Source organism: Mus caroli, unplaced genomic scaffold (genome assembly GCF_978045245.1).
Source record: "Mus caroli unplaced genomic scaffold, Mus_caroli_1 scaffold_7, whole genome shotgun sequence".
NCBI lineage: Eukaryota > Metazoa > Chordata > Mammalia > Rodentia > Muridae > Mus > Mus caroli.
In genome coordinates, this window is record NW_028227262.1 from 57,637,397 (window position 1) to 57,698,406 (window position 61,010).

A 61,010-nucleotide genomic window follows, 5' to 3' on the forward strand; every position below is an offset into this window, starting at 1 on the left:
GGGGAGACTTGAGCAAGTCTCCAGCCCTGGCTGCTGCTGGCCTCTAGCCCCACAGTCAGGATGGTAGGGAGCTCCAAAATGCACCAGCTAATTTCTCTTCCAACAAATGGATGATGGGGCTTTTACTAAGCACCTACTGAGTGCCTGCCGCTTTGTTCTGGAACCGTGTTAAAGGCACAGGCCCCGGACTTGCTGCTTACATCTGGCACAAAGAAACAGTGAAGCCAGAAGTAACTGAACCGTGCTTGTTTCCAACACCCCAGAAATCCTCTCTGGACAGTAGAAGCCAAGACTCAGAGAGCATGTGCCACCACAGGAGCTCAGCAAGGTACCCAGAGTCAAACCCTGGCATTCAGCATCTCAGCAGGCTCTGGGCTCTTAGAGGCCATGCTGGTAACAAACGGTCTTGTTCAGTACCTGTAGTGCTCCAGACTGTTTCCATGCTCACGTGACCCTCCTTTGGGCCCTCAAGTAGGATTAACGCCAGAAAAATCGTATCTGAGGCTTCAGGTCGGGGACCAGCTGGCTGGGAAGGCATTGCTGGGACTCTGCTCCCAATCATGTGACCTCAGGGCCCATAGCTAAGCCCCAAATCTCCTCTGAAACCTACAACCATTTAGATCATGAGAGGTTGCTGTCTTGGCAGGGCACAGTAGGGTCAGGGCCCTGGCTGGGAGGGTGTATGGGGGGGATGGACTCTGCCTGCGAAGAGAACAGCTGGGAGCTGGACCTTGGCTGACATCATCTTCTCTTTTACAATGGTATGTTATTTATCTAGCTCAGCCACACATGTGAAGTCCCTAGATAATTCTGACCCCATCTTCTAAGCAACAGCCCTGTTATAATTTAAGAATTGCAAGAGGAAGCAAAGCCAATGCAGTGTCTCTTCTGTATTTCTAAAGAATTTAATCACAGCTGACACTTGGCCAGGCCCCTGCATGGGACAGCAGGGGCTCCATGTAGTTAAATAGCAGAGACTCACACACCTACATAGATGGCCCTGGCATTGGCCAGCTTGTGGTATTATCGAGGTGGTACATGGAGATTATCACCTGTTCCCAGCTGGGTTCTTGTCCAGGTCTCCTCCCAGAATGCAGTGGGCAGACATCATCGAGTGAGCCCACAGGAGATACTTATTCAGGATCAATAACCTTAACCGAGGTAAAGGAACTTAAGACAGATTGTCTCCCAGACAAAGTGACAGGTGGTCTAAGACATCTGAAAGCTGGAAACTGAAACAGGGGGTTTCAGAGGCCATGGAGGAATGCCCCCCTGCAGGCCCAGCTCTAGAAGATAGTTCTATGGATCTTTCTGCCCAAGGCAGAGGCCTCAGGTGTTTGTGTGCACCTTTAGGTGGAGGGCTCTATCTCTTAAGAGTCCATCTCAGGCAAATCCCCTCTTTACCCTTGGTTGGATTCTGATGCCCTGATTGGCTGACTGTAGCCATGGGAAGAGAGTGAAAATGAACCCCATTTGGAGAAGAGCTGCCAGTCCTGGTAGGGAAGAGGAAGCACACACACCCCATCCCTGGAGCATAGGGATCCTCCCTGGAGCACAAGTGGTGCTCCCACCATGAAGCACACCAAAACGTGCTAAATGCTCACAATCAGGCTCGCCAGTCTGTCTGGATACTTATTAAAATGTTTACCACAGTTCCCTGGGCCTGCCACTTCCTTGCTTTGTTCAGCCAGGGCTGGAAGCTGCACTAACAGCTATCAGCAGAATGCTTTCAAGGGCTTGGCCTGTTGGCTGTCAGAAGACTGGCTCTATTCTGGAGCCCCACATATACCTAACATTAAGGCAGAATGCCCAAAGCTAAGCAGCTTTATAAAGAAAAGAGCTCTATTAGGGTCGCAATCCTGAAGTGTTGGGATGACTGAGGACAAGAAGGAGAGGGCACACCACCCTGACAGGCAGCCAAGGGGGTGATTCAGGAGACAGGTTCTTGAAAGAACCATTTGGGGGTCCCATAAGATCTACCCCAGTTGCTTCTGAGGGCAGCATCTCCAGGAATCCCAGCTTCCCCTGCTGAGATACTACCTTACAAAGGTCCTACCATAGCCATACAGCCAGCTAAGCACCAGGCCTCCTATACAGGAGCCCTTGGTTTCTCAACCTGTGGGTCCCAACCCCTTGAGGGTCAGATTGACCCTTTCATGGTGGTCATCTAAGACCATAGGAAAACACAGATATATTTACATTAAGGTTCAAAACAGTAGCTAAATCACAGTTAGGAGTAGCGATAAAAATAATTGTATAGTTGGGGTCACCATAACATGAGGAACTGTATTAAAGGGTCACAGCATTGGGAACATTGAGGACCGCTGCCTTGGAAAATGAATGCCACATCCAAACCACAGCAGTCCTGTCTGCTGTCCGGTCACTGGAGCCCTGGGGTCTGAGAGACTGTCCATTGCTACTGTTGCACTGTTAATTCTTTGCCCTGGAAAGCAGAGCTCCAGCGGGAAGCACCTGGGGTGACTGGAGGGTCAACATCTCCACTGTGAGCAGAGTTAACAGCAGAGGGTGTTTATCACTCGAATAAACCCTGGCAAGTACTTATCAAGCTAGGGAGCTCTGGGGACCATACAATGATTGAATCTGCAGGCTGCACCGGCATGGCTGTCAGCCTGCACAGCAGTTTTGGGACAGGTAGTGAAGGCTTCCTTAAGACACTTACCTAACCTCTCCTGGAACGCTGTGCTAGTCACGAATCTATTATGCCTCCTGGGTAATAGCAGCTTCTAGAGTTGTGCAGTGTGTAACCCATGCAGCTGTTCACAGCAGCTGATCTTGACACCACCAGGGTCCCCTTTCTCCTTGCCTTTCATACCAAAGACAGACTTTCTCTCTGTGGAAGGAATTGCGGTTGTTCTAAATGTAGTAACTCTATAGACAAGGTCCCTTCTCCCATCCAGAAATGAAGATTTATAAGGACTCTGGTCCAGTCCATGTATCTCTAAACTGTAATCAAGGAGCATGTATCAGTCACACTGGGCAAGATTATGCTATGTAACAAGTTCCTTTCCTGTCCCTGGATTCAAACTGGACTCAGGAGGAAGGCTTCCTCATCCTGGGATCTCAGAGACCCACAGTGCCCAGCACTGCTGCCTGAATTGTGTTCCCAGCACTGTGCAGGGGGAACGTGCAGGACTGGCCACCAGCTCTTAAAGTGTCCACAGGGAATTACTCAAACCACTGAGCTCACAATCCATAAAACAAGTGTCCTGCCACATCAGACCAGTCTTGAACTACACCATGCTTCTGTGACACCAAGAGTGGCTGGGGCTGGGACCAAACTGGGACTCCAGAGAGAAACTTCCTCAAGGAAGGGACAAGGTGCCAGCTGGCCCCAGACAACTGCTCAGGCCAGCAGCCAAGGGTCAGTCAGCCTGGAGGAGAGACATCACGGAATAGCTCCCCAGCCTCTGGACCTTGTGACCAGCTGGACTCCCAAGGGACCCAAAGGGACGAGAATTCCTAGGCGGGAACAAACACACACCCCAGCCAAGGAGCAGTGTAGACGTAGCCCTCTGGCCCCTCTAGATACTTTAGATATGGAGCCCAGGTTTGACTCTCACCTCTGGTTCTTGGGTGGCTGTGAATGACAGCAGGGTTTAGGCATAAGGAATAATCATTAGCTTAGCATCCCTCAGGTGGCTTTTCCTGATCAGGCTTGGACCAGCCAAGCAACCTGTTCAACCTTATTATACCCACTGAGAAACTGGGCAAAGATCTGGAGCACCCCTGAGCCAAAGGGGCCACCTTTGAAGCATCTGCCCTCCCAAGGCACTCTTGGGGTTCTGGGGCCTTGTGGCGGGGGGGGGGGGAAGCAGAGTTCCTTTAAGACAATGGTGGGCGTAACCATGATCAAGCAACTGGGGAGCAGATTGGGCGGCTGCCGGCTTGTGTTTAAGTACATTCCTAAGCTACGGAGGAAGAAATAAAAGTGGTCCTTGTCTGAGAGCCGAAGAGACAGCAATACTGTGGTGTAACTAGGACCAGATGGGCTCTGAGAATTTCCAAAGGCGTTTAGCATATTAGACAAAATAGCCTTGCAGACACACGCCATAACTGTGTCTGGCTGCCTGCATATCAGTTACGGAGACAACAGACAGACCAACAGGCTGTGTCTTGGCTGGAGAATGGAGGGGATCAGCCTCTGATTGGGCCCTGCCCATTCCCCTCTGCCCAGTGTGAGCCCCCTGGCCATGGCCCCCTCACCATAGCCTGAGAACAGCAGAGTCACAATTGTGAAGGGGCTGGAAAGGCTTTGGAAACTGCTTATAGCCAGATTGGTCCAAAGGCCCACATCCTCCACTGATATACTTATTGTGGCATGGGGAGTCTATGTTCTCCAGGGGAACTCTGAGGTAGAGCAAGCATAGCAGCTCTAAGACACCTGGGCTCTTCCACTCTGGCCAGAAGCCCATCCGTGGGTCAGAGCCCACCACTGAGCGGGCATAGGAATAAAAGCCCCTGACATCAGGGGTGCCTCAAAGCCAGACCACTGCATTTGTGATGATTTCCAGGCAGTGCTAGCTATAAGGATGGCCCTCCCACTCCAAACAGGATATTCTTGGTCCATACAGTAAGAACCGAGTCCTTGCAGTGTGGTGTGCCCAGGCGGCCATGAGGGAAAGCCCAGCCTCCGCTTCCCTGAATCAGCCTCCTGTTGTGTTTCTAGTGCCTGCTTGGGGCAAGGCTCCCTGTCTCTCTGGGTCTCAGGTCCCCATCTGCAGATTGTCCTCATTTGCTTTCTGTCACTACAATAAAACAACCTGAGGAAGAGGTTTATTTCAGCTTACAGGCCACACTCATCACCAAGGGAAGTCAGGACAGACACTCGAGGCAAGAACTAAAGCAGAGACCATGGAGGAATGCTGCCGACTGGCTTTCTCAGCCTGCTTTCTCATATGGTGTACGCCCACCTGCCCAGGAGTGGTGCCACACACAATAAGCTGGGCCCGCCCACACCTATAGGCCCGGGAAATTCATCTTCAGATCAGTCTGTTGGGGAAGACTCCTCAGTTGAGTGCCATCTCCCCGCGTGACTTTAGTTTGAACCAAGTTGACAAAAACTAACTAGCATAGAGGTTTAGGGTCTTGTCCTGTGCTTGAGTTGCTTCGGAAACGCAGCAGCTAGAGCCCTGCCCTCAAGAAATACAGAGCATAGTGGGAAGATAGATGCAGTCTATGGCCCAGTACCCAGCACAGGGCCTGGCATCTCTGTACTGAGAGGAGCGAGGGCCAGTGATTTACTGTCAGTGACCTAGGCTGTCCGTGACAGTAAGAGCTGGTGTCCAATGCAGTTTTGGTGCCCAAATGGGTTTGCTCACCCATCAACCTAGCACTTACATGACCCCATTTTACAAATGGGAAAAGTGAGGCACCAAGTGTTCTCTCACTTGTCTGAAGGACTTGAGCCTGCTGCCGCCCACCTGTCATACGCATCCGTTGCTCACCTGCTTCTGAAAGGGAGCCGCTGTCTTAGGACAAGCTGCTGTCTTGGGACAAGCGGTGTGAATGGTGGACTCTGAGTGGGGTGGAAGCGGCACCTGGGGTGAAGGACCTAGGCTGAAGCTTTGCCTGCCTGGTTTCTACCATCAAGTCACACCTGGAAATGAAGGTGCTAACACACCTATATAGGTAGGGACTGGAGTGGGGGTGGAGTGGGGACTGAGGCACAGACAGTGATGGCATTTGCTCACAGTGGTTAAAACCTGAATTCAAACTGGACGGTGGTAGCACACGCCTTTAATCCTAGCACTTGGGAGGCAGAGGCAAGCAGATCTCTGAGTTCAAGGCCAGCCTGGTCTACAGAGTGAGTTCCAGGACAGTCAGGGCTACAGAGAAACCCTGTCTGGGGAGGAGGGGCTGACTTCAAATCCGGGTATGATTTCAGACTCTAATTTCCCTGGGACCACTGAGACTACGGTATCCGGAAAGCGGCTGCCCACTGGGCCAAATGCAGAGACTGTTACTGTCACAACAGGGCTCCCCACTTTCCAGAGGCCAGAGGCCAGGCCCTTGTCCCCAGAGCTGACAGCCTTGCTAACTGCCCAGGCCTCACCCAGCCCCAGGTAAGTTTGAGGCAGGATCTTGACCTGCTCTGTAGCCTGCTGGGTGCCTAGGCTACCAACTGAGAAACAACTCTGCCAATTTCTACATTAAAGAAGTAGAGAGAAAGTAACCTTTCACACACGTTATGATGAAGACACCTCTGGGCACCCTGCAGCTGCCTACTTCATTTCTGGAAAAACATCTGGCTGACAGACAGTTCACTCTTTAGGAACTGGTGTGTTTTCCACACGAACCTTTCAAAAGTGGCAGCCCCCTGCACTCAGATTTGTAACTCCCAGTTCTCCCCAATGCCATCATGACATCCCCCCATCTGGTCTAGACTACAGGGGTGCTGCCACCTGCCTCTCTTATGATGCTGGTACGCTGGGAGATGGTGGGGTCGGAAGAGAGGGTATGAGAAGACTATATTTTGCCAGAGGACCAGCTGTGAACAGGGCACTACATTAGGGTCAGATAACAGGGGTCCATTCCTCTTCCCATGACGGTAACCATGAACCAGTTAACTTTATCTCTGTGTTCTTATCAAAATGGTGCAGATAAGGCTGGGGATGTGGAAGCAGGGTGGTGCCTTCATTCCTATCTTTGAACTCTCTAATAGGTCTATATAAGAATAGACTTGGTGGCCGGGTGTGGTGGCACACGCCTTTAATCCCAGCACTCGGGAGGCAGAGGCAGGCAGATTTCTGAGTTCGAGCCCAGCCTGGTCTACAAAGTGAGTTCCAGGACAGCCAGGACTACACAGAGAAACCCTGTCTCGGAAAAAAAAAAAAAAAAAAAAAGAATAGACTTGGTGTACCATTAGGGCCTCTATAGCTGGGCTCTACAGTTCCTACCCCATAGGAAGGAAGAGTTGACTCCAAGGGGGAGATCCCTTTTCTCAGTCTCACTGCCTGGTAGTCCTGTGCGTGTCTATGGCGATGAGGCCGAGGAAGCCACACATAGGCAGCACATACTTAGTGCCAGGCCCTGCTTGCCACCTGCATCGTCCTCGCAGGCACACACAGAGCTTCTGCAGCCCTGCCAGCTTAGAATGAAGACCCACCAAGTCGGCTGAAGAAGAGAGGCTTCGAGAGCCCTGGCCCCACCACCAGGACCAAGTCAACAGGACTTTGCAGGTCATAAGCGAGGCTCTAAACCTGCCCAACCCCTGGGCACAGAGGGCTCCACCTCACAAGCTGTGGTGGGGTGGGGGTGGGTGTCCCAGGATCTTACAGTCACATGTAGGCATGGCATCCAAACTGCTGTGAGCTGAGGGAGCCAAGGACTGATGGCTTTCCAGGTTCTCTCTCCCCAGGGCCCAGGGCCTCCAGCCAGTTTCCTTCACTCTTGACCAGCCTCTGCAAATGTCCACATTCTCCTAGGATTGCTTCCTTTTAAGTCCTTCTCTCACTCTCTCTTCCTCCCTCCCTCCCTCCCTCTCTCCTCTCTCTCTCTCTCTCTCTCTCTCTCTCTCTCTCTCTCTCTCTCTCAAAACTGAGCTCTTTTGTAGCCAAGGATGGTTTAGAACTCACCGTAAAGTCCAGGTTTACTTTGCATTGTCAAATAATCCTTCAGCCCCCCGAGTGCTGGACCTGTAACCCCAATGATTTTGTATTTTGTTTACTTCCAGACAAGCTCTCCTGTAGCCCAGCCTGGCTTCACACAAGCTTGGTTTGTAGCCCAGGATGATCTTGAACTTCTGGTGCTTCTGTCTCCAGCTTGAGTTCTGAGATTACAGGCATGTGCAACCATCCTCATTCTGTGCGATGCTGGGAATGGAGCCTAGGGACTCCACCAACTGAGCTTCACCCCAGCCCTCCCCTGGGATAATGATAAGACAGGTATGTCCATGGGCCTCACAGAGAAAGGAGCTTCAGTTGGGGAAATGCCTCCACGAAATCCAGCTGTAAGGCATTTTCTCAATTAGTGATCAAGCAGGAAAGGCCCTTTGTGGGTGGGAATTACCCTTTGTGGCTGGTAGTCTTGGGTTCTATAAGAAAGCAGGCTGAGCAAGCCAGTAAGAAACATCCCTCCATGGCTCTGCATCAGCTCTTGCTTCCTGACCTGCTTGAGTTCCAGTCCTGACTTCCTTCAGTGATGAACAGTAACGTGGAAGTGGAAGCTGAATAAACCCTTTCCTCCCCAACTTGCTTCTTGGTCATGATGTTTGTGCAGGAATAGAAACCCTGACTAAGACAGTTGGTAAATGCTGCTAGGTGCGGCAGAACTCATGCTGTGTCTTATGCAGAGGTATCTGGACAAGTCTTTTCATAGCTTCCATTACACGAATGAGATAGCTTGCAAACTACTTGAGCTGAGACTTTGGTTCTGATCCTCATTCTTCCACTTCAGCGCTTTTATCAAAGAGCTCTCTCCTTCCTACTCCCTTTTCTGTATCTATAAAATGGGTACACAATGGCTCTAACTCCAGAGTGCGAGGTGGCTGTTGAGGTTTGGTCTGTTGCTATGTATTGTAATGCTAAATTTAGTATCCCAAGGTCTAGTCACCTCAATATGAGTGAACTCTCACATATGTCAGCTTTTGTTGTGAAAACCTTGCTCCTTAATTTAAAGCCACTGGTTGAATAAAGATGCCACAGCCTGTAGCTGGGCAGAAGAGAGGTAGGCGGGGCTTTGGTTCCCAGGCTTGGGGGGCGTCTGAGGCAGAGTTGAGGAGGGGAGAGTAGGAAGAAGGAAGAAGGTGCCATGGAGTAGGTGAATCATGGGCACATGGCCATAAGGGCCAGCTTTTGGAGGAGAGGGCCAGGAGGAACATAGCAAGTAATATCTCGGGATTACTGAGAGGGATAGCACAGAGGGTTCATATCTGCCCAACTCTGGTGCTTTAAAGCTTATTATAAAGGTTTTGTGACTTTTATTTGGGAACTAAATGATCCAGGGTAAGCAGAAAGTAATTTGAATATGCTTGGGCCAGGGAGTGGCACTATTAGGTGTGGCCTTGTTGGAGGAAGTGTGTCACTGTACGAGTGGGTTTGAGACCCTCTTTAGCTGCCCTTGAAGGACAGCTTACTCCTGGCTGCCTTGAGATCTAGATGCAGAGCTCTTCGCTCCTTCTCCAGTGCCATGTCTGCTGGACACTGCCAGGCTTCCTGCCATGATGATAATGGACTGAACCTCTGAACCTATAAGCCTGCCCCAACTAAATGTTGTCCTTTATAAGAATTGCCTTGGTCATGGTGTCTCTCCACAGCAATGGAAACCCTAAGACACCTCCAAATAATTCTTACCACAACAGGAGGCTCTCAGGTAAATCCAGACATGACAGACTAGTGCCTGGCACCTTGTGCAGTTCTGTCAATGGCAGCCTCTGCCATGTGCTCACACCCTCCTGTCCCCTTAGCATTTCAACACAGATCACATCCACCTGTGCCATTGGGACACACGCACCCACCCACACACCCACACACCCACACACATAGTCACTCTGATAAGCTGACAAGTTTCTGTCGTCCCTACCTGCCTGGAGACCCACCTGGGACAACACATCCCCCTGTGTTCCAACTGCTTCACAGAGCTGTATGATCCCCCCCCCTCCAACCTACTGCCCTGGCTGGACTCCTCACTTTCCCAGATCCCAACCCCAGGTGATCTTATTGCCAAGACACCTACCATACCTCCTTTGACTGGTAAGTGCCCCACCCCCAGCCCTGTACCCCACCCCAAGCCCTGCACCCCAGCAAAGGATGAGCCTCACACTTGCACAGCTGATAGAACAGGGTTGCAACCTTGCTCATTACTCAGAGACTTGTGTTGATCAGGGGCAAACTCCTCATCCTCCTTCTGGGGCCTCAGTTTCCTTATCTGCTAAAATGGGAATTGTGCTATCCTCAGACCCTTGACGATGGAAAGCAACAACAACCACCACCACTCATCTTGGGCAGCCGCCCTGGTTAAGTGTCTGGATTGGTGAATTTTGAATCTTTATTTCCAGTGGTCCTCAGGAGGCAGGTCTGTCTACCTCAGAACACACAGCAACAGCCTGGAGCCTGAATGGCACTCAGACAAACTCCACAATGACAAAACTGTGCTGTCACCACTCCCCAATGTCCTGGGAGGTACCTCCAGTTAGAAGCAGAGAGGCCATGGCAGAGAGGTGTGGCGCTGCACTATTAGTACTGTGGGGTTTGGTCCAGGTCAGTGGTTTAGACAACTGGTGACTCTGGCATCCTCCCGACTCCAGCAGAGGGAGTATGAAGGACACTATGAAGGCTGTGGGAATACCCCACATGGTAATGAATATGAGTCCTGTAGTTGGGGCAGATCCAGGGCAGGAGGAAACCCAGCTGGCCCACATCCTCTTACCCCTGTGCCTTTGGTTATGCTGCCAATCTCTGGCTAGGGGTGGCTGCTTTCCTGCCTACATCACGGAGGGCCCTAGCTGTCCCTTCAGGGTTGAATGGCCAGAGGGCAGGTAGACCTTGGGGCCACAGACAAAGATGAAAATTGGGCACTTTGGGTGAGCCCAATGGAGATTGTAGCTCACTTAAGGTCTGTGGGGCCACTGTACCTAGATGTTACCTTCGCTGCCCTCCCTCTAGCAAGCCCCACCTAGGACTAGCTTGGCCACCAGCCTCCATCTCATTCCTGTCTGCAGGGCCTTGCTGTCTCTCCATCCTGGTCAGCAGACCCTTAAAAACTCCAGTTTGGAGGGTCACTCCTGAGCTAAACACTCATCCCAAACGTGTTTCCATGCTGAACAGAGGAGATAAGTTGGGGGCCTTGGGCATCCTCAATATTCAACCCCATCATCATAGGGGGGCTTGGAAAAACAGGTCTGTCTGGACCTTGACTTATTGAGGGGAACCCAAACAGGAGAATCCCAGCTTCCTTCCTTAGGCCTTCAAATCCATACCAGGACTACTACCTGTTAGCTGAGAACCCAGTGCCCCCTGGAGGCTGGCTATGGAAACTTTCCTCAGACCCACGGGCACCAACGTCCAGAGGGACCTCCCCAGACTGAAGTGAGGAAGTAAGCCAACCAGGTCAGGGAGGGCCCTTCTTCTGGCTAATATGGACTGCAAACGACTCTACTCCAGAGGCCCCTCCCTGTGGCTGGAGCTAAACTGTCCTCCCTGACTCTTGATGGCCTGCCTGCTTCCCACATGGGCTCCTCCCTGGGACTCAGCTCTTCCACCCCAAGGCCCAGAGACCCTTGGGCACCTGGTGGGGAGTGGAGGAGCGGCCAGCAAGGCTGGCTCCTGCTCTTCCTGCCCCTCCACGCTCACTGGCAGCTGTCTTCACAGCAACAAACACAGGCGGGTGGGCGGGTGGATGGGGTGGGGGGCAGGTATGACAATGTTCTGTGAGTAGCCGTCAAGGCACAGCACAGGAAAGCAGGGGGATGCCCGAGTTCTGTGCCGAGACGCAGGGAAACTCAGGCCCAATGAGCCCCAGGTCATGCAAGTTGAGGATGGAGTCGGCGATAATACGGGCTGTGCGCTTCTGGTACCCACCCGAGGTCACCATGAGGATGGGTATATCGTGGGCTCGGACCACGCGGAAAACCACTTCATCCCTCTTCACAATGCCCTGTGGGAAGACAGGGAGGGTGAATTCAGATAGGCCCGAGTTCCCGTGGTATCAAAAAGTACTACTGCAAGTCTAGCCCTGACGTGGACTGCTGTTGCTTTTGGCATCTCCTCCAGACATAAGGCTGCCCATATTTTCTAATTTTTCTTTAATTTTTTTTCGGTTTTTCTTCCGAGACAGGGTTTCTCTGGGTAGCCCTGACTGTCCTGGAACTCACTTTGTAGACCAGGCTGGCCTCGAACTCAGAAATCCGCCTGCCTCTGCCTCCCAAGTGCTGGGATTAAAGGCATGCGCCACCACCGCCCGGCCATATTTTCTAATTTTGCCAACCATCAGAGCACGGCTTTCCTGCTCTACACGGGCCAGGACACACAGCTTGGCAGATAGACAAATTCCTAAAAATGACCCCCCTGGGGGCATGATGTGCCCCTGGGCTGATAGATACATGTCCTAGGTGGCCCTAGGGTCCCTATGGCTTGAATATGAAATGTCCCCCACAGGGTCACACGTGTTTGAACACTTGCTCCCTGGCTGGTGGTGCTGTCTGGGAAGATCCTAGATCTTTTTGGCAGAGCCTGCTAGAAAGTACATCACGTTTTATACCTAGGCCCCACTTCCTGTTCTCTTTCTGCTTCCTGTGTACAGACCAAATATGGTCTCTCTGCTTCCTGCCTACCCCACCAGGCCCATGTCCCTGCTACTATGTCTTCCCTGCCGTGAATAATTCCACTCCTTCAGGAACTGTGAGTTAAAATGAGCCCTTTGCTCCGAGCTGCCACGATTAGCAGAGGACTCTCTTCCAGCAATAGAAAGATGACTGACATGTGGTCGGACTGTGGCCAGGCTACATGCAAATCCCCAGGTGACCCCTGTGCTAGGACATACCGCTGGGCTGATGGACAGCCCCCCGAGGCGGTCTCCCTCCAGCACGTCCGTGCCCGCGTTGTACACCACCACGTCAGGCAGGTGCTCCTGGAGGGACCTCCTGACATTCCTCTCCACCTTCTCCAGATATTCCTCATCTTCTGTGCCCCACTCCAATTCCACCTTCCGCCTGATGGCCTCTGGGAGGGAGACACAAACAGTCCGGAGTACAAAGCGGGGAAACTGAGGCAGAGGATGGCATCGATGCGGGGACTTTTCGAAACCCGCAACAGGACTGACTCCATCTCAGCCTGGCCTCTCCCTGCATCAAAGCTGAGTGGCGAAGGGGCATCCATGGGAGGACAGATGATTAAAGCTGAAACTTTATCCCTGAGGGCCTAAGGACCCTATCCTTGAGACCTACCAACACTGAACACCCCACATATCCAAGCCCAGGCTCTAAATAGTTCAGTCAGCTTAGGCAGAGTCAGCAGTGGCCAACCTCACCACCTGTGCCTACACGGCCCTGCCATGTTTTCATCAGGAGGTCCATCTGTTGAAGGCTTGGTTCCCAGCCCATGGTACTACTGTATGATGCTGCTACTGATGACTGGACCTTTAAGAGGTGGAGCCACTTAAGAGGTGGAGAAAGTGATGCAACTTGACAGTGATATATCAAGACCATGCCCCGAATGTGTCTCTGCCTCCGGTCATCATGAGATGAGAAGGTTTCCTACCAACATGTAGCTGTGGTACCCTGTAACATGATAAGCCGAGTGCAACAGGACCTACTGAACAGAGACCGGAACCTTAAAGCCATGGGCCAAGGCAAACTCTCCTCCTCTCAAGTTGTCAGCCAGCTCCAATCTAAGGCTGCTGCTGACCTCAGTAGTGATTCCATGGTACTGGCTTCTTCAAAAGAATCCTACATACTCTGTCAGAGAGACAGAAAGCTGACTGAGACCCTACTGCCAGTGGGGCAGGCGAGTTGCTGATTTCAAACTTGGTCTCAGAGCCTCTGGGTTATGCTTGAGTCCATTTCTGCTGGTTTGTTTTTAAACATTTTATTATATTTTAATTTGCTTTGTATTTTAATTATACATATATGGGAGTGTGTTTATTAATACAGTGCCTGCAGAGACCAGAAGAGGGTATCAGATCCCCTGGAGCTGGAATCATAGGTGGTTTTGGGCCACCTGATATGGGAGCTGGGACTTAAACTCAGCTACTTTTAAACTGAGCATTTTTCCCCCAGCCTTCATTTTTGGCACGAGGTTATGGAGTATCGCTGTGACAGATTTTAGGACTATTATGTTAACATTTGAAGTTGGGGGTGGAAAAGCCACTGAGTGTGGAGAACCTGGAAGATAAAAACATTGAAAGCAGTGCAGACAATGTAGGCCTGGGCTGTGACGTTTCATGGGGAATCTTAGGCTCTATCAATGGCCACTCGCGTGCTGTTCTGTATTGAGAACCTGTGGTTCTGGTAAGCTGAGGGGAAGAGTCAGCTGTGACTAACAAGAGGCCAATGACACTGAAATAAAACTCTTGTTTTTCTGGGACATCTGACACTAGTCAGGTGGGACTGAGAATTAGTGATCATTAAGAAAAGACCAGCATTGTTAAGGCAAAATTCTGGCAAGTGTCTCCTCAGGGCCAACACACAGGCAAGGATGCAGAGGAGGCCAAGAACATTTGCTGTGCTGGAAGCCAAGTTCTGTAATGTGTAAGAGTCTCCCACATGGTACTGGTTTTGAAGGTATGAAGGGGATATGGAGAAAAGTTGAGGCTTGACACCCAGTGGTGGGATTAGAGACCCTAAGAGAGGACAGGGAGGCGATTAGCAAAGGTGCACCCACTATAGACTCCAGAAATGTGAAGATCCTAGTACCATGGGATGACCAGCAAGGTCAGCAACAGCTGTGAAGTGGAGTTGGCATGAGCCTAGGACACAAGATATACTGCAGAGGCTGGGAATGGGAAATGGAGCAGGCCCATCACAGCCCAGAGAATCGTGGGTGGGTCCCAGATGTTGAGCACTGGACTTTTTACACTGTTGCTTTGGTTAGATTGTGATTGTGCACTGGCTCTGGTTCTTCCTGCGAAGAGTTTTTTAAAAGTGTTTATTCTGATCTTGTAAGAACCCCGTTATCAGACTTTGGATATTTTAGAGAAACTTTGAACTTTGAAAGATATTTTAAATGTTTTAAAGAGACTGGACTTTTATAGTACTTTTATAGTGATTTTTAAAGACTAGAACTTTTAAAGGTTGGAATGTTTGATACTGTGAATCAAACATACCATCCTGGGGACAAATGGGAGAGGAAGGCTATGGTTGAATAGTAATTTTTGTCCATTACATTGACAACAAGGGGGGCAACTGTGTTGTATTTTATGGGTGGTATCACCCCTGGGTAGGTGGTCCTAGGGTTTAAGAAAAGAAACTGAGCATGTCAGGAGGAGCCAGCCAGTGAGCAGCATTCTTTTACGGCTTCTGCTTCACTTCTTACCAAGTTCCTTCCCTGACTCCCCTCATAATGAACTATATCTAGGCCATAAGCTGAAATAAACTTTTTCTTCCTCAGGTTGCTTTTAGTCATGGTGTTTCATCACAGCAATAGAAATCTAACCAAGGCACAAATCCTTTCTTCTGCCATCTTTATGTTTTCTATTGCAACCTTGCTCTGTGTCTGTCTGTCTGTCTGTCTGTCTGTCTGTCTGTCTCTCTCTCTCTCTCTCTCTCTCCCTCTCCCTCTCCCTCTCCCTCTCCCTCTCCCTCTCCCTCTCTCCCTCTCCCTCTCCCTCTCCCTCTCCCTCTCCCTCTCCCTCCCTCCCTCCCTCCCTCTGAGGTCCAGTGACTCCCTTAGGTCCCCATGTGCTCGTGGGTATAGCAGGAGCACTTGGTGGGAACACTACAGATAAAGGAGTGGCATAGCCATACCCACCAGGTACACACTGAGGACAGAGGTTGGGATAAACTTACCTTTAGCAAAGCGATCCCCAGGGTAGATGTGGCGGTTGTAAACATCCATGATGTATACTCGCTTGTCACCCATGAAGTCTCGCTCATGCCCATTGCCCTATGCACAGACACAACTGTCACTGCAGGTAGCTGCTCTCAGGATGGGGCAGGGGCTGGGGGTGGGGAACCCTAACCACCACTGGAACTGCCTCCTGCTCTGTCAGGTGGCTTGACCTTAGGGATCTAGTGTCACACAGCTGACAAGCAGCAGAGCCAGGCACGCTCCAGACATGACCCCATAGCCTCTTCCAGAACCTGCAGTGTGGCCAACCCTGTCTCTCACCCTCTCTGCGAAACAGGGCAAGATCTGGCCTTGCTTGGTACCCTCTTGGCGCTGCAGGGGCATCGGTGGGATTGGGACATGGAGAACAAACTGCAAAAGGTTGTATATGTGAGACTTGGTTTACCTGGAGCTGAGTAAGGGGACAGAGTAGTTGAGCCTTATGAAGAGCTCCTGCCTGGTATATGAGTGGTCAGCAGGAGGCAGTGAGACCAAGGGTCTCAAGGACAGAGCTGAGCTACCAGGGACATGGGAAGGCGAGTCTCTCACCAAAGGAAGGCTCTGGAGCCTGGGCTCCTGCAGAGTGCTCACCTGGTGGGCATCGAGATCAATGATGGTGGCTCTGGAGATGCCTTCCACGCGTTCAAACAGGAACTGACAGGGAGGGAAGATGTGTGAGGACCTGACAGGTCAGAGGACCCAACCCTTTGGGGACTAAGGGAAGGGGTTGAGGGGTCAGGAGGACAATGGATAAGACATCACTTTCCCAGGTGTGCTGGGGTGCTAGGAGAAATTCGGGGAGCAGTGGAGGGTGGGGAGGGGAGGGAAGGCTGGGGGCAGGGAGTGTATACTATGGCCTGAAGGTTAAGTGATCAGGTTGTGGGTCCCCTGGGGAATGTGGGGTTGATGATTAGCCCCACAGTGTTAGAATTTAACTCCCCAAGCTTTGCTTCATTCTATAATGCTAAATCCTGATGCCTCTTCCTCCACTAGGAGACCCCTTCCCTGCTCCCCTCTAAGTTCTAACAGCCAGGTCTGCTGACAGCCTGTCTACATGCCTGTAAGAACAGAGGCTCCATCAGCCTGGCACCCAGCATGAGACTCGGCAGAGAGCACATTGGGGGCTCAGGGGTCCCACAGACCCACAGAGTGGGCAAGCTCCCTTCACTCAGCTTCCTTAGAGTGAGGCTCAGGGTTCAGTGAGGGAGGAGCAAGTGAAGGAGCTGGGTCCAGATTAGGACATGAAATCGACACCAGCTATGCAGAGCTCTGCTGTCACCAGGATCCTAACTTGTCCCTGCCTCACTCCTGTCCACTTCAGCCACACCCTTCTTCATACCCAAGGTCCTGAAACCTGCCTGTCCCTCTAACCACACCTACTCCTAGCACTGGGGAGGCTGTGATGGCTCCCCCCTGCCACAGACACCTTCTAGTGGCTGGAATGTGCCAGGTCCAGTTTGGCCAGGAAGACCCTCCCCACTGTGAGCCCACCTCCCTCCCCTAGAGTGTGTGGTAAGCTATGGGGTGATGCGGTCTTTAGAGGTAAGGTACCACAGGTTCAGAGACACACCTTGATAGCCAGTGTGATGTCTGCATAGGCACAGAAGCCCCCACCACGGTCACTGGAGCAGTGGTGGAAGCCACCACCTGCAGAAAGCCAGACAGTGGTGTTGGTCAGAACCAGGTCTAGGTGCTCCTCCCTACCAAACCCCTCCTGTTGGAATTCCAGGTTGGCCAAGTGAACAGAACACCTGGGCATGTCATCAAATCCAGGCCAAGAGGTAGCTCGACGCCATAACCACCTCACCCCACAGTAAAAGACACTTTTCAGGGAAACCCAGCCATGTCCGTGGCCAGCTGAGCTGCCCTGGGGTTCCCACACCAGGAAAGGAGCAGCATTAGCAGGCTTGCTTTGGACCCAGATTTTCCCTGTAGTGGACAGAGATGACTAGGAACAGTACCCTATGCTGACCACAGCTATCCATGCCATGCCAAACTCTGAGACATAGTCTGCATGTAGTTTTTGCTTTGGACCAGAGGGCTGCTGTTGCCTGTCTTCTGCTAAAATGGCTAGTAAGCTGCTACTGCTCCCGTATCCCTGGAGACCCTGGGTTATAAGAACCTTCTGAAATGGAGGTCCAAAACTATCCCCACCCTGACAGTGTGAGGTTGGGGCTGTGCAGATAAAGAACTTGCCTCTTCCAATCACTGGGGACCCCTAACAGGGCACCCAGCTTGCCTCTCTATAGGCCAGAAGAGAATTCCATCTTCACTAGTACCTTTTACAGGTGGCTCAGAGAGGACCAACAACATGCCCAGAAAATATAACAAGAAAACAGTTAGCAGCACCATTAGTGAAATCCAGGCTTCATTAGGACCTAGAGGCTCAGTTAACCAGGCCCTAGTTTCCATGACAGGACTATCACTGAGGTCCTCCATGAACCAGGAACTATGCTACAGACACACACGGCATAAATTACCCATGTGCCTATGTAACTGGGTATCCTAATACCATGGCTATGCCAGGTCTAATTGGGTACCTGGCAATGCAAGCAGGAAGAGTCATGGCCCCTGGCCATGTGGAGTTCACAAAAAGGGATCCTCTAGGGTCCTGCACAAGCCAGCAGCTTCTTCATATGACAACTACGCAACAGCAAAGGAAAGGCTGCTAGGAAAAAGGTTCTTCAACTGTCAAGGACTGTGAAGACAGACTGCAGAGACCACACAGAACCAGAAAGCACTGGTCCCCAGAACCCCTGATGTGGCACTTAGCCTGGGCCTATCCCCTCGTCCATGACCAAGCCCTGTCCACTGGCCTAGTCCCCAGAAAGATGGACCCTTTCAGGAGAGGCACGTGGAGGCAACTAATTCCACACAGACATGCCCAGGAACCTACCTGAGGGACGGCACAGGCTCTCTGGGTGGAAGAGAACTCCCTGTCATTGGAAATATATAAATGTTGGGTGGGGACATTCTCACAACAAATATCTCACAGAGGATAGAGGTACCCGTGGGGCCTACACAGGAACAAAAAGGCTGTATACTACTCCAGGCTACTCGGCTGGCTCTGAGGGCTTTCCTGTCCCTCTGTCCCCACACCCTTTCCACCTCCACCAGGACAGCCAGACATTCTGAAGCTCCAGCACTCACCAACATTGATGGCCCAGCCTCGCTCCACAGCCAGCTTCCCTGCCTTTGGAGACAAGCAGAGGGTAGGAGTTCAAGCCTCATCCTGAGGCAGACATGTACACATTCAGTATAAGCTCTGGGGCAGGAATAGGCCACAGGTAGAATGAGGCAGCACCTCGCTCCTCAACAGACCAGTGGCAACCAGGGGGAAAACCCAACTGCCCAAGTGGGGAAGGGTCAGGAGTAGCCCTCCCAGTTTTACGGGGAAAACAACCAGATATTCAAGTGAGGTGAGCTGAGGATTCACATGGCTTTCTGAATGCAAAAGAGATAGTCTGCTTGTGGAAATACCGCAAGCTGGTGGGCGCAATCCTGCAGGCATTTGGGGGAATGGCAATACAAAACTTGGTAGTGCCAGAGTGCTGTGACCATGGCTGGGACAGACCTCATTGATTCTGACACAAAGTGTGCCCACACTACCAGACCCCCAGCAGTGAGTAGCACTACTGTAGAATATATGTTTGCTGGGTTGCAAATGCAGTAACTCAAATTGTTATTGGATGGGACAAGTCCCTACAGGGCAAAGTGGCGTAGGGGCCTAGAGCTGCACACCCCACCCTGCCTACCATGATGGTGCCTCCAGTCTGGGTCCGCAGGGGCCTCAGCACCTTCCTCTGCACAAGGAAGTTGGGAAGAAAGATGACCGGGGGGATCTCAGTGATGGTAGCCACCACAAAGGACCACTGTGGAAAGAGACATGGAAGTCAAACTTGATGCCAAGGCCTGGGCATGGTGGCTCCCCTCTCGTTCTTGGGAAGTGACAGCTGGGGGCCACCTTTGAGTCCTAGCTTTGTTCTTGGGAAGTGACAGCTGGGGGCCACCTTTGAGTCCTAGCTTTGTGCTTGGGCACAGTGAAGTTGATGGCAGCCTTCTGAGGCACTCTTCTGCCCTCTTGTGTCTAGAATAAGTACTGCAGGCTGTGCTGAGACTGCTCCCCACAGCCAGAGCCTTGTCTCTGAGGCCAAGTGTCGGTCAGCATGAGACAGTCAGGTAGGCTTGGGGTCCTGACCTGTGCTGGGACACTTGAAGACAAGGCTAACAAGCCAGAAGGTGCTATGAATGACAGAGAAGTACCAGTCTTCTCGGGAAGGGAGAGGGCCTCGTGGAGAAGGCAATGCTTACAAAAGGTAAACAGTGAACCAGAGTCCCCCAGATGCAGGCTTTAGGCCAAAGACGCAATGTAGGGCAAGGGATTGAGCTCAGGAATGTCAGAAGCTAGACAGGGCAGGGAAAGGAAGCATTCTGTGGTCTTCTGCGGTTCAGGACCTGGTCTGCTAGCAAAGGTTCACACCATACTGTCAGGGCAGTATAGAGGAAGAAGAAGGAAAGCCAGAACTAAAAACTAAAATAACAGGGACTCCCTGAGCCCCATCTCCATCTGATGTGAGTATTTTGTTATTTTCCCTGCATTTCCAATCTTGACTCTGTTCCTTTCTGCTCAGTTCTGCAGAGGCAGGTTTTGATGTATCTAGCTCCCTCTGCTGCCCCTTGCTCTTTTTGTTGGAGACATCAATATTTCTACATATCCCTGGATGATCTGGTACTATGTAGACCAGATTGACCTCCAACTCAGAGACATCGGCCTTTGCCTCCTGAATGCTGTGATTAAATTATGCACTACATTTATACCCTGCCAGTTCTACCTTTATAGAGAGCGGTTCCATGCTCTCACCAGGGGACTGCTTCTTGGACAAGATCCATGAGGACTCCAGGCCCGTGTGTAAATGGAATCATATTTCCATGGAACCTGAGCACATCCTCCTGCATATATCATGCATACATTGCTTATAGCATGGGACAGATTACCACACTGAGAGAAGTTTATGCCACAGTTTAGGGAGCAATACAAGAAATGTGTATGTTAAGATGGATGCATTATTGATTTAAGAATATTCTCCCTCTGGTTGGTTAGACCTGAGAACAAAGGGCCCAAATATATAAGCCTGTACTTATGAGCCGGTTAGACCTGAGAACAAAGGGCCCAAATATATAAGCCTGTACTTATGAGCCAGTCTTGAGCTAAAGGTAGTGTGGTAGTACATGCCTGTCATCCCACCTTGGGACGTGGAGGCCGATGACTTTGGAGTCTAAGGCCAGCCCTGGCTACACAAGACCCTGCCTCAAAGAAACAAAACAAACAAAACATGTGTGTTTAATGAGAATTCCATGCCTCAGTTACTTCAGGCATATTTCAAGTGCTGGCCAGACACTGAGGCTGGTGGTTGGATGGAGCTGAACTAGGATGTGCCACGACAGCTTTGTCAGGCAGCACTGCTCTGGGGGGGGGGGGGGAACTGTTGGTCATCAAATAAAACACTGGTGCAAGGTAGGAGTGGGTTGTGACTAGACTCTGGAGGAAGAGGAAGAAAGGGATTTGGCAGGGTGGTCCATAGGGCATGGTAATTACAGTGGTCAGAGAGAATGAATGTATGGCCTCACAGTGGCACAGGCCAGGGTAGTTACAGTTACAGTAGTCAGAGGGAGCTGATGTAGGGCCTCACAGTGACACTGATACTGGAGGGTGAAAAGCAGAAGACAGAGCAGCTGAGAAGGCCCCCCCTCTGTGTGTGGGAGGGGTGGGGGGACAACAAGGGACAGATAAAGATTATCTGGGATGTGCAGCAGGTTGCCAGGGGACAGCCCAGATGAGTAGGTAGGACCCACCCAGAATGCCCTGTGACAAACTTGGGAGGGGCAAGGGCTCTGAGCTGGGACAGGGCTCTCAAGTCCCCTCTGGGCTCTGCCTCAGTTGTGTGACTTTGCATGCAGCTGTTTCCCTCTGTGCCTGCCTCCTTGTCTGCAAATTGGGGTCTGAAATGAGGGTGTAACAGTGAAAGCCTGCTGAAGGGGCCCTGCTGAAGGGGCCCTCCTGAAGAGGCCTGTCATTACCTCCTTAAAACACAGCCCTAGCTGCCCAGAAGACTATCATAGACTTGCACACAGCTACCAGAACGCCTGTGTCACCATCCAAGGATGCACCGCATCTGTGGCCATCCCCTTCAGAGGTACACTGGTACTACCAATCCTTAATCTAAAGTAACACTGTGGGGCCTAGAGGCCAGTGCCTGTAAACCCACCGGCTTAGGAGGTTGAGGATAAAGATCATGAGCTCACACCAACTTTGTCTCAAATTTAAAGTATTTTTTAAATTTAAATTTTAAAGAGGGGGAGATGGATGATGTAGTTTAGTAATTGCGTGCCTGCCTGAGATTAGACAGACAAACCAACCTAAACTCTCAGGGATCCCTGGGCTCCGTCACTTTTCTTACACCACCAAGCAAGTGAATCCAATGCTTTGTTCTGGGGGCCGCAGGCTCCTGATCTGATGTCCTCTTGAGCTCTCTACTGCTTCTATCTGCTATATGTTCTTTATTTTTGCTTGCTATGAACTTTAATAAACTCATTCATTTGAAATCCACATGGCTATGCTAGACATTTTCTTGGTACAAAACCAGTGTATACCGCCCCCCCCCCAAATAAGCAAAATTAGGTATTGAAACAGGCGTGCATGGGCATACCCATAGCAACACAACTGCCAATCATTAAAATGGGAGAAATAGCCCATGTGTGCACAAGCTAATGGACAGACAGACAAGATGTGGTATACCACATGGTGGAATATTATGCATCCATGAAGAGGAATGTGTCGGGGGTGGTATGTGGCTTCCTGGCAAAGCACTTGCCCTGCATACTAGAGCTCTCAATCCCAGCCACTGGGGAAGAAAAATGCATGGTACCTGCTCAATATGCTGTGTGGTGAGGCAAACCAGATGCCAAAGCTCACACACTGATTTCATCTGTATTGAGTCAAGTACAAAGTACATGAGTCTGTGGAGTCACAGTAAGTGGGCGGAGACCAGGCAGAGGGCAGGCAATAGCAGGGAGCAAGCAGCTCTGTGGGATCAGGTTTCCTTTCAGGGTGGCAGGAACAGCTATAGGTCGTGACATCACATGGATGAATGATGGAGACGCTGCTGAGCCTTAAGATGGTGGATTGTGAAATATGTAATTAACCACATTCTTTAAAGGGGAGATGGGCCTCTTGGAAGATGGGAAGAACTGACTAAGTCAAAGACCCAGGTTTCCATCCTCTCCAGCCTCTCCCATCTCCTGCCCTCTGGGTGTCCTGAGGTCAGTCTCCTTCCCTCCCACAGGGCCTTTGCACTTGTAGCCCATGCTTAGACTGTCCCTCCCTCACTCCCACCCTTCAGGCCTGCTGGCCTCACTGTCCTCCACACCCTTTTTTGCTGTCCCCCTTTCTGCAGGCGTTTGGCACATGTTCAGCAAGTTACATTTCTTCTTTGCTCTCCGCTGGAGAGGGACTTGGTCTCTGGTTCCATCCCTCCTCTGTAGGACTCAAAACAATGTGCACGCTGGTTATGAACTTGCTGACCGAGCTCAGGGACAGACGTCGGGAGCCACCCAGCTCTGACCTGCTCCCAGGGACAGGGCCCTAGAGTTCACAGCAAGTAAAGACCAGTGCTGATGTTGCCAAGATTCCAGTCTTAATGGGTCCAGCCCTAAGCTGTACACACAGTAGGTGCTCCTGCATCAATGTTGTCTCTCTCTTTTGGGGGCCCTGGTCACTGGGATGGGAGTCTGCAACACTACAGGTGTGTGGGAGAGAGCAGATGAGGCAGCAGGGGGCCGGGAGGGAGGATGGTACATGTAGTGGATGGTTTTGTGTGTCAACTTGACACAGGCTGGAGTTATCACAGAGAAAGGAGCTTTAAGTTGGGGAAATGCCTCCATGAGATCCACCTGTGGGGCATTTTCTCAATTAGTGATCAAGGTTGAAGGTCCCTTGTGGGTGGTGCCATCCTTGGGCTAGTAGTGTTGGGTTCTATAAGAAAGCAAGCTGAGCAAGCCAGGGGAAGCAAGCCAGTAAAGAACATCCCTCCATGGCCTCTGCATCAGCTCCTGCTTCCTGACCTGCTTAAGTTCCAGTCCTGACTTTCTTTGGTGATGAACAACGATGTGGAAACGTAAGCTGAATAAACCCTTTCCTCCCCAACTGCTTCTTGGGCATGATGTTTGTGCAGGAATAGAAACCCTAAGACAGTACACAACACCCACAGAAAGACCCAAGAACCACCACTGTGGGAACCCTAGAGACCTGCCAGACACCATTTGGCATGTCCCCAGAGAGGAAAGGGACAGACAGAGCAGACATGGGGTGGGGGAGGTGTGCCCAAGCTGTGCATTAGATAGGTCCCACCTGAGCGGCAACAGCACCCCCCCATCACTCCCCCTCCTCCCCCCAGCAAACCTGGTCATGGTACTCAGGATAAAACTCATGTCTCCTCCTCAGCTGGCCAGACTCCCTGTGGCCTGGCCACACAAGACCTGGTATATTATAAAAGTTACGTTTCTCCCTTTGATCTGGCTCCCACGGAGTTCTGAGCCAAGCGTCCTCATGGTGAGCAGCTATGTGTTTTGCTGATATAGCTGAGCCCCCCCCCCCAACTTCTGTTCTTTTCTGTTTGGGAATCACAGACTACACTGCTTCCAGATTTGGGAAACACCTGCCCTGTAAGTTTCCCATAAGGTTTTGTAAATGGGCGGAATCCTAGTAAATATCCCCCCAGCCTCTGCCTCATCCCAGACCCACTCTGTTTTGGTCTCTCCCTGCCAAACTCAGAGCATCCTCCCCCTGCCTTCCCCTCCCCCCCTGACTCCTGGCCAGGCGGTTGCTGTGGACTAATCACGCATGTCTGGGCCCCAGGAAACCAGGGCAGCCAGGCACTGGGCTTCCAGCCAGTGCCTCACACCTCTCTCCTGGGAGCCAGGTCTCAGCGTCTTCCTGGCAATCTTTCCCAAGCTCACTGCCATGGCCCATCTAGAATTCTCAGAGCTCAGACCATGGGGAAAGAGGCAGCAGCTGTGGCCCTGGTCCTGAATAGATGCCTGCAAGGGCCCTCCCCATGCTTAACACCACCAGGCGAGCAGGTACAGACTACTTCTGAGCCAAGGTCTTTCCAGACAGAGTGAAGCAGCCTGTTGACTTCTGCCATCTGTGGAGTCCTGAAGCCTTGGGCTCTGACAGGAAACATGGGGCCCAGAAACTCCCATTCTCTGAGGCAGAGAATCAATGGCACCCTGATGCAGTTCCAGCCAGCGCAGACTGGAAACCATGCCCTCCTCCCAACATCAACCTGTCACATAAAGATTTACCAAAGACCTTGACTTCCAATAGGAGTTTACAGTCTTCTGTGCAAAGAGGCCACGGGCAGACAGTGGTAGCCCAGCGTGGCCTACAGTTGGGATTTTAAAGCTTACAGTTAGCACATTCAGAATCAGGGTAGGGGCTAGGGTTGGGGCTCAGGGGTAGGGTGCTTGCCTAACATGCTCAATCCCAATAATCATAAAAACTAAAAACAAACAAACAAACAACAACAACAAAAAATCCCGAAAAGTCCAAAGCAAAAAAAAAAAAATTAGGAAAAAAAAAGAAAGAAATCCGAGAATATCATTTAATAAGCAGCATTCTGGCTTCTCTTGATAAAGCAGGTCCTGTAGTCTGGGCCCAACAGTGCGGCAACCAACCACACGGCCCATATGGGAGGGGAAGATCTTCTGCAGCCCCCCCCAAGACGCCTCCATCTGCCCCCACCACCCCCTTTATGTTCCCTTCCGGACCCTGGGGCATTTCAAACCCATTTTGCCCAAGAGTTTTCATTTACAGGGAAACCTTGGAATAGCATCTCAGGCCACTACAAACACAGGACAGAATAAGGTGGCGGAGTGGACAGGACAAGGGCTAATGTCCCCTCCCACTGAAGGGATGCCAGCAGCAGCGGCCTTTAAGCCCTGTCCAGAGCATAGGCTGAAGGCCACCAATATGCCAAAGCCTCTAAGGGGTTCTGTCTGCACATACCCTTAAAATGGGGAGCTAACTACCCACAGAGATCTCTTCTTAGCGGCCTCTCTTCATCTTAAGAACCTCCCCTGTGCTAGGGACAGGCCTAGGTACTCCTAGGGCTGAGCTGCTCCTCCTTCTGCCCCTGCTCCCGGCCACGGCCCACAGATCCCTGTACTGTACCTTCAGCTCGTTGAGATAGCGCCTCGTGTGCACCACCAGCAGGTCCTCCTCCGAGGCCTCCCGAGCCTCCACCAGCATGCCATCGGACAGCAGCTTCTCTTCTGGAACCACAGAGCAAGACCCTGCTTCCTTTCCAGCTCTCAAAGTAGGCCCAGCCCCTAGGCCTGCCCTTGGGCTGCAGGCTAGCCTCTGGCAGCCCCTCAGCACACAGTGAACTTGTGGGTATGCTGAGAATGGCTGTCTCCCTAGGCCAGTGTGGTCAGCGGTTAGGCCCTCTGTCCAAGGGGGTTGAACTTGAAACACACAGCAGTCTCCATATTTTCTGTGCTGCTGACAGCCACCAGGTGAACTCAGGTACAACTGGATGACTTCCAGGAGCAAACAGCACAAAGAATAGCAATGTTCTCAAGGTAGAAAAAGCTCTTCAGAGCAACTCTCCCTCCACAGGTGGCTCAGGATGGTGTGGCCTTTCTCTGCCTGAACCAAAGGAGAGCAGTGGCCCACAGGCAGCAGAAGCCAGAACTGAACAACTGCTGTTTTCAGAGCCTTGTCTTCCTGCCGCGCCGCGACCTTCTATTTATGGCAAGTGAAAGTGCCTTTCCCCATGTTGATGACATGGGTTTCCTTTTAAAACAAAGTTTTAAAAATTCCCAAAGCTCATTTAAAACTATGCAGTAAGTATAGGAGTAGGTGGTATAGGGGGCATCGGGGTGTCTGAGTGGCTTGCAGAGTCTGGTTTCTGTATAGGGCTGCCAAAGATTCATTTCATTTTTATAAAAGAAACTGAGGCTGAGAGCAGACATCCCCCCACAGGACGGTGAGACTGGGCCATGATGCTCTGGTTCTAGAGAAATCACAAGCTAGGGTCTATTTTCAATGAGTCATGCTCAGAAGCCAACCGGTCCCATCCACATCTATACGCAGGTCCAGGCAGGGGCTCCCTCCCACAGCCTCCCAAGGCCTCCGACACCTCCAGACTCAGCCAGGGCGCCCAAGGAGCCTGCCCTGTGGTCCTGCCTCCCATCCTTACTCATTCTCAGAGGCACAGGAGTAAGAGGGGCTGGCTGCTCACCCCCAGCTGAGGGGGATGAAGAACCCTTCTGTTGTGCCACTGAAAGAGGCCAGATGGGGGCAGAGGGCACCAGCAGGAAACCATTTGTGCAGGCAACAGACGTGCAAGGCTAGCATCCCAGGCTTATACACCACACATCACCTGTGTGTGCTTTCTAGTCCATGACTTCCTTTGGATGTTCAGGCAGGTCCCTACAGCGAAGGGGGAAGCTGTACCACTTGCCGTAGATAGGAGGTCCCCCGAGGAATGAAAACAAACCCAACAGAAACAGCTATGTTATTAATGTCTAATTTGATCCTATTTTCTGCACGATGCAGACCTGGGAGCTTGCTCTAGATTTTTAGGAAGGGAAAAAGGGATCTAACTGGAGGGAATACAAGACAGGTCCCATCTTGCTTAGTAGCCTGCCTGGAAAGACCTTTTAACAGCAAGGCAGAAGGTAGTAGGCAGTCTGGGGGCTGAAATCAGATAAGGATGGGATGAACACAGGGATGGAAGAGGCAGATGTAGATCTGAGGGGATGATGAGGATGGGGAGAAGGAAAAAATGGAGAAGGTAGACGCAGGTCTGAGGAGATGGTATGGCTAGGGAAATGGAGGAGACACGTGCTAGTCTGGGGGGGGGCAGCTCTTACCTTTCAGGAAGTTGATCACCTTGCCCCATTTCCCAGCATCAAAGGGGTGCAGCTTCTCCAAGCCCATGAAGGTGATGTTGTAACGTGGTGAGTACACGATGGGCCAGCGTTTCTCTGGTACATGCTGGTACAGCTGTGTTGCGTGAGGCCTTCAACGTGCAGAAGAGACACACATATGGACGACAGCCTCCTTGTGGAAAGCAGTGTTCCCCTCCCCACTCACACCAGGTCACTTAACAACCAAAAGGAATGAAAACAGCTCCTTCCTGAACCCTGGCTGGCTCTGATTAAATCAGCTTCCAACACAGTCCTCACAGCGGCTCTGGGGACCAGGTGTGCCCAAGGTCACATGCCAGTGCCAGGTGTATTCAGGAGTACTGGTGCCAAGGCCCAAGGCCTGCACGGGGGAAGGCGGGGTGTATGGTGTAGGGGCTGGAATGTGGCTGTCTCACGAGTTAGCTCACACATCTGTGAAGCTGGGAACAAAATGCGCTGGGGGGGGGGGGGCTGCGTAGACCGCGATTGCAGGAGGCTGTGCCCTCGTCGCAGCCCTGCAGCCCACCGCGGTGCCCTGCAAAGGGGAAACCCACCGTTCGTCCGCACGGTCACCCAGCCCGCCCCCAGCTGTCCCGCCGTGCCCACGGGGATCCCCAGGACCCATGCTTGGCCCCACGCGCGACCCCGCACACTCACATCCCGCAGCCTGCCCTGCCTGCTCTGGACGCCACTCCGCACCGGGAGGGGTGGGAGGGGTGCAAGAGGCAGGGCCTACGCAGAACACACGCCTCCATGGCGCTGGGAGCTGGAGGTGGAGCTCTGGCCTACAGCTGCGTCACAGACAACCGGACCGGCGCCGGCCAAGGAGAAGCACCCAATGGAGTGCTGCCTGGAGGGCGTGGTCATGCGCAGCTCCGCCCGCATTCCCAGGGTAGAAATAACCAGACACTTGCTTAGGTGATGTGACCACGGGCTTCTCTGCACTATGTGGTGGTGGTGGTGGGTCTGTTCTGGGCATACCAGCCCAGCTATATGTTCTTTCCTGCGGTGCATCCCTCCATTCCTGTACCATCTGTGGCTATTTCACCATGGTATAAACAGTCCCCCACTTATCATAAAATGCCTTGAACCTGTTTCCCTACTGTAGAACAGGTCTGGTGATCCTATTTTTAGGATCCAGTTGTGAATATCTGAACATATCTCCTGTCTCCATTCCCCCTACACCCTGACCCTGGAAGCTGACCGACAGCTGGGGCCCCAACAATGGAGGCCAGAAGAAGAGACAATAGGCCCCTGTTAACCCAGCTGTCTTCCTCAACCAAACAGAAGCAGCTGACCAGAGAAGCAGCCAGGAACTAATATGGCAGCTGGGAGCCCAGGGGCCACAGGGTGATGTGAAGGGAAAGGGCAACGTTTTTTGTTGTTGTTTTGTTTTGTTAGGGCATGAGGCAGCATGCCACCGGGTGTATGTGAAGATCAAAAGTCAGCTCTGGTCAGACAAGTTTTTCCCTCCACCTTTGTGTAGGTTCTAAGGATTGAACTCGGGCTCTCTGGCATGAACACCAACAGTATGTATTTGCCAGCCAAGTCTGATCGTGGGCTGACAGTTTGGAAGAATGCCTCTGATGTGCCTACTGCTAGGTAATTTTCAGAAAACAGGACATAAATTCTGAAAGATGCTGAGAAAAACTGTCCGTAGGAGTGTGAGCTCAGTCAGGAGTTACGGCCCCAGCCATGGGTAGTGGGGCTGACCCAGAGGAGACACTGCCTTCAGTTCAGGGGACAAAAGGCAATTTCTTGTTCTTAGAGGTTTGGGAGCGTTCCCATATCATGTGGCCTGGCCTATGTGTTAGGAGTTACAGACTTTGAACCATAGTAGATAAGACAGTGGCGTTATGATTTAAAGTTGCTATAGACTTAGGCAGTTAGAAGAAATAGCATTCGCTTGTTACAAACCGGGAGGGGGGTCTTCCTGATTCCTTTGGTATAATGAGGCTTAAGCCTATATTCAGCCCAGCCTGGGCTATCTGCCAGCACCCTAGTCTTGGAAGGTTGAATCTGTTTGCTGGGCTTTCAGTGCTAGGAGATGATGTTGACTGTGCACCTTCTGGGGAAGCTGAGAGACTTCAAAGATAACATCAGCTCTTACTGAGTGCCGTCATTAAGACAGAGCTAAGTCAGTCCCCAGAGCCTCATTCACAGTGAACTCTAAACACCCTGGAAGGCAAGTTTTATACAAGAGAAACTGAGGCAAAAAGAAAGAAAGAAAGATGAAATCACTTGCCCAAGTATTAGGGGTGCGAATAAATGTGCAAAACTTAGGACAAAAACACACAGAAAGACACAAACATATTAGACTGCCAGAGAGGCTGGTCTCATCTCGGGGGACTTGTTCTGAGGCTTAGGAACCTGCACACGTGAACGTCAGGCTGGGAGAATGAGTCTGAGCACGCAGCTAGGAGCTGAGGCCCAAGAGAGCAGATTTAGTCTGAGAGTATGAACTAAGTTTGGTTTCTGTGGCTGAGGAGAAGGGTAATCTGAGGAACACTGGAGATTGTCAATCGATTCAAGACACTCACAGCAGGCTGACCCACCTGTCTGCATGGCCACAGGTGTGAGAATGAGCTGTGTGATTTGAGAGGTTCAATTTGGGGGGCTCTCGGTTACAGCGTTCTAGCACATCTGTTAAGACTCTGCAACAGGGCCACAGCTGTGCACACAGTCGACAAAGCAGGAAGCCCCAGCCAAGCCCAAGGGCTAGTGGGAGAAAACAAGCATTTACTTTTCAAAACACATATTGGTTTTTGCCTTTGTGTTTGTCTAGGTACCACGTGCATGCAATGTCCACGGAAGCCAGACAAGAACATCAGATCCCCTGGAATTGGAGTGACAGATAGTTGTGAGCCATCGTGTGGATGCTAGGAATTGAACTCCAGGTCTTCTGCAAGAGCAACAAGTGCTCTTACCCACCAAGTCCTCTCTCCAGCTCTCAGAAGGGGCACATCTGTAAAAAGGATACAAAAATCAGAATTTCTACACGTCGTATTATTGCAAAGTGTACAAGCTGAGGCTCTGAGACCCGGGTTCACAGGAGTCACAGAAGGCTGCTTCAAAGAGGTGGCTTTTCACTTTAAGCAATGTATTTTTACAATGTCATCATGATAAGACCCTGACTTACTGAACATTTTATGTTTATTATCCTTTCCCTTTCACATCATTCATATTATCTCTTAATTAAAAATGAGCAAGAGATGCAGATGTAGTTCTGTGGCATGGTAGAGCACTGGACTTAGCTCTGGGCTTGATACCAGCAGCACCACCACCACCACCACCACCACCACCACCACCACCACCACCACCACCACCATCACCACTACAACCGCCCCTTCAATCTGAGTACGGAATTTTCTGTGCAATATATAAGAGGTAGGGGTTGCAGGGGCTCCCATACGGAGTTTTCTGACAGCCGCCAAACTCAAGCAAGGCTTAAGGCACTGCTGATTGACAGCCCGCCCTCCCCAGACTGAACTGACAAGAGTGCCAGATACACCTGAGGCAGGGAAGCAGGCTGCAGATCCTCAAGGATCACACTGTTGCCCTAGCAACATCACCATAGCAACGGCAGCAACGATTGGCTCTTGGACATTGCCGCAGTTTTCTGGTGCAAAGGTGATCAGAGCATTTCTATAGCAACCAGAAACTGAGGGAGCTAGGTTTGACAGCTCAGTGCCCACTTCCTTAACATCATGGTGAGGGACGTGGGGCCTGTCGACCTAATTAAGAACATCTTCAAGTATGGGAAGGCTTTCTCTTTCTCCTCGCCTGGTTGACAGCTGTACCCTGATTGGCCCCCATTTTGTATCTTGTTTGCGAGTACATGCATTCAGCCAATCGGAGCTCAGTTGGCCCTGTTGCTGTGTGGAGGAACTCTGGAGGGGCTAGTTTCTCCTTGAAGCACTTCTCAGAGTAAAAAGGCTGGTTTCTAGAGGACTCCCACTCACTCCTGCAGGGGCCTGGCGTCGGATGCTCTTTGAAGAAGGAAGGCCATTTTGAGGAATTGCCAAACGTTGGGGGCCCACAGAGCCTGAGACTCAGCCTCCAAGACACCACACCTGGGTTAGCATAGGAGCATTGGGTTCCCGCAGCTGCTTCCTGCCTCCAAGAAACCTGCAGCTGTCAGCGGTGGCCGGTGGCCTCCTTTAGGCAGGCTGACTTCGTGATAGAATGGCACTCTGAAGACTCTAAAAGCTGCCTGTTTGTACCACTTGCCGACCACCTCAACTGTCCCTCAGTGGGTACCTCGGAGCCTGCTGAGAACACAGAATTGCAGCATAGCTCTCCTTGGATGGCATCTTGCTGCTACTGAGGATCCCAAGATCTTCATTTTCTTGTTTAAATTGTTACTTTTCTGTGGAAGAGCCTTCAGAAAGGCTTCCTTAACTTGTGTTGAGCTTAGTGGCTGTCCCCACTTGGTTATGCATCCTCCCACTCATCCATTCTCATAGCACTTTGCTATTCAGAGAAACCAACCTAGCATGGCCTCCAAAAGAGGCAGGAGAAGGATAGGGTAGGAAGAGCCTAGACCCTCAGAGGCAGCCTCTGCTCCTTAGAGCCCACCATCACCCTTGCCTGTGCACCTCATCCTGTCCTACCCGATCTTCCTGCCTATTCTTGAGGAGGGGGAAGGAAGGCTGGGAGAGTGGGGGTATAAGCTTGAATTCCAGTCCCCTGGAGAATACACCAGCCACTTCTTACTGACTCCCTTCTGTTATGGTTTATCTTAGCTGTCAATCTCACTGAATATTGAAAAGACTCACCTCTGAGAGGGTTAATAAGAAAGGCTAACAGAGGCAGAGAAGGTTCTACCAGAGTAGATGGAACTTTCTAAAGCAGCCTAAATATAAGGAGGTCCAAAGGAAAAAAGCTGACTTTTTTTTTTACATTTCTTGCCCCCCCCCATGTGTGTGATGGGGGAAGAGAGGGAGAGAGAGAGAGAGAGTCACATGGGCATCCATGTTAGAGAATATGTATGCAGGTCAGAGAACAACTTGCAGGAATCAGTTCTTTCCATGTGGGTGTCAAAGATCAAACTTAGGGCATGAGACTTAATGGTAAATGCCTTTACCCACTGAGCCATCTCACTAGCCAAAGCTCTGGGGGGGTTGTCTGCTGGTCTTCCCCTCTTGTTTGTTAGTGTGTCTAACCTGCAGCTGCTGCCCCTGCTGCCCCTGCTGCCACTGTCCTTCACTGACATCAGAACCAGCTTCTTTAGCCTCCCAGTGTGGGCTGAGAAGCAGAAGCTCTCTGTGATCCTCGAGGCCTTTGGCATCAGATTGAGACTGCTGAGGCTCCTGGCTTCAGGGACTGAGCAGTTCCTGTTCTGGCTTTGCCACAGCCAGAACTACCCATCCCGTATTGTGTAAACAAGTTTAGCAAATCTTCTTTGTGACGTGTGTTCGTGTTAACTGTGCCCCCCTTCCCACTGTAACAGGAGCTCACCTCACATGCTATCGTCACCTAAGACACATCTCTGCAAACCTTTGCTCAGCAGTGGCTCCTCTACTTTGTAACAGCTGAAATTCTCCCAGGTGCATGCCGTGTCCCACGTTGACCTGAGTTTATCTCCAGCTCCGGGGCTCCTCCACACCCTGGTAGGTCCTGCAGACTCAGAGATCCACAAGAAGGACAGCTAGAAATTTTCTTTCTGGCTAAATGATCCTATGAAGATGGCATCATTTTATACCTTTGTCAGCAGCACAGAAGCCTGTTGACAGTTTGAGAACTGAAGTTATATCTCAGTGTGTGTTTAGCATAGCAAATTGTATAGTGTGTACATTGCCTTCAGTATTATCAAGGACTTGGTGCTGCCCAAATCCATGGAGGCCTGAGCCTGTTCTATGCAGGGATGTGGGGTTTACATACCCAAAGCCTTCTGTGTAGCCTACTTAACCCAATGTAATCTTAATTTTAACTTAAATTTGGGATAGTGTCTCATGTAACTCAGGCTGATCTCACTGATTACACAGTGGAAAATGACCTTAAACACCAATTCCTCCTGCCTCTACCCTCCCAGTGCCAGATGGCAGGCATGTGCCACCACACCCAGCTTCCTCACATACACCTTGAATCTTCTGCGACTGAGTTACAATCCCTAACGTGACACTGCTGGGTAGAGAGTGGCTATGCTGCATTTCAGCACAGGGTGATGGTTTGTATACGCTTGGCCCAGGAAGTGGCACTATTGGGGGTGTGGCCTTGTTGGAATAGGTGTGGGTTTAAGACCCTAGATGCCTGGAAGTCAGTCTTCCACTAGCAGCCTTGAGATAAAGATGTAGAACTCTCAGCTCCTCCTGTGCCACGCCTGGATGCTGTCGTGTTCCCCACCTTAATGATACTAAACCGAACCTCTGAATCTGTAAGCCAGTTCCAATTAAATGTTGTCCTTACAAGAGTTGCCTTGGTCATGGTTCACAGCAGTAAAACCCTACCTAAATCTGAGATTGCGACACAGTAGACAGTCTGCTCACTATCATTTCAGATGTATTTTATTTTATGGGTATACGTTTTTTGCCTACATGTATAATGTGCACTGCTTGGGTACAATGCTATTGGAGGCCAGAAGAGGGCACTTAGGCTGGAGTTATAGACAATTGTGAGCTGTCCATGTGGGAGCTGGGAATAGAACCCAGGTCCTCTGGAAGAACAACAAGCACTCTTTACTACTGAACCATCTCTCCTGCTCTTATTTTTATTATATTTTAGTTGTTATATCATGTTATTTATTGTTTTATTTTATATTATAGATTTTCACGTGTAAGATCTTTGTTTTTGTTTTTTTCAGTTGATTACATTCATATGAGGGACCTACAGACAAGTCACACACAGAAAGTGTACAGGACACTGACTTTTTTATATCCACAGTTAAGGAACCATCATCGCCTTACTTACTTACTTACATTTGCTTCTTTGTTTGGTTCTACTGTGCTATAGACTCACTTCGGGCTTTGTAAGTGGTAGACAAGACTCTACCCATTCCCAACTCTCTTCTTAATCTAGTTTAATTTTGTTGTTCTCAAACACAGTCTTGCTGATTTCCCTAGACTGGTTGTGAACTCAACACAGCCCAGGCACACTTTTCACCTGAGCATCTGGGATTACAGGCCTGTATCAGCCCTACTTTTTTGAGTGGTTTCATCAATTAAAAATAAGCCTTGATTCTGTTAACAGACCTTTGGTTCTCCCCTCTTCTGTGCTCCTGTGGAGGATGCCACCTTAAACATTGACCTTGGACGTTTTGTATGTGTGCAGTTGTATAACGTGGAGCTTTAGGGTCTGACTTCTCTCACACAGCACCACATTTTCAAGGTTGTCCATAACACACATCAGCATCTCACTCCTTGTTATAGTGAGGAACACAGCATCCTGGGCATGAGTTGTTCTGAGGGATGGTGAGTAACACTACTGTGAGCGTTTCTGTTCAGTCTCTGTGTGGATGCAGGTTTTCACAGGGTAAAGGCATAGGACTTGGTGTATGGAAGGGTGCTTGTGTGTGTGTGTGTGTGGTGTGGTGTGTGTGTACATTTATGGGGGTGGCTGTACCCAAGTGCATGTAGAGGCCAGAGGTCAACCTTGAGTGTTACTTGTCAGGAGTCATCCCCCATGACTTTTGAGACATGATCTCTCACTGGGACCTGGGGCTTATCAGTTCAGTTAGGCTGGCTGGTCAGTCAGCTGTAGGGTCCCTCAGGCCACTACCTCCCCAGTGCTGAGATTACAAACAACATGTGCACAGATGCCTTTCACAATGTTTCTGGGAATCAAGCATGAGTGCTCATGCTTGCTAGCAAGCACTTTCCTTACTGCATTATCTCCCCAGCCCTTGGTGTTGTTTTAACACCTATTTCCTATAGTTCTGAGTAAGGCTGAGTGTCTCTACGAACCACATAATTTACCATACATTGCTGGCTTTACTGTTGTTTGCTTGTGTCCAAATTGCTAATCAGGATGATTTGATCTGTGGCTTGGCATAGATGTTATTGCTGTATTTTAATAATTTGCATCTGTCTTCTGACTTCAAGTAGGGCTTTTGTGACTTTCAGGTCATAAAAATGACCTGATTGGTAAATCAAAGTGTGAAAGATCTAGAAACATAAATATAAATGAAATGTGGATCAGCCACAGTCCTTGCACCGGATTCCAAGACTGTTAATGAAAGAAAGATGAAATTTCAAGACCTGTAAGTCATATAAAGTACTCAGAAATTGCTGGTTGTTTGTGAGCCTAGAGGCTGCCTGGGGCTGAGAAAAAAGAAAAACAAATCCGGGTATGCCCTGTAGTTAAAACATTCCTGGGGACAGCTTGACCATAAGTTAAAGAGGAACGTGAGGACATAACAGGGCTATCTGAACTGAGTCAACAACTCACAGAACTCTGACACCCTGCACGTACATGTAATTTTTCTGCTGATGTTTGAATAAGCCAATAGTGTGTCGCTATGCTGAATTCCATACCCCTAAGCCCCTTACCCTATAAAAAAACCCTAGCTTTCGAGCCTCATGGCCGACATCCGTTATCTCCTGTGTGGGATGCATGTCGGTCCGGAGCTCCGTCATTAAACTACCTCATGTAATTACATCAGGGCGGTCTATTCATGATTCTTTGGGTGCACGCCGAATCTGGAATTGAGTGGGGGTTTCCCCACTAGGTTCTATCATTAACAGCCCTCGCTTCTTAAAAAATATCTATCTATCTATCTGTCTGTCTGTCTATCTATCATCTACTGTGTGTTAGAATGGACATGCATGTCATAGCACATATGTGTGGGTCAGAGGACAACTTTTGGGAGTCCGTTTTCCCCAATGTGGGTTTCAGGAATTGAACGCAGGTCACCAGCTTGGCAGTAGATGGCAGATTTACCTGCTGGGCCATGTCACCAGCACCAACACTCTGCTGCTTTTGAATATGTAAGTGTGTGCCCGTGTGGTTTTACATGCATCCAATAGCTTACTGTACTCCAAAACATTGTTGTATGTTGTTTACAAATTCTTTGTGATTGTTATCATGGAAATACATGATTTCCATGCTATGTTGTTGGACATGTAGATGATATATATGGTTTGGTTGTTTTGTTTTTTTTTGCTACGGTAAGTAACACTATCATCAAAATAATCTTGTACAGAGATTTGATTTTTTTAAAAAATCGGTACCAGGTGAAGTGGCATGGACCTGTAACCCCAGCTACTCAGGGTTCGGAAGCAGAGGAATCTGTTGAGTTCTTAAACTTAGGACCAGACCGAAGCCTAGGTAGCATAGCAAGATCCCATGTCTTATTTTTTCCCCTCAAATTTCAGATTATATATATTTTTTAAGTTAAATGAAACAAAGAGTGACTATGAAGCCAGTTGGGTGGCCACACCTGTGATGCCACACTTGTGAGGTAGAGGTTAGAAACTAGCCTGGTCTACAGAATGAGGATCAGGTTAGCCTGGTCATAGGAAACATTGTCTCAAAAAAGGAGCAAAGCAAAACGATGATGATGATTTAACAGCCTTTGCTATACCTTACCAAATGACATTTTACAAATGCTAACTACAAGAGAGCACTTCCTTGCTCACTGCTATAAGATAAGACAACTTATGCCTTGCATTACAGAGCCTTATACATGGTAGGAAAGCTCTTTCTATACAGGGATCAATTCTATACCTAGGCAGGAGGTGCAAACATGGAAGTGTAGGGGAAAGCTGTGTTATCAGTTGGCTTTTACTGCATAACTTAATAACTAATGACCTACACACTTAAAATGAAAACTTTCACTGTTTCTCAAGAGTCCATCGGAGTCCTGGGTAGTTTTCTTAACTTGATTCACACCTGGATCAGTCCTGACTGTGGCCAGTTGGTGAGTCAGCCTTGCCTGGGATGACTAAAAGCTCTGGGTTTCTCTATTAACCTGTATTTCTTACCTTGCTCCAGGCAGCTTACCTAGGCATGTCTAATGGCAGCGCCAGGACTCCATGCAGCAAAGCTGCAGTAATCACAGCTTTGTTTTTGTTATTTTTCCATTTTTTTTTGCCTGGTTTACATCTCCCTCTGACAAATTAGCCACAGAGAGTCACATGGCCCAGTCTGCAGCCAGTGTTGGAAAGAGGGAACTACCAAGGGATGTGAACATGGGAATCAAGGATAATTGTGGTCATTATTACTACCATCCACCACAAGCTGCATCCTCAGCAGATGGAAATGCAATCTCCATGGCAACCAGCCATGGACCACTCCTGAGGCCCAGATGGTAGGGAAGAAGTCTCAGCAGAGGCTTCTGACCTCTGCCTACACATGATTTGGCATGGTATTCAGTCTCTAGGGTGTGGTACATCCCAGGGGAACCTCGGATTGCCAGCCTAGAGGCATGGATCTGTAAGCAGAAGTTGGGATACAGAAACACAAGAAAGGAACAATTCACTACAGCTGGCTTTACAGAGCAGAATCCTCTAGAAATGATAATTAGCCTCGGGTAGAATGCACAGAGGATGAGAAGAGCCCTGCAATGCAGATGGAGTTATCCAGAGGGGAAGCAACCCAGAAGCACATTACACCTGCTCTCTGTAATTGCCCATTGTGAGGGCTAGCATCTTCATTTAATAGCCTACAAAACAGCAGCAGGGAGAGTCTGTGTGAGTTGCCCGAGGTCCCCTGTGAGCTAGTACTGCACAAGGAGGAGCCTGAACTGAGAGAGCAGGCGCTCTCTGCTCTGCTGGGCAGCAGCTGGGGTTTGTAGCAAAAGCTCCTCTTCTTAATTAGAGTCTCCTGCTTAATTAGCTGCTTCCTGAGCAGCAGCTACTCCCTGTCTGGAAATCTCAATCACCAGCATAGGCTCTAAGTCACTGTGACCACACTCTTCTGGTCTCCAGTTTCCACTGGGGGAGCCACTTCACGGTTCTGCCCAGCAGAACAGCTGGGGAGGGGACAGGAACATTCGGAAAGTCTGTGGAGGAAGCTGCTTTTCCCATCATCACACATCAGAAACTTCAGAGGTTTTCCCAGGCACCCAGGGGCTTTGTACCCTGACAGGACTCAAGGCTGGATTCGCCTGTAACTCCCCAAGTCATGGTGGCTCCATCTCTGACCTGTACCACAGTGACCACAAAATGCCTTCCCCAACTTGTAGTCATCAGGTTTAGCAAATAAAATTGCAAGATGTCCAGTTGCATTTGGAGTTTAAAAGTAACAAGAGATTTTATGGTATTGGTAGATCCACGTGGGCTGTGTCTACCTTCACTAGACCATGCTGCCACAGCCTCTGTTGTGTAAAACACACACTCAACAGGCTTCCCAGGCTTTATCCAGCAGCTCTACTGCACTAGAAAGCCTGTCCCACTCTGCCAGCAGAGACAGCCTGGGATGGGCTGTCTTCTCTATTAAAGGGTTTTAAATAAGACAGAATGTCGTATAAGAACAAATAGGCTACCAAAGCAAATCAGTGACTAAGATCACCGGATGTTTTTGCAGTAAACCCCAGTGCAATTCTCAGCACCGCACAGCAGCTCACAACTGTAACTCCAATCTCAGGGAATCCAGCACTCTCCTCTGGCCTCCAAGGGCACAGGACATGCTCATGGGAGGTAGACATTTACACATGGGGGCAAAACACCCATACATATGAAATGAAAATAAATATATCTTTAAAAACAAACAGTAAAGAGGCTGCTTGGCAGAAAGTCAGATTCCTTCAGGGTCAGCACAGCATGTGCTCAGGGTTACTAATCATCTGTGCTGTTCCCAGTTAGCCTACAATGAGTAAGTCTGAGGCCGGAGGACTCAAGGCTCAATGGTTAAGAGAATGCACAGGGCTGGAGGGTGATTCCCAGTAGCCAAGTCAAGGCGCTCACAGCATCCCGGAACTCTAGTGGACCCAGTGCCTATTTGCACTCATACACTCAAGCCCACACACAGACTCATAGTTAAACAGAAAATATGACTATTCTGTGTGAAACACAGGACCCAGGGGACTCCCATTGGGTGTACTGCCCGCTTGAGTCAACATGGCCATGCTTCCCCCTGCAGAAATAAAATGTTTGTCTTGCTTTGGATTGTGTGGTTCTTTTCCCAGGATCCCAGACCCATTTCCAACAACTCTAAGCAGAGGCTGGAGGCTCCCAGATGGTCACCCACTCCTGTGTGCTCTTGGGCAGACTGGCTTACCTCTCTGAGCTCTGGTTTCCTGAGCTAGAAATCAGGCGGGTTAATAGTTGACTGGTTCCTTCTTGCGACAGGTGAGAGGGCACATTTCAAAGCATGTTTAGTTCCCAGCATCACAAAGCAGCTCACAACAGTCTGCAAATGTACTATGAACCTGAACACTGATCAAAGCCAATATATGCAATACACTCAGCTGACCTATGGGAGGCAGCCAGTGCAATTTCAAAGCCATCAGCAAGAAAAGCCCAAGGCTATTGTTTCATAGTGACTTTATACAATGAAATCTCACTATACAATGAAATCTCTCTGAATTTGGATGACTATGAATTGATAAGAAATTATAATGCTTTAGAGGGAAAAAATGTGCAGTCCTGGGAAAGTCCCAGTGAGCTCAGTGCCAAGAAAGATGAAACAATTCCCTCTATACATCAAACTTACAAATCCCTCTCCATAGTACCTGTCCTCCAGGAAAGGACTGGACCCACAGGCTGACCTAACCCATCGGCTGAGGCATAGTTGTACTCAGCTTGCGTTTGGGCCACAGAGATTCATGAGTTGCCAGGAAAGAGTTGATGTCTAGAAGCCTAGATGATGGAGCTGGATACTGGTGGGGCTCCTGGCCCAGCATCCTCTGTGGGAGCCCAGCTCTCCCTCACCCAACCCAAAGGGTCTGATATGGTTTGAATGCGATTCATCCCCTTAAACCCTAGATTTGGCCTCCAAAGTTTTCTGTTAATAAAATTAACAGAGTGAAAATTTAATTCAACCCTGTGTTTAAAGGAGGGATATTAGGGAAGTGATTAGATTACAGTGTGAGGCTGGAGCTCTAAGGATTGAATTCTGGTGACTTTTCCAGAAGAGGGACATGGGCTTGGAGAGATGACCCAGCTTCCCAACTGCTCATCTCGTTCATCTCTGGTGAATGAAGTGTGACAGAACTTGGACTCACCAAGCACCTGCACTTCCAAGTGTCACACCATCCTCATGACAGCTGTCATCCCTATACTGCAGACCTAAGAGAGAGCTGGTCCACCACCATGCTCTACATGCTGCGACAGCCACCTAAAGACAATCGATTGTGACCTGCATTAGAACCTGAGCGCTGCATGCTCTGAGTGGCTTGAGCAAACTTTCAAAGGGTTAGTGTCTTAGGGTTTTACTGCTGTGAACAGATGCCATGATCAAGGCAACTCTTATAAGGACAACATTCAATTGGGGCCGAATTACAGGTTCACAAGTTCAGTAAATTATCATCAAGGTGGGAGCATGGCAGCGTCCAGGCAGGCATGGTGCAGGCAGAGCTGAGAGTTCTGCATCTTTATCTGAAGGCTGCTAGGAGAAGACCAGCTTCCACATGGTTATGAGGAGGGTCTTCAAGCCCACTCCCAGAGTGGCATGCTTCTGCCAACAAGGCCACACCTACTCCAACAAAGCCATAACTCCTAATAGAGTCCCTCCCTGGGCCAAGCATATTCAAACCATCGCAGTTGGGATGTCCCCATTTCCATTCTGTTACCACCAAGCTCACCCCTCAGGCTTGCCCACAAGGCTCACCTGCATTTGACCCTGGAATTTGTTACTTTTTCTATTGCTATGACAAAACATCCAACAGAAGCAAGTTAAAGGAGGAAAGGTCTATTTTGGCTAAGGGTTTGAGGGTATGATCTGTCATGGAGGTAAAGGCTTGGTGGCAGGAGTGTGAAGCAGTGGCTACACAGATGAGCAGAGAGAAATGCATGCTGGGACTCAGATTGTTTTCTCCTTCTCATTTGGTCCAGCCCCTCATGGAATCAGGTCTTCTGTCCTTAGTCAAACCTCTCTGGATACACCGTACAGACGTGCTCAGAAAAGCCTGTCTCCTAAGGCATCTCAAGACTAATTATTATGGAGGTGGAGAGTTGGCTCAGCAGTTAAAAGCACTAGAGGAGCAGGGTTTGATCTCCTGCACTTATATGGTGGCTCACAACTATCTGGGACTCCAGTTCCAGAGGGATCTGATACCCTCTTCTAGCCTCTGCAGGCACCACACACACATGGTGTGTGTGTGTGTGTGTGTGTGTGTGTGTGTGTGTGTGTGTGTGTGTGTATACATGTATGCACGGCACCCATATACATAAAAAATAATTATTGGAAGATTAGCCATATCATCCAGCCACAGCAGCTCCACCCACTTTATACTTTGCTACCCTGGCTCATCCCTGAGCTCCCCAGGGGCCCTTCCTAGTTCTGTCTACTGTGCTGTTGGTACTGGGATCTCAAGGGTCCACTAAGGCCCATGTGGTGCATGCAGCCTTGGCCCTAGCCTGCTGACTACTGGGAGGAAGTGTAACACTCAAGACTCGGGAGCAAGTGAGAGGAAGTGAGGTTCTTGGGGGTGTGTACCCATGGAAAAAGACACAATAGACACTCACCTCTCTCTACTGCCTTGTAGTTCAGAGCTGTGAGGTAAGCAGCCATCTCCTCCATGTATTCCCCACCAGCACAGGCTGCCTCACCACAGCACTGAAAGCAACTCAGCCATGTGCAGTGCCCATGGAACAAAACCTCTACAAGTTTGGGCCAAATGAACCCATCCTCCTTCTAAGCAGACTGGGCTAGTCTTTTGTAATGGGAAGCTGATTGGCACACAACTTTCTGCTCTCAGTGAAGATTCACAAGAACTAAGTCCCACCTTGGCTCCCTGGGCATGTTCCTGACTCCTTTCTCCTAACAAGCCCTCAGCCTCTCTGGCAGCCTCCCGGATGCTTGCTCCAAACTCAAAGAGTATGTTGTGATGTCCCCAGGGATCAGAGTCAAGGGGCTGGGCAGATGTCACTACCTGTCATTCTCAAGAGATATAGGCTTTCACCGAGATTCACTTTTCACATCTAGAAAGGGCAGGGAGGAGATGACACGTGCGCTGGTTAGTTTCTAATCTACTTGACACAAACATAGATCTGGGGAAGAAGAAATCTCAATTAAGAAACTGCCTCCATCAGACTGTCCAATAGGCAAGTCTCTGGGGCATGTTATTGGATAATGATTGACATGGGAAGGTTCAGCTCATCTTGGGTTGGGTGGTACCACCCCTGGGCAGGTGGGCCTGGGTAACATAAGAAAGCAGACTGAGCAAGTCAAGGGGAGCAAGCCATACAGCAGCGTTCTTCTATGGTCTCTACTTCAGTTCCTGCCTTGAGTTTTTGCTCTGGTTTCCCTAAATTATAGATTATTGAAGGTCATGTAGAACATATAAATCCCTCCCCAAGTTACTTTTTCATCACACCAATCAAAGGCACATTTCAGCTAGTGTGCCTCACCTGGCTGGCCATCTGTGAGGCTAAGTTACCTCTCCACCCACTATAGAGCCTCACTTCTGAGTTATTGCCACTGACAATTTACAGTTGTGTCATATGCATTCAACTGGCAAGAAATCAAAGGAGAAGAAGAGGGAGAAGGGGAGTTTCAATATATAACTTTCCCCCAGGTCCCTCCAAGCTACACCTGATTTTTACTGAGGAAAGGGGAAGGCATACCTAAACTTACAAGAGGACAAAGCTTTTGTGTGTGTGTGTGTGTGTGTGTGTGTGTGTGTGTGTTTCAAGACAGGGTTTCTCTGTATAGCTCTGGCTGTCCTGGAACTCACTCTGTAGACCAGGCTGGCCTCGAACTCAGAAATCCGTCTGCCTCTGCCTCCCAAATGCTGGGATTAAAGATGTGTGCCACACCACCCAGCAGGAAAAAGCTTAACTTTTTTTTTTTAAGGACAATGCATTTGTTAGTTTTCTATTATTATACCAAAATACCTGAGAAAAATAACTAATTTTATTTAGTTAATTATTTCGTGCTTAGCACTGGAAAGATGGCTCAGCACATGCTATTCTTGTGGCGTTTGGTTTCCAGCACCTGTGCTCAGTAGCTCACACAGCCTATTACTCCATCTCCAAGGGACCTGACACCCCTTAGGGCTCCATGGCTATCTGCACTGACTTGCACATAACTGCACACAAACGCATATTCACATAGTTTTGAAATATAATAACACATCTTTAAAAGAAAAAAAAAAGCTGGTTATATGTCTTGGTGATTAAGAGGCTGCTCTTCCAGAAGGCCCGGATTCAATTCCTACCACCCACAGGATGGCTCTCAATCAGGTGTAACTCCAGTCCCAGGGGATCCAACACCCTCTTCTGACCTCTGTGGGTACTGCATTCACATGGTGCATAGACATGCATGCATGCATGCAAACCACTTGTGTATAAATAAATAAATAAATAAGAGAGATTTATCTTGTCCCTGGAGGCTGCAGTCCAGGGATGAGTGGTCGAGAGAACAGTAAATCATGGAGGAAGGATGTGCATCAAACAACTTATCTGTGATCTGAAGAGGGAAAGAGAGAGGAGAGAGACAGAGACAAGGCAGAGTCAGACACAGAGAGAGAGAGAGAGAGAGACAGACAGAGACAGAGAGAGAGAGAGAGAGAGAGAGAGAGAGAGAGAGAGAGAGAGAGAGAGAGAGAGAGAGAGAGACCCGTGGGGGCATCTCCTAATCTCTTTCAAGGGCACACCCCAAATGATGTAAGGAATTTCTATTTAAGGCCTTAATTCCTAAAGGTACATAGAATCTCCACTCTGGAAAACACATTTTTATCACATCTATCTCTCAGATCATACAGCATCCACATTTTTATCAGGTCCTACTTTCTGTTGAGGATAATTTATGGATAGATTTCAAAGAAGTTAACTATGATGGAATTTGAGTTTTATGCACAAGTTTCAAACCCCAAGCCTCACATATGCAGAATTCTTTCAATATGTCCTAGAACCTCCTTTTCTAAACCACTAGATACTGGACCCTCTGGTGCTTCCTCTGAAACAAGAGAGTCAGTCCTAGGGACTCAGTGCCAACAGAGGAAGGAGCCGAGTCCACTCTGGAACGCTAATGCTTTTCTTTCTGCCACAAGGTGGCGCTGTGAAACAGCAGTCCAGAGGAGTGTGGTGCAGGATCTTGGGCCTGGTGGCTTCCTGCTGGCCTAGAGGTCCACACAATTCTATTCAGTAAGTCACCTCCAGTGGCCTCAGTAAGCTCTTGGTGGCCTAAGCCAGGAGAGAACAAACAGGCATCAGTTGCTAGTGGCAATGGGTGCCGAGACAGGTGTGGGACAGTGGACCATGCCAGAAAACCTGGTAAGGTTGAGTTCATAAACCCTGACCTTAATTCCTAAATTAAGGACAATAGGTGTTTCATCTGCTCCCGACCAGATTCCTGGCGGGTAACACATGATCGCAACTCCCCACTGAAAGAATGTGACCACTAGTCACAGAGCACAGAACTAGTCACATAGCACAGAGCACAGAGTTCTCCATGCTAATGAGATATCTAGCTGGGACGTGAGGGTTTAGCCAATAAGCTTCCCTTCCTAGACATTTCTTCCTGCAAAAGGTGTTTTATCTCTGGCCCACCTTGAGGACGTTTTATGCACCTATTCTCCATGATGAACGATCAATAAACAGTTTGGAACCAAGGACTGTCTCTCTCATCAAGTGTTGCCCGCCACTTTTGTTCCCCCTGGTAAGAACACACTCAGGGCAACCGGAATCTTCTGCGGCACAAGCTTTATTGCTTACCCCATCAGGAGCCAGTGGAGAAGAGAGCCAGAGAGAGAGAGAGAGATGGCGGAGCCCCCTCCCTTTTATGGAGGACTGTCCTCCGCCTCGGACGTGTCACTCCCTGATTGGCTGCAGCCCATCAGCCAGAGTTGTCATCACGGGAAAGGCAGAGCACATGGGGTGGGAAACTACCCCAGCGCATGTGCAGATGGTTTGTTTACTACTTAGAACACAGGTGTCAGTGCCATCTTATAATGGCGAATGTGAGGACGGCTCCTTACATCTCCCCCTTTTCTTTTATTTAAGAGCAATAGGCCACCCATAATAATGAGAGTGGAGATAGAGGTCAAATCCCCAGTGTGTAAAATAGGGGCTTTACACAAAACCTCCTCCCAGGCTCATCACCCGAAGGGGTCTTGGTCTGCTCCCGTGTCGTTTTTCCTGGGGGAAGGACACTTGGACACTCAACCTTCTTGAAAGATGACATGTCTCCCTAGAATAGGCTCATAAATGCCACAGAGCCCTTCTACTGCAGTGCTTAGCCGTGCAACTCTCTCGGGCTGCTGAAGCACACTCACTCTATCCCGTGCAATGAGACTAGCCTCGTGGGGTGCAAGAGCTGAGTGGCCAGCGACCTATTGCTTAAGCATAGATAACCATATATCAGAGGAAGCACCATGTTCTAGTGCTGCAAGCGCCTGGGAAATAACCACCATGTCTCTCCTAATTTGGGCCTTAAGCTTACAGACCAATCAGAGAAGCAACACTAATCCACAGCAAAGAACAGCTCCAAATAATTCCACCCCCACCCATTCTTTAAAGAAGGAAAATGTTGAAAAGATAGTCCTTAGGTCAGGGACAGGTCCAAGTGCGTGGGGCAAGTCTCAATTTTCAAAGGGTCTGTTCAAATTTAGCCGTCCAATTCTGTATCTCCCAACGCTGCTTTCCCTTTGCTGTTGTCGCCCTGGGCATCACCATGATGAGGGACATCAGTATTCCCTTGGTCAGTCTGGATTTTTCGGGTGAGTCTTTCTGGTATCCAAAATGGGTTGTCTTCATTCTGTGGAAAAACACAAACAGCTCCCCTGGATCTTATCAAAATAGGATCCGGGCCTTTCCATTTGTTATTTAAAACATCTTTCCATTTAACCATCTCTTTGGGCCTATCTGGCTCTGAACAATGACGTTCAGCCGCTGTATCTTTGTTAATTGTCCAGTGGCTTCACCTGTTCGGGAGAGCGCCTTCCAGGCCTTAATAGCCGTGGAGGAAATTTGGGCATAAGCTCCCCAGTGATAATTTGTTTGATCAGCGGTATAAGCTCCCTGACCCGTTAACAGGTCAAAGGTCCAATCTCTCTGCTCTGGAGTCAAAGCGGCAGCATTTGCTCGGGCCTGCGTTTGTGCAGCCTCTTGCCATAGAGCTCTCCATTCCATATATTTGCCTGCACTGGGGAGAGCGGCTTTTGCAATCATTTGCCAAACGGCAGGAGTTAATACCTCGCCAGCAAGCCTGCCTAACTGCACCAAGGTGAAATTAGCATTGGCTCCATATTTACGAACCAACTTAGCAAGCTCTTTAACCTGTAAATACTCTACTGGAGCTTGGACATGCCCACCCTCGGCTCCTTCAAAGACTGAAAATGCCTGTTGTATCTTCCTTTGTGCCTCTCTTGAAATGAACGAGTCCACGCACTGCCTCTCTGCACAGGGCTGACGCACTACGCAGGGAGGGGGCTCGCATAGGGCGGAGGTGCACTATGACCTTGAGGCCAAGCAGCAAGCTGGCCTTTGCCAGCTGCTTTTGGCTTTTTTCTTGACCTATAAGCTCGCATTTCTCTCTCATAACGAGCTGCTCCCTCCTCCAAGTCTGTTTTCTCAGAAGAGCTAATTTCTTTATCTGATTCACAGCTACTAAGAACTGGCTCTTTAAACTCATCTCTTTTCTCCTCTTTTCTTCTAATCTCTCCCCAGGTATTTTCCCCTGACATTAACTTTTCTTTTTTCCTTTGTTTTTTCTCCTCTTTCCTTCTAATCTCTCCCCAGGTATTCTTCCCTGACATTAACTTTTCCTTGGGTTCAAGACCCGTGGAAAGGCCTGTATACTTATTTGGCGCGCCATGCTTTCTCTTTTTTCCTGCTCTCTCTCCCCGCTTTACTTCTGATAGACTGTCTTGAATTTTGTCCAGAATTCTCCACCCTGCCTTAACCACTTGTTGACATGTGAAAAGAAATAAAAGGGCTTTTAACACTAGAGAAAGTTCAAGACCAGACATACCTTGTAAAGCTGTAACGAACGCGCATCCGTTCCCCAGCTGAAGAGTTCTGAACCCACGCAGGATCCTTCTCAACAGTCTGTTTTGTGGGAACACTTCATTACCACAGTTCCCCAGCTGAAGAGTTCTGAATCCACACCGGATCCTTCTCAACAGTCTGTTTTCCGGGAACACTTCATTAACCGCTCCTTCCCAGTGATGTAGTAGCTCCCGGGTTTCAGCACCATTTATTGCCCGCCACTTTTGTTCCCCCTGGTAAGAACACACTCAGGGCAACCGGAATCTTCTGCGGCACAAGCTTTATTGCTTACCCCATCAGGAGCCAGTGGAGAAGAGAGCCAGAGAGAGAGAGAGAGATGGCGGAGCCCCCTCCCTTTTATGGAGGACTGTCCTCCGCCTCGGACGTGTCACTCCCTGATTGGCTGCAGCCCATCAGCCAGAGTTGTCATCACGGGAAAGGCAGAGCACATGGGGTGGGAAACTACCCCAGCGCATGTGCAGATGGTTTGTTTACTACTTAGAACACAGGTGTCAGTGCCATCTTATAATGGCGAATGTGAGGACGGCTCCTTACAATCAAGAATAGCCACGAGGCAAAGTCTTCATCATACAGACCCATGCTGCCTAAGTCTCCTGTAGAAGCCCCCCTCCATGTTCCTGGACAGCAAAGTTAGAGTTCCCCCTCCCCCCAGCTCCCCATTCTGACTCCTCCCACTTCCCAGCAGGAGTCTGGGTATACAGGAATTAAGGAACACCAGCTTTGGCCTCACCCGGGCTGGGGTCCTCATCTTAGACTGTGTTCTCCTACCTGTAAGTGGTACGACACTTCCCACAAGCCCAACATCTGATGGTAGCCTACGATGAAATGTAGCCTAGTGTCTTTTTGTCTGTGGGAGCACAGTTCACACCCCCCAGTCGTGAGAGGGAACTTGAAATGCAGACAGGAGATACTAATGTCACAGCCATCAAAGCCATCCTATTTGGTAGGTATGGTCTGAATGTGAAATGTTCCGCGCCACAGGCTCCCACGTTTAAAAACTTGTTCTCAGCTGGCGGCACAGTTTTGGCAGGCTATAGAATTTTTTAAAGTGTGATCTGACTGGTAGAAATGGGCTCTAGGACCTTTGAAAATAATTTTAACCTGTTCCTGCTGCCATGATGGACTGAAATCTCCAAGCTATGAGCCAGAATAAATCCTTTCTCCCTTAAGTCACTCCTGTCCAGTGTTTTGTCACATAGTTGACAAGAGACTCGAGGGTTTTTGCTGTTGCTGTTGCTGTTGTTGTTTAGATTTATTTTATAGGTATAAGTGTTTTGTTTCCATTCATATATGTGCGGCACACATGTGCCTGGTGGCCATGGAGTTCAGAACAAGACATCAGATTCCCTGGGATTAGAGTTTCAGACGGTTGTAAGCCACCATGTGGTGCTGGGAAGAGAAGTTGGGTCCTGTGCAAGAATGGCGTGCCAAGGCTCTTATCAGCTGAACTATCTTTTTAGCCCCATTGTATTTGCTTTTAATTAATAGAAGTTGCTTCTTAGAAGTGATATTTTACTTTCTCATCTAGGTAGTCTGAAGAGCCCCTGAAGAACACTTATCATGAGAAACAGTGAGTGGTTTCTGTTAGAGAAATGCAAATAGAACAAGCTCAGAAGGGTATTGCTGGGGATGGGGTGATAACAAGACTCCAACCCAGCAATGCAGCACTCGGGGCGGGAGTTGGAGGATTTGGTGCTAGAGCAGAAATTCTAAGTAAAATCAGTAACGGAGATTGGGAATGCAGTGGAGCAATCTCTTCCGGACTGAAACATATAATCCCGGAGGTAAATAAACTAAGTCCCAGGAAAGCTCTGGAACCTACCAGATTCACAAGTACCCTCCTACCCCAAAGTCATTATTCTAGCTTGTTTTCTGTTGCTGTGAACTAAACACCATGACCAAAAAGCAAATGGGGAGGAAAAGGTTTATTTGGCTTACAGGTCACAGCCCATCACCAGGAGAAGCCAGGGCAGGAATTCAAAGGAGAAACTAAAGCAAATCCCATGGAGGAACACTGCATGTTGGGCTTGTTCCTCCTGGCTCTCCTGGCCAACTTTCTTATACAGCATAAGTCCACCGCCTAACATGGTACTGTCTACAATGGGTTGAACCCTTCTCTATTAATTATTGATAAAGAAAATACCCCCACAAACATGCCGATCAGATGGAGGCGATTCCTCAACTGAAGTTCCTCCTACCCAGGTGTGTCAACCACAGTCAGCCATCATAGTTACATAAGCAGTGTATACTGAGGGGAGGGACTATTTCTGTCCTAGTCCACTGCCTGCCAGTCCTGAGGACAGCCCCAGGGTTCCAGCTTGTGTGAGCTATGCCACCCACTGTCATTCAAGCACTTGTAAGTCACCCCTCATCCACACGCCTATAACTAGCCGAATACACTCATTGATCCACCAGGTTGGATTTAGGTAGTATTAACGGAGAATGGAAAAGGCCCTCTCCCATAACACAGAGCTGACAGCCCAGAGTACACGGAGCTAGTGGTGGAGGTCATCTGATAGCCCACGACCATGAGTGACTGGATGGGTCCCAGCTGTCATCCTCTGACAATCAAGTGTCTACTTCTCCTCAGCTGCTGTGGCAGCAAAGGAATGAAGCACATGCAAGCACCCCTGGACATAACAGTCTGCGTTTGACAGCCCAGACAAGAGAAGCTGCAGCCCTCCCTTCCCTGGCAACGTGAAGGGAGAGAGATAGAGCTGTGGACCTTAGTGGCACCACCCTCAAGTTTTGGCAGGCTTTCACTTTCCACTCCCAGGATTGACACTTCTTTCTCAATTGGTCCAGTTTTGCACAGTATTTGCATGCACACACATTCAGTAGCCAGGCTCTCTGTGTTAGACAAGTGAGGCAGAGACGCAGACAGACTTGGTCTCAAGAAGCAGAAACTGCTTTATTCGAACAGCAGAGGGCCCCAACCTTTGATGGGATGAAGACTGAGCTCATCTAGAGGAGCCGGGGACACCTATATACATATAGGTAGCTACCAAGAGGCTACAGCTCTTTCTGTGGTTTGGTATGGTGAGTTGCTTTTGCTACCTAGGCATGTTGTTTCTGCAGGTGGGGCTGAGATGTCAGGTTGTGGCTAAGTAGTTCTTTAGGGTGGGCTATCACCCAGTATAGCCTGATACAGTTCCTCATGACCCGAGGCAGGTATCCAAGATCCTCAGAGGAGGAAAGAAAAGGAAGATGTCAGAGCCAGTATCCCACTGGACTCCAGGTGGCTCTAGGGAAGAAGATATTACCTTGAACACCAGAGACAGAACTGTGGGCGGAGCATGGACCTCTCTAAGGCTCCCACTGCCTCATCCTCTGAGGTGCCATGCCGTGCTTCACGTCTGCTGTAGATCTGAATCATTCCTGCGGCTGTCTGTAGCCTGTGAGACCTGCTGCTCCAGAGACCAGCAACTCCAGCCTCCAGGACCTGCTCATGGGGTGGGGGTGGGGTGGAGACTTGCTCGGTTTGCTACCAGTGTCTCAGCAGCGGCTTTTCTAGTCTCAAAATACACTCATGTTCCTGCTAAACCACCCCTGCCTCCAAATTCAGCTCCTCTTACTGCCCCTTTGCACTCCACTCTTGCAGGGGAGGTGGGCCAGAACCTGAGAATGACCATTTCAGTATTGTGGCTTTGGCTTCTCATCAGTTCCCTGTCTATGATGAATAGATATTTGTTCAAATCTCCCCAGGACATTGACATATGACTCTCGAACTGGGAGTGTAGTTCAGTGGTTCAGCATGACTTAACATAGTCAAGGAACGAGGCCCAATGGGTCAGAAGGACTGTGGTACAAATCTGGAATGGAATGCAAAGCTGACTAGCTGAGGACTTGTCTAGCACATGAAAGATCCTACCTTCTATCCCAGCACCAAAACCCAAAGGCCTCCAAAAGCTAAGAGCTGCTAAGGAATAGATTTTTACTTCTGGTTTTGCTTCTGTCGACAAGCTTGTTTTGCCAGGGAACTAATTGTAACTTTGTATCTTTTATAACCCCCTGATTGAGGTGGTTGGCATTGTACTCAGGAATCCAGAGTTCTGGGTGTAGACTGCAAGGAAATCTAAATAAAAGCTTCTTCTCTATAAAAATTATTAATGGGCAGAGTAGGGACTCCCAGACCTATAACAATTTGGGGGCTCTTCTGGGATTCTTCATTCAACCTTCTTTTTCTGGCCTGGATGCTAGGAACTGAAAATTTGGATATGCCCAGTGTCTGGAGGGAGTCATGGGCAGGTTCTCAATGCTTAGATTATGAAAATGAGGCATCAGAAAACCTCCAGAGGTGTATGTATGTAAGGATTCTGTCTGAGACTTGTAGAAGAGCCGGAAGCAGCAACCGTCATGCTATATATGAGTTTAAAGTTAACTTTTTGTTACAGATTTTACAGATCTTTAAGCATACCCAATACATTTACAAATCTTGAGGTACAGGTACATAATAGTCTTATTTAATAAAGTTTATATAATAGTCTTACAGATCTTGAGATAAGATTCATACTTCAGCAAAGGTTTTAGAGCATTAAACCAAAACCAAAGAGTTTGAGAGGAGTATTGAAAATCTCCACTGGGAATACTCTGTCCTTTTGTCTCCTTTTGCTCTCCTTTCTCTGTCACATAGTCAGGTGGTCCTCCTGACCTGGGACAGAGATTTTGGAGGAACCTTTAAACAAGTATGCCTGGATCTAGAGGCGGGGGAGCCATAACCCAACTCCAGAGCCAACTTTTCACTGAAGTAGAAGAGAGTAAAGCAACATTTTAATATTACCTGTAGTGGGCTGGCCTGATGCTGCTTATATTTTAATGCTAATTTTGGGCCCCAAGACTGTCTGCATGTAGATGCTAAGTGACCCTGCCCCCAAGTTATTTCTGATTGCTAAATAAAGATGCCAACAGCCAATAGCTGGGCAGAAGAGACATAGGTGGGGTTTAGGTTTCACTGACTTGAGGTGGGAGGAGAACCACAAGGAAGGGGAAGGTGCAGGAGGAGGAAGGAGAAGCCACCATGGGTTAGGTGAGTTCAAGAGAACATGGCTCTGAAGGCTGGCCAATTGGAGTTAAGAGCAGCCCAGATGAAACATAGTAAGTGATAACTCAGAGTTATCGATAGGAAAGTAGATTCTAACAGTGTAGAGGGTATGTGTCTGCCCAGCTCCTGTACTGTTTAAGGCTTATTGTAAATATAAATGGTGTGTGTGTGTGTGTGTGTGTGTGTGTGTGTGGTTTTTCATTTTTAATCTTGGAACTAATTGGTCAAAGCAGGGTAGAAACCTTGGGATGGGATTAATAACTTACTGTTGTAGTTAGGGTTTTCATTGTTTGGAAATATCACGGAAAAGGTTATGATGGTTAAAATATAATAATTGATATTCCTTAATCAAGGCAATATAATGGGATTTTGTTTATTGTATTCAGAAACTCTTTGCTCTTTTAAAAATATGGCTAAATAACTGGTCTCTGGAATGTCAGCTTTATCTCAGAATAATGTGGGTTAAATCAAAATGTTTGTCCTTGATCTCAAAAATTCATTGCAACTGTAGGTGTCAGTGGTTTGATATATGCAAAGATTCTTCTAGTAATTTTGACAATTCTAGTTTTTACTTTAAACAAAGTGCTATGGCCAGACACATACCTGAGTTTGTAGACTACAGCAGCTCAGGATCCAGAGGACAAGGCCTGAGAATTCATTTTAAAGGGCCATGAAAGAAAATGCTACCAGAAGCAAAACCATGAAGGAAAGCAGCAGAAAGGAAGCTGTCAAAAAAAAAAAAAGTCACCCACATCACCTCCTGGCTTAGGGGTTCTTGCCTCTGGCCAGGTTTTGGTGCTAACCTGACAGTCACTATCTGGCATCCCTAGTTGGATCTTCTGATTAAAACTATGACTTTTAAAAAGACCAGAAGAAAGGCTGGAGAGATGACTCGGTGGTTAAGAGCACTGACTGTTCTTTCAGAGGTCCTGAGTTCAATTCCCAGCAACCACATGGTGGCTCACAACTATCTATAATGGGATCTGATCTTCTTCTGTTGTGTATGAAGACAGCTACAGTGTACTCATATAAATAAAATAAGTAAATCTAAAAAAAAAAAAAAAAAGGAAGAGGTTTACTGTCAGGATAAGCTCTGACTAGAGGTTTTGGACCAACTAAGACCTACCCTTCTTAGACTTCTGATGGCAGCGAGCTGTGTTATTTTAGATAAAGAAGAACAGAAACTTGAGAAACGGGGCATCAGGATGAAAATGATTTAAAAAAAATTTAGAACACAGGGGAAGAGATGAGAAGCTAAGGCGTGAGGGCCACAGCTATGATTTGAAGTTTTATTTTGGTACTAAACGTTTCAATTCGAGAATTGTAATTTTTAAGGCCATAATTAGGACACACAGGTTAATATTCACCTTACAAATCATCAAACTCATTGATATGCTTAGAACTATGCTTGTACCATGCTAAAAACAAATGTTATTTATCAACAGGGATAAACTTTGTTTAACTTTTTATATGTTTTCAAGGTTAAGCCTAAAACAAGTAACTAAAGACAAGATTATTTAAAGTCAGATGTATTTCCCAGACAGCCTTCAGAAACTCTTCAGAGACCTGCTGAATATAACATTTAAAGTGTTCAGAAAAGCTAAGAGGTGGTGGCCTATAGCTTTAATCCTAGCACTCAGGAGGCAGGGGCAGGCATATTTCTGAGTTCAAGGCCAGCCTGGTCTACAGAGTGAGTTTCAGGATGGCCGAAGTTACATAGAGAAACCCTGTCTCAAAAAAACAAAAACTTTCCCGTGTTAGATGAAAATTCCAGCTCCCAGAGGCAGCCCTAAGGTCTCCTCCAAAGGATTTGACTCCACCTGGATCATGGTAACGCTACCCAATGGGTAAGACTGTCCCTTGCCTCACCCACACTCAGGGCCACTCAGGGACTGTAAACCAGCAAGACATTGGAGAACTGACTGCCCCTCTGCCTCAACAAGGTCGGTCATTCTCTCAAGTGCCTTACCCACAGGAAAGTCTCTTGGGTCTTTTGGGTCTGGCAGCAGAAGGCTGATGCAGCCATGCATGGCAGTCAGAGAGTTAATGCTGTGCTATGCTGTGGAGACTGAAGTCACTGTGCACCTATGGAGATTCCTGAGATTCCAAGGAAGAGCCTATGGCAACCGTCCAGGTAGCTGCTATGTCCCTGTCATTTATTGATTGCTACTTGGTTCATACCTCCTGCTCAAATGTACCCTTCTTAGACCTCTGATGGTGTTGATGGCTAACTGCAGCTTTATCAGTTTAGCAGCAGCTGCCTGGTTAGTGTACTGCATATATAAAAACCAGACCTTGCCTTTTCTAGAGCTATCCGGTCTCCTGGTCAGAAAGACAAACACACACAGCATAGTCCTATGTAACTTTCACTATCCCTCTACTTAAAGGAACTCGCTTTGCAGCGATTGTTCTCGGTAATCAACCTGTGTCTCCCAGGAAATGATTAAATGGGAAAGGCTTTGAGGTTTATGGGAGTTGTCAGGGTCTGAGAAAATAGTTTTAAAAAACAATAACAATGAAACTTAAAGATGATATATGATGTTAAGACTTCAAAGGTTCAGAGTTTTACAATATTTATCAATGAAGTTCTGATAAGCTATTAGTCTGGTTCTAGTACAGCACCGACTATTGTTACAGTCACAAGCTCAAAATTCAACACTTCCTTTGGTTGTTTTCTAAGTATAGGCTAAAAAGTGCTTCTCATCATGGTAAAAACTTTCTCTGTCCAATCTATATAGCCAGCCCTTACAGAGGAGAGTATGTTCATGTCTATAACTAGAAGTCATTTCTTCTATTGTCCCAAAGCTTTTACTATGATACAAAGGCATGGATCTGTACAGATTACAAATAGTGGTGATGCTTGTATATCTAAAACCTTATCTTTTTGCAAATTTTAAATTCATGTACACTTCAGAAGGCCATGACTTGGATTCACCTGTCACAGATCAAATGGGCTCCAGGTAAGTACCCCTGTCAATCAAGAACCTAAGCTTCCCCCATAGTGCTTATTCCTGAGAGGGGTAGTTCCGAATGCAAGATTTCCTTTAAGTTTCTAAACTTTAACTTCTGTCCCTAGCCTGTATCTGTCCCAGCAAATTCCCACCCAGCTGACAGATACCATCCATGAATCTTCTGTGGGCTACAAACTGCTCCTAATGGCCATGAGCCTGGACTTACTGAAAGCTGATGTAGACAAGTCCAGCTATTGTGATTGCCACCCCAGTCTCTTCAGCTGGTTCAGCCAATCAGATGCTTCTGATGATTGCCCCAACTGCCTGAACCCCAACCCTTGGCCTTTGACTAACATTTCAGCCCTGAAAACAATGTCCTAGTTACAGAAGAGAGTATATCTTTCCTTATCCTCAACAGAAGGCTGGACTGTTAGGTCTAAAGGAAGCTGGGACTCTCCACTGAAAGGAACCACACCTTGTCATCCTGACTATCCCTACTGCTGCCAAGGTAGACCGTGTCTGCACCTGGATACATCACTCCCAGGTCTATATATCTCTATGTAGATGTACCAGGATACATCACAAGGGATGATAACCTAGCTGCAGAAAATGGGCCATCACCAAGGCTGAGAAGATCCACTGGCGATAGGACTGATGCAGGTTGTAGACTAATAATGTTGTTTCATCTGACTGTGTTCCCTCCTGCTCTCTCGAGAGCTATATGCCTATATTCCTTTAAGAGCAAATACAAATGTGCCATAAATGTCTCATGGCCACATTTTCCTACCATGTGCTGTTGTACCATCCCAAGTATAAATATGTCTTTAGAAATATCTTGGGGCTCCTACTTTCAGTTTGGGGGGTATAGTGAGAAGTGGATACAGTTTTCCAGAATTGCTGCACCATTTTCCCACCAGCAGCACACAGGGAATTTGATTTCTCCATGCCCTTACTAAAAGACTTACTGATGCTATTTTGAGGTTGCCCATCTCTTGGTTGGGAGAGACCAAAGCCTCCAGCAGTGCCACCTCTAGTGGTTTTATACCTTGTTGTGGTAGCTACAATATGACAGGCACAATGTCTCCCCAGTTGCAAGCCCAGACCCCACAGGCTTCCTCTGTCTCACTAGACCTGCACAGCTGCCCTGACAGGGTAAAGATATGTCATTACCCCAGCTTCCAGCTGCCCAGCACCAGATGTGTGTCTGAGTCCTTCAGAGACTTGCCAGCCTAGCTGAGTGCTAGGTAACTGGAGCAGAACCTAGCCAGCATCAGCCAAACCTGGCCTGGGTCAGATCTATTCAGCTGACTCAAAGTCATGGATAAGAGTAAATTGTGTTTTTAACAGTGTCTAGTTTTGAAACAATTCCAGTTCATTCTCAGTCCCTACAGATAAATCAGCAGGTAAAACTCTTGCTTACCAGTATTCCTCTCTGCTGATCCTTTACCATCATCAAGAATCCTCTTCCTCCTTCTCCTCTTCCTCCTCCTCTTCCTCTCCCTCCTCCTCCTCTTCCTCCTCATTTTTGTACCCCACCATTTACGGTTTCTCTGGTGGACAGGCATGACTGTCACCAACACTGATGCACAGAAGTTCCTTTGTGAGCAGCTTCCGGTGAGATGCTGATCTCATTAAACTTCATGAAAGATTGACAAACAGGTCTCAGAACAGTTGTGTCATTTCAAACTGCCACCAGCACTACTAGATCTTGTCCCTCTGGGTCTTACAACAGAGTTGAGACTGACCTGAAACTCTCTGTGTAGCTGAGGCTAGTCTCAAACTCCTGATCTTCCTGCATCATCTTCTTGAGCACAGGGAGTGACAGGCCCGTGCTGCCATGCTGATATAAACATCTTTGTGAGACCTGTGCTGTATGCTCCTGTATAAGCAGTGAGGGGGGAGGGGACTGCTGGCTTACTGTATGTTTAACCTTTAAAAGCATTCTCAATAGTTTCCCAAAGTGGTTGTACCATCTTTCCTGCCAGCATAGGGTGAAGAGCCCAGTCCCGTCAAATTCTCATCCACAGCTGGTGGGACCAGGCTTTCCCACTTACACAGCTAGGTCGATAATGAACTAAGACACTCAACTCTCCTGTCTCAGCTTCCTGTCAGTCCACACTCTGAGAACAAACTGGGCTGACTGAGGTGGAAAAAGGGTATTGCGTGTGTATGTCTGTATGTGTGTCTGTGTGCGTGTGTCAGTTTGTGTGTATGTATATGTAGATATATAGAGAGATATAGTGTATATAGATAGATAGATATAGATAGATAGATAGCTATATATCCACATATTCACACACATATCCACAAAAGAGTAATAATTTGAATAAGAAAGCAGAAAACACCTCTCCTTAACAACCCCACGCTCATCCTTGAGGTGCTAATTGACTGCGTATGTGTGGGAGTTGATAAGGTATAAAATGGGAGTAATCAAGAGAGAGCTGTCAAACTTAGAGGGTAAGAGAAAACCCATCAAAATGTGAGGGTGTCTCAATTAGGTCGGCTGCTCTATCCCCCTTTCCTCCTCCATCCGATGCTGTAAGGGAAACTCAAAAAGTGGGGAAACGCCTACGATTTCTGTCTGTCTCCTACCACCAGCAGGTCAGAGCTTGCTTCTATTTAATTTTTTTTTCATTTGTATTGTTGGTTAATGAATTAATTTTTGAGACAGGGTCTTGTTATATAGCAGTAGCTGGACTTGGGCTCAGAGAGATCCTGCCTCTGTCTTCTGAGTGTTGGGACCAGCAGCATGGTTTTGTTGTTGTTGTTTTGTTTTGTTTTGTTTGGGTTTTTGTTTTGTTTGGGTTTTTGTTTTGTTTTGTTTTGTTTTTGCTGCTGGCTGTCAGGCTGCTTGGGTGGAAACCCCAGTCTCTTTCTAGGGCCACCTAGCCCATTTTGGGCTCAGAGACACAGCCTGCTGTGTTCAGCAGTTCTTTTTAAAGGATATATTTATTTTATTTTACAGGGACAGGCAGTTTACCTGCACGTATGCACAAGCACCATGTGAGTCTGGTGTTTGAGGGGACCAGAAGAGGGCACCAGATCCCCTGAAATTGGAGTTACAAACCATTGTGAGCTGCCAGTGGTGCTGGAACTGAACCTGGACCCTCTGGAAGAGCAGCCAATGCTCATAACCACTGAGCCTCCTCTCCACCCCCCTCCAATGCCCCCACTTGTGTGGTCCCCTCCCTCTCCCCCTGTGTGGGCCCCAGCTGCTGGAGTTTTTGTGCTTCATTTCCTGTGCTGTCATAGCAGCCATGAAGGACTGTCAGACAGCCACATCAAGGTTTGTTCCTTGCTGGAATCTGTTCAGTCAGTCCTGGCAGCCACTGTCAGGTACACCCAACATCTGGCTCCTTGCCCTGGGTTCTGAGCCCCTCACCAATCACCATTTTCCACTGGTTTTAATTTACATTTGTTGATGTAAACAGAATTCTCAACTCAGAAAGAATAGATTTATTTTGAACCAAATAAGAATGAGGAGGTCTCAGGAACACAGCTTGAGTGGCTACCATTGAACAGCAGCACCGACAGAATTCAGCATGCATGGGGGAGTCGAGGAAATGAAGTCCTTATATGCTGTTGTTAAGAAAACAAATTAGTGCAGTCACCTCGGCAGATGTGGAGGCACTATACACACCCACAGGGTCAAGCACTCCAATGAGGTACTTGTAACCAACTCTCTGCTCTGGACCATATTCAGGACCCTGGAAACACCTTCCTTAATGGGTCTGCTCTGTGTTCATATCAGCATTATCCTCAATACTCAAAAGCTGGAAGTGAACCCAGTGGATGCTGTCTCGTGACAGATGAAGCAAGTGCCATGCGCATGGGTATGTGCAATCTCCCCCCCCCCCCGCACCCACCCACACACACAGTGGACTCATACACTACAACACAGATATGTCTGAGGTCATCTGCCAAGTGAACAGACAGTGACAGATGCTATGTGGATGCACTTGGGAGTCCTGGAGAAGCTTCAATTTGGGACCACAAAAATGTCCCAGAGTTGAGAGTGGCTATAGCTGTACTCAATGCCACTGAACTGTGCACTTTAAAAATGGTAATGGGAGACTAGAGAGATGGCTCAGGGGTTACAAGCCTTGTCTGCCCTTGCAGACCACCTGGGTTCAATTCTTAGCACTCATGTGGCCACTCACAACCTTCTGAAATTGTAGTTTTAGGGAATCTGACACTCTCTTCTGACCTCTGCAGGCACTGAGTACACAGAAACAGATGCAGGCAAAACACTCATATACAAAATAAGATAACTTATTTTAATGAAAGGAACTGGTTATGATAAGAACGCAGGAGAGATGGCTCAGCCACTAAGAGCATATGCTATTTTCCAGAAGACTGGAGTTCAGTTCCCAGAACCCATGCCAAGCAGCTCATAAGTGCTTGTAAATCAAGCTCTAGGGAACCGGGCACCCTTGCACATGTGTGTGCATACATGTGTGTGTGTATATGTGTGGCATACATACACATACTTAAAACTAAAAATACAATCTTAGAAAGAAAGAAAGCAGGTTGAGCAGGCTATGGGGAGCAAGCCAGTATGTGGCACTCCTCAGTGACCTCTGCTTCAGTTACTGCCTTGAGTTTCCACACTGATTTCCTTTGATAATGGGCTGTGATATAGAACTATAAGCAAAATAAAACCTTTCCTCCCCAAGGTGTTTATTGTCATGGTGTTTTATGACAATGGAAAAAAATCTCTCTAATACAACCAGGCTGGCCTTGAACTCATAGAGATCCACCTGCCTCCCTCCACCCCCTCCTCCTCTTCCTCCTCCTTGCTGGGAATAAAAGCATGCATCACTACACTGTGTCTCCCAATATGCTTTTAGCACACAATGCGACAGCTTCGTGCTCTAACCATGTTGACTTGTAGATTTGATCCATCTGTTGAAGCTGTCGTGTTCTGTTGTAGGTCTTGACTGTTAATCTGTGCTTCAGTTATCCATTCTCTCAAGTAGGGAAATGAAGGTTCTTTCAGCTTGCTCACACTCACGATCTTTGGCAGCTGTCCTTGTGTGAACCGTGAGTATGTGAGGATTTTACAGCTGTCCTTTCAGACTGGGTGTTGGGCATTCCAACCAATTGTTTTATGGTCTCAATGAGATATATTTCTTTTTTTAAAAAGATTTACTTATTATTATATGTAAGTACACTGTAGCTGTCTTCAGACACACCAGAAGAGGGCGTCAGATCTCATTACAGGTGATTGTGAGCCACCATATGGTTGCTGGGTTTGAACTCAGGACCTTTGGAAGAGCAGTCAGTGCTCTTAACCGCTGAGTATGTCTCTCCAACCGGAGACATACTTCATACATCCTAAAATCCACCTACTTACTGCATTCAGGTCCATGCTTTTTAGTATATTCACAGAGCTGAGCAACAGCAGCCAGTCTAGTTTAATAACATTTTGCTTGCCCCGCAAGCCTGTAACCATTAGTAAGCCACCCCCACTCCTACCATCCCCAGCCCGGAG

The 61,010-nt window shown here is 48.7% G+C and overlaps 1 protein-coding gene across 1 annotated transcript; it reads right to left on the reverse strand.

The window, feature by feature from the left end:
• Positions 1-9,991: 9,991 nt before the first annotated feature.
• Hdac11 (histone deacetylase 11) lies at positions 9,992-28,269 on the reverse strand. The gene is made up of 10 exons (XM_085840294.1): positions 28,131-28,269; positions 27,438-27,586; positions 25,732-25,832; positions 19,256-19,372; positions 18,651-18,693; positions 17,071-17,147; positions 16,092-16,154; positions 15,461-15,557; positions 12,499-12,677; positions 9,992-11,613 (listed from the first exon to the last, which is right to left on the reverse strand). Exons 1-10 carry the CDS (start codon positions 28,226-28,228, stop codon positions 11,398-11,400), a joined length of 1,140 nt encoding a protein of 379 aa, XP_085696420.1. The 5' UTR covers positions 28,229-28,269; the 3' UTR covers positions 9,992-11,397.
• Positions 28,270-61,010: the final 32,741 nt, after the last annotated feature.

Excerpts from the sequence above, each read along its gene's own strand:
- Hdac11 (XM_085840294.1), bottom strand. The coding sequence starts at position 28,228 with ATGGAGGCGTGTGTTCTGCGTAGGCCCTGCCTCTTGCACCCCTCCCAC. Across the intron at positions 25,833-27,437 it reads GGTGATCAACTTCCTGAAAG|AAGAGAAGCTGCTGTCCGAT; the intron begins GTAAGAGCTGCC and ends CTGTGGTTCCAG. Across the intron at positions 15,558-16,091 it reads TTGATCTCGATGCCCACCAG|GGCAATGGGCATGAGCGAGA; the intron begins GTGAGCACTCTG and ends GTCTGTGCATAG.